We start from the raw sequence: 71784 nt of genomic DNA, 5'->3' as shown, positions 1-71784 counted from the left end.
ACTGTTATGTCTTTTGGATTGACCAATGCACCTGCATACTTTATGTATCTGATGAATAAGGTGTTCATGGAGTTTCTGGATAAATTTGTGGTGGTATTCATAGATGACATACTGATATTCTCCAAGACTGAAGAAGAACATGCTGAACATATAAGGTTGGTCTTGCAAAAGCTTAGAGAACATAAGTTGTACGCTAAGCGGAGCAAGTGTGAGTTTTGGTTGAAGGAGGTCTCTTTTCTGGGTCATGTTGTCTCCAATGGTGGAATAGCAGTGGATCCAGGCAAGGTACAAGATGTGTTGAATTGGAAGCCACCAATCAATGTAAGTGAGATTCGTAGCTTTTTGGGATTGGCTGGATACTACAGGAGGTTCATTGAAGGTTTTTCCAAACTTGCTAAGCCCATGACAGCAATGTTGGAAAAGAATGCTAAATATGTATGGTATGAGAAATGCCAGGCAAACTTTGATGAGCTAAAGAAGAGATTGACTGCAACTCCAATATTGATTTTGCCCGATTTAAGCAAGAACTTCTCTATATATTGTGATGCATCCCGTTTGGGCCTTGGATGTGTGCTTATGCAAGAAGCAAGAGTGGTGGCATATGCATCTAGACAGTTGAGGAAGCATGAGTTGAATTACCCTACTCATGACTTGGAATTGGCAGCTGTGGTTCATGCTTTGAAAATCTAGAGACATTATCTAATTGGGCATAAGAGTGATATCTATACAGATCACAAGAGTTTGAAGTATATCTTTACCTTGTCAGATCTGAATCTGAGACAACGTCGTTGGTTAGAATTGATCAAGGACTATGATTTGGAAGTGCATTATCATCTGGGAAAAGCAAATGTCATAGCTGATGCACTTAGCAGGAAGAGTTATGCTAATGGACTTGGGATGACATTTATGCCAGTAGAGTTATGTGCTGAAATGGAGCATCTCAACTTGAGTTTTGTCACTAATGCAATGGAATTGGTGATAGAGCCTACATTGGAGCAAGAGATACGCAAAGGTCAATTGGAGGATGAAAAACTAAAAGAGATAGCGGAGAATGTAGTGCTTGGAAAGGCACTAGGATTCAGGATGGATGAGAATGGTACTCTTTGGTTCAAGAAAAGAATATGTGTACCTGAAGTGAAGGCTATCCATGATGCAATTCTACAAGAGGCCCATGAGTCTACTTATTCCATACATCCCGGAAGTACCAAGATGTATTTGGATCTCAAGGAGAAATATTGGTGGTATGGTTTGAAGAGAGATGTGGCAGAGTATGTGGCTTTGTGTGACACTTGTCAAAGAGTGAAAGCTGGGCATCAAAGACCTACAGGGTTGTTACAACCAATGAAGATTCCTGAATGGAAATGGGAAGAAGTTGGTATGGATTTTATCATAGGTTTGCCCCGCACTCAAAGAGGTTATGATTCAATATGGGTAATAGTGGATCGACTCACCAAGGTTGCTCACTTTTTACCAGTCAAGACTACCTATACGGGTGCAAGGTTAGCAGAGTTGTACATGGAAAGAATAGTGTGTTTACATGGTGTTCCCAAGAAGATTGTGTCGGATAGAGGCACTCAGTTTACATCGCAATTCTGGCATAAAGTACATAGATCTTTGGGGACAAAGTTAAATTTTAGTTCTGCTTACCACCCGCAAACTGATGGATAGACTGAAAGGATTAACCAGATTTTGGAAGATATGTTGAGAGCTTGTGCACTACAGTATGGTGATAGTTGGGATAAGAGTCTGCCATACGCAGAGTTCTCGTACAACAACAGTTACCAGAAGAGTCTCAAGATGGCACCTTTCGAGGCGCTGTATGGACGTAAATGTAGACCGCCTTTGTTCTGGAATCAGACTGGTGAAACTCAAGTGTTTGGACCCGATGTCCTTAGAGACACGGAAGAACAAGTGAGAATGATTAGAGACAATTTGAGAGTGGCTCAGTCCCGATAGAAGAGTTACGCTGATACTCGCAGAAGAGAGCTGACTTTCGAAGTTGGTGATTATGTGTACTTGAAGGTGTCACCAATGAGAAGTGTGAAAAGATTCAATATGAAGGGAAAGTTAGCACCAAGGTATATAGGACCTTTTAAGATCCTAGAGAGACGTGGAGAAGTAGCCTATCATTTGGAACTACCTGAGAGTTTGTCAGGTGTGCACTGACATGTTCCATGTTTCCCAATTGAAAAAGTGTTTGAGGGTACCAGAAGAGCAGATTCCTTTGGAAGAACTTGCTGTTAAGGAAGATCTTACATATGAAGAGTATCCGATAAAGATCTTGGAAACTGCCGAAAGAGTTACAAGAAGCCAAACTATAAAGATGTACAAGGTGCAGTGGAATCGGTATACAGAGGATGAGGCTACTTGGGAACGAGAAGAGGATCTGAGAAAGACTTATCCCCAACTATTTGAGTAAGCAATCACCCGAATCTCGGGGATGAGATTCATCTTAATGGGGGTAGAATTGTAACACCCAAAATTTTAGTCTTTTTGAAATAAGAAAATTCGATTTAATTATGTTATTATGTGAACATTGAAATATAGGAAAGAAATATTTTTTGTGAAAATAAAATCAAATATAAGGTTAGTAACATGTTGATGCACTCATGCTGAAGCATTGTATTTAATATGATGAGTGGTTTTTGATTTAAACACAAAAGGATTCAAAACTTATTGAAAATACATTTAGAAATTTGATTTGGAAAAAGAAAAAAAATTACTTTTCCCTTCCCTCCCTTCCTCAGTTTCGGCCCGCAGGCCATTTCTCCCTCCCGCTGGCCCAACCGGCCTGCTGGCCCATTTCCTCCCCGCGGCCCAGCTCGCGCGAAGCACCGCACCGGCCTAGCTCGCGCCTCAACTGCCTGCACCGCAGCCACTGCCATCCTTGCCCTGCTTGTCAGCTCCTCCCCCCACCTCCTTCCGCGCGTCCCGCAACCGCCCGCGCGCGCCTGGAGCAACCGCCGCTCCATGCCCGCTCTTCTCGCGTTGTGGGCGCGTCGCCCGCTCCACGACCTGTTTAAAACGAAGCTGAACCCCTCCACGCGCACTCCCTGCTGCCTTCCCTGCCTCTTCTTCGCATTCACCGAGCGCAACAGAGGCTACAACCGCCGCTCTGAAGACGCCGTGGTCCGCCGTCCGCCATCCGCGTCGTCCGTCGTCCCTAAGCCGTCTCCGACCCCATTCTTCCCTGCTGTGAGGTTCACCTTGTTCCCCCCCCTCTCTCTCTCGGCGCTTTCAATTTGACGAACCGCGGCCTCTAGGGCTCTAACCGCGTATGCCCGTGAGCTCTTGCTCACCGGCCATGGCGACCGCCGCCTCGGCCCTCTTCTCCGGACGCCGTATCGGCCTTGGCGAGTTCCCCCCACCCTCTCGTTCTCCTGGTGCTCTCGGATTCACAAACCGAGGCCCGTAGGCCTTGTTTTCCCGCACGCCGGTGAGCTCTCACTGCCGTCCATGGCTCGGCCGCACCGGAGCTACTGTGCCGGCCGCCGGCGCCCCTTCCCTCTCCCTCCCATCTGTTCTAGGCCGTCCGTTGCTTGATCGACGGCCCACGTAGGCCGATACCCCTTCGTGGGTGGATTTGCTAAAGAGCCCCCCTGTTTTTGCTTAATTGTACCCGTAGTCCATAGCGCAAATTCCCGAGTACGCTTTCTTCTTTTGAAAACGTAAACTAAACTGTTTTAGTCCAAAGTACGTTTTCAGTATTTACAGAAATACCATTTGTACTGTTTTGCTTATAAAATCGTCGTTTAGCTCCGAATTGATCCGTTCAAATTGCGTTAGCTTCGTAATTTCATAATCTACGTGTTAGTACCACTGTTAATCAAGTTTGCAAATTTTAAATTTGATGATTAGTTTTAATTACATAAAGTGCTACAGAAAACCCTGTTTAATTCATAACTTTCACGTTTTAGCTCCGATTTTAGTGAACTTTGCGTTGACATGATCGTAGCGAGACATAGGTTCTTTTTATAAACATTTTATCTTGTTTTCTATACTGTTGGTGTACTGTTCTAACTGTAGGATTGTTTGCTTTGTATGAATGCCTTTGGAATGTTGTATGTTGCCGTGTTGGTCATGTTCAGACGGTGAGAAGAATGTTGGAGATCAAGAGTTCTTCGACGACCAGCAGGACCAGCAAGAGTTTGTGAACCAAGGCAAGTATAGCATGGGCCTACCTTGATGTCCTATTCACTTTAATCATTTACTCATGTGCATGTGTCTAATTTTGATAACCATAAGGACATTCTAGTCATTTGATGACTTGTTCCCTTGACTCCTATGGGTTAATTGCATATGGGTAGATTGCTAGTGCTCTAACTGAACATGATCTACATGATGGTGAATGGTTCTATGGAACTAAAAGTATAACATGATTTATAACAACTGATCCATAGGGCGAAGGTGCAAATGACTTTTAATCATGTTGCTCCCGGCCCTCCATAAGGACTTATCTGTCGGCAAAAGTTAGGACTGACATTGCAACCGGGAGAGTCATATGGCTCTGACTTTAGCTCAGTAATAGGATCTTTTCTAGCTTGTTAGAGGTTATCTTTATGGCGCAAAAGGGGCTTGCCACGTTGGGTATTGGGCTGCCTCTATTCCCATGTGTATAGCCGCGATGGATATGTGCCATAGGAAAGGGGGGTTCCTACATCTGCCTGCCGAGGAAACCTAGCGGCCCTAACTTGTTGGAGAAACCTATGAAATGGCTTCATAGTGTACCCTGCCCGCTCACCTTGGCAGTGACATGGGAGTAATTAACCCGGGCATATGGGAATCACGACTCGCGGTGAATGTGCACCACCTCTGCAGAGGGTAACAAACTGTTATAACAGCTGTGCTCACGGTCACGAGCGGCCCAGAAAACTCACAGAATAATTGGATACTCATTGTTGTTCAGTTATAATGGTTTATGATGATATGATCCAAATGATGCTGATATCTGATTAAGTGGGTTCAAATGGGAGCTTAAGCATAACTTGATTAAACTTGATAATAAAATCTGGACTTACTAAAAGTGCTAACTGCAGTAAACCAGTGTCGTCCTTTTTGAGCTACATAACCCCATGTTATCTTGTTAAGTACGGGAAGTACTTACGCTTGTTTATTTCTTTATTTGGATAAAAATCCCGGATGGGTAACAGATGACAACGGGTATGAGAAATTTCCTGAGGATTATTAGGCTTGTGGTCAACCAGTTGACCTTCCTTGTGATGAAGTCCCACGAGAGAGTTATCTTTTTATATTCCACTGTGTGATGTAAGACTAAGTTATATTATGGATCTGATGTAAGAGACACCGTGATGATACTTTATGTAATTTGTCAGTTTATGTGTGTGACTGATCCCTAGGCATACACGAGTTTTGTGCATTTAATTTTATCCTTAAAATTGGGTGTGACATACTACCTCACAAATTTATGTACCCCATGTTCCAAGGAGCAGGGGTATACAATTGCAAATTTTGCGAGAACTGAAGTCAAAGCTAATGAATTTACAAAACATAGCAGGGATGAAGATCGAGACAAGCATAAATGACTACAGATAAATAAAAAAGGATGTACTAGACAAACAACATAAAAAATGGCCATTGACCATTAATGACGAAAATAATGACGCCATCAATATACAGAGCAGGACATAGAAGTGGATGAGACATGATCAGGATCCTACAACAATTTACCCTACAGCTCAATATGTTCTGTAAGCGGCTAGCAAAGCAAAATACAGTTCCTGAATCGCCATGATAGGATAAGTAATCTTACGACAACAAGCGTTGATGAAGGCATGAAGCCATTGATTTTAGATTACCGCCAAACCAAAACTGCACAAAAGAGATACCCTGATCGGTGATGTGGAATTGAGACGCGTCTGTAATATGACATCGTAGATGCAGGTACACTGAACAGGTCCCCCAGGGCCAGTAGATGAAATTTTCATATCCAAAAGGGACCACAGCCAAAGAAGAAAAGGGGGCAAGCCTAGCAAAACTGGCTCAGGGCAGTTTTCCCTGTGCGCTTGTGGTCGAGCAGTAAAATCGGCCAAGGCCGGTTCTCAAACTGGCCTGGCCCGTTTTGTCTTCTTCTAAAAACACATCCAATGATGTTGGGAGTGGTTTAGGTGAATGAAGGGCCCCATTACCGTCTATTTGCGTGATTTAAGTGCTAAAGTTGATAAAACCGTTTGGTAGCTTGCATTGAACTATATTATGGTTACGCATGATTTATATCGACTTACTGCCAAATGCTTACTCTTGAGATATTTGAATTCAGGATGTCAATGTTTATATCGACTTGCTACCTAATGATTTACATCGACAAGTAGATACATGTTAATTTGGTTCCACATAATGACATCCGTAGATGCTTTTTGTTCATTATATATTATTCTCTTATATAGCAAATGAATACATAAGGGAGCAAACAACTCGACATCTCTGCACACACCTTGGAATCCAAGTTTCCAACTTTATTAGAAAGTATGCTACAATTAAACACTTTGCTAGAAAGCTTATTAAATTAAATCAAACAAGCAGCAGACGATATTCACAACAATAACAGCAGATAGATCAGTGTTAAGCATGTCCATGTTGGCCAGCAGGCGGAGTGTGGGCTGCACTAGGAGTGAGCATTCTGTTGGGTGGCGGCAGATTGTGGCTCTTTCTTCCAGAAGAAGAGCAGCAAAACGAAGCCCAGTATAGGGAAGAGAAGCAGGGCGACATCCTTGGACGTGCACCAGTCCCGAGCGCTGCCTGCGGCGTAGGCTCCCAGGAGGGCGAGCATGTCCAGCAGCATGGCCGTGTGCATGGGCCAAAGAGGCTTGTTGCTTCCAAGTATCATCCGCGAAAGCAGGAGGGCGATGACGGTGATGGAAGCCATGAAGGAAGTGGAGTTGCTGTAGAAGAAAGCGTTGTACCGATGCCTGTCGACGTCGTAGAGGACCGGGTTGCCGGCGTCGTGCCCGGCGCCGTCCTCCCTCCACAGGCCACCCGGTGGTTTCAGGCCGGTGAGGTAGGTGACGCTGGCAGCCAGTATCCCTACCAGCATCAGGTACTTGGCCATCATCATGTCCAACTCTTTCTTCAAATCTGGTTTCTGCTCTGGAGTTCTTCGGTCGTCTGAAGACTGACTATGTGTTTGAGTTGTCGTCGTTGAGGACTGGTCGTTCTTGCTATCTTCTGCGGCTTGACTTTTCGGCTGCCTCTTTTGCTGACCATGGCGGATGATGGCCACATAGACTACGATTGCGAAAACCGCAATAACCAATGCCAGGTCAACAATGGAGGTTCCCAGATGCAGGGAGCTTCCGGCAGCGTATGCACCGATGAGGCCGAACATGCCAGCCACCATGCAGACAAAGAGCGCGTAGCACCTGATGCCCGGCGCATAAAGGGTTGGGTTGAGGAGGAGCACGATGAGCGCCACGGACGCCATGAAGCTCGCCGCGTTGCAGTAGAAGAAGGCCTTGTAACGGCGAGGGTACTTGTCCAGGAGCACCGGGAAGCCGGCGCGGTGCCCGGAGCTATCGTTCTCCCACAAGCCGCCCGGCGGCGTCAAGCCAGCCTGATAGGTGAGGGTTGCCGCCAAGATCGCGAGGAGCAGCAGCACCTCGCGCTTCTTCTCCATCACATCCTCCTTCTTCTTAGCTTCCTCGCCGCCCTGCTTCTTGCTGCTGGGATGGTGGTCTAGCGTAAAGAACACGATGTGGATCACCACGTAGACAAGGACGCCGCCGGCGATGGCGAGCGTGTAGATGGACGTGCTCGTGTCCCTGCTGCTGCCAGCGGCGTACGCGCCTATGAGGCCGAACAGGTCCAGGATCATGGCCGCCTCCAGCGCGTGCCCTCTCACGAGGCGCTCGCTCTGCAGCATCACCATGATGACCAGGGACGCCACAAAGGCCGCCGAGTTGAAGTAGAAGAAGACCCTGTACCGCCCCGGATGCGTCGTCAGGAGGATCGGGTCTCCGACGATGTGGCCCTCCCCGGTGTCAGCCCAGACGCCGCCAGGTGGATCCACTCCTGCTTGGTACGCGACCGTCGCCGCGAGAGTGGCGAGCAGCTGAATGACTTCACGAGGCTTCTCCAGATCATTGTGTTCTCCACTGCTCGTTGACCTAAATATATTGCACAAATAGTAGATGACTACAAATTTGCAATCTAGAATAATACATAACTATCATTTGGTGACAAAACGATACTAATGAAAAATCTAAAAAAAATTAGAAATGCTTGGCGACTAATTCGGTAAATAACTTGAACTATCATTGCCATAATAATCACCATTGTATTTGTTTCATTTTTATAAAAAAATTACACACCCCTTTCAAAAAAAAAATTACACACCCTTTCCGTTATGAAAAATAATGAAAAGTTACCCAAATCTTCAACTAAACTATCAAACAATGACATTATAAAAAAATAGCATAAAGTAACCCCTAAATACTTTTACATAAATTGCCCACCTACATGATGTGTGCTACGTGCTACCATGAATACCAAACATATACACATGCATGTATAAGAGATAAATACATAACTTTATAGTTTTTCAATCATGAAAAATGTCCCCTTACCAAATCACATACCAATGGCACTAACAATTTATTTTAAATCATATTAATACCCTATAATAATAAACTATGTACAATGTTACTTCATATAAAAATTATAACTTTAGAATTAAAAAAATCGCCTCGCCTGTCCTACGTTACAAAGCACAGGTCTAAAGACCAGCCCACTCACAGAGCGATGGTGCCACTGTGTAAGGGCGGTGCATGGGGTTCGGGGATTTCCTCGGCGTGCATGAGAGGTCTTTCTACCTTAAAGCACAATGCTCGGGTGCGTCTTCCACCCACAGACCGAGTTTTTTTAAAACGACATATACATTGATAGTTTTTTTAAAGGACATCTACATTGATAGTTTAAAAGGACATCTACATTGATAGTTTGATACACATAATCCTTTCATAGATCAAGTTTAGAATATAGAGAATCATGTTACATGCTGAAAATAACTATTTATGCCATTGTAACAACTACAAAATAACTACTTATAGCTTTAACTTAACTTATGGGTCAAAAGATTTCAGGAATTAAGATCAAAGATTAAAATCCCAAATCTAGTTTTTTGAAGTCACTAGACTTAATTAGCAACTAAGAGCTGACATAGCTTAAGCAAAACCTTCAAATAAACAAATATTGAATACACGCATGAGAAGGTCCAATACAACGAGAAAATTATAACCTTCAAATAAACAAATATTGAATACACGCATGAGAAGGTCCAATACAACGAGAAAATTATGAATATAGATGGAGAAATATATAGAATAATTGCTGAATTTATCGTAATGGGATTGAGATTTCAGTGTCATTGTCTCCTTCAAAAGATCTTTAGTGGGCAATAGGCTAACTGACTGGCACAATATTGTTGCTAGTGTGGCTTTTATTAATTTTTTTGACCAAAGTCAGCGGGGAAACTCCAACCTATTTTTAATAACTTTTTTATACTAGATCTGTTTAAATTTTGTCCCATGGAGAGTCAAACCCAGGCATGTTGGATGCTACTCAAGTGCTCTAACCACTAGGCTAGAGGCCATTTCGTGACTTTTATTAATTTAAATGAGGGTTTGGATTCTTTTGTGTGGGGCAGTGTTCGCCTAAACAACCTGGCCGTTTAAACGGCCGCTAAACGGTAAACGGTGGCAAGCTGTTTTATGTAGGGGTATTCGGAAATTAAACGGTTGACCGTTTAAACGGTCAAAAAACGGGGGTAAACGGTCTAAACGCCCTAAACGGAACGGAGGTAAACAGTTTTAAATGGGCTAAACGACTGTTTAAACGGGAGTTTAGGCGAACACATGGTAAATACAGTTAAGTTGTTCATGCATAAATTTGTATACTTAAGTTTATTAAATTCATGAATATATATGCCTGATTTCTTACATGCATAAATATGTATAATTGATTATTTTTACATGTATAAATATATATACATACTAAATAATTGATTTTTACTTGCATAAATATGTATAAATGCTAGAATAAATTGATTTTACATCAATAAATATGCATATTTTGGTAATATTGTGTAAAACCATTTAGGCCATTTAACTTCGTTTAAACACCATCTAAACGGTCTAAACACAAAACGAAGGGTGACCGAATAATTACCGTTTAGCGTTTAGGATAACATGGGTGTGAGGTCTTCACAAAGATGGCATTTTTACGGTCAAATCTATGTATAGTTATCTTGTCAATAATGGAGTTAAGGTCACACAAGAAATTTGGCATTTGAAATTGCCTCTCAAAATAAAATTTTTATGTGGTACTTTAAATGCGGGATTATTCTTACAAAGAATAATTTAGCTAGAAGAAATTGGAATGGTAGTAAATTGTGTTGCTTTTGCAGTAAGTTAGAAACTATGTAACACCTTTTCTTCAAGTGTCATTATGCCAAAGCCTTGTGGCATCCTGTGTACTTTGTATTAGGCATCAAACCTCCATCGAATATAAATTATCTGTTTAATTCTTGGACTAAGCAAGGGGTCAAAATCTTAGGTCTTTGTTATTGACAGGAGCTGCAGTAGTTTGCTGGGCAATTTGGTTTAGTAGGAATGATTTTGTGTTAAAAAATGGCCTAACAAAAACATTTTGTAGGTACTCCTCACACTACGGGAATCAGGAGGTTTGCCGAGTGCCAGGGGCACTCGGTAAAGCCTAAAAAACCCTCGGCAAAGGGTTTGCCGAGTGTCGACACTCGGCAAACGACACTCGGCGAATTTTAGTCGGCAAACAAACTTTGCTGAGTGTTTTTTGTCGGGCACTCGGCAAAGACTTCGCCGAGTGCCGAAAAACCACTTGGCAAAGATTTACACTCGGCAAAATAAAAATGCGAAAAAACCCAAAAATAATAGCAAAAAAACCCGATTTTTTTTTCGGGGGAGGCCACCATCGGCCAGCGCACGCCCGCCTCCATCGAGGTCGCTGCATTTTTTGCACAAAATCCACGGCTAACACGGCCGGTGGGATTCGAACTCACGACCTCTCCCTAGCGTCTTTGCTGCTCTACCACTGTACTACACTATCACTTGTGTCTAGATTCCATTATCTATCCTCATATATTATATTAAACCGAGAGTAAATTGCTTGTTTAAGGCCCTAAACGAATTCAAATCAAAAAGTGGTCAACTACAAAGTTTCATAACTTTTCGAGATCTACAATTTTCATTTAGGAAGTTTTTCCATCTGAGGTCGTTTGAAAAATTCGAATTTCAAATTTGAGAGATTCAAACGTAGTTTTGCATGATAAGATGATTTCAAATCAAAAAGTTGTCAACTACATAGTTTCATAACTTTTGGAGATCTACAATTTTCATTTAGGAAGTTTTTCCATCCGAGGTCTTTTGAAAAATTCAAATTTTAAAATTTTCAGATTTTAAATCAAAATGTTGTCAACTACAAAATTTCATAACTTCTCAAGATCTACAAAGTTTATTTTGTTCATTTGTTCATCCGACATAGTGGTACTAACATTGTTCACAAATCTTATATATCTCTCTTCTACTTTCATGAAACTAATATGAGAGATATGAGAGATGTAGATTTTATGAACAACGTTATTGTCGCTTTGTCAAATGAAGAAATAACCAAAATAAACTTTGTAGATCTTGAGAAGTTATACAACTTTGTAGTTGAAAAGTTTTTCATTTGAATTCATTTAGGGCCTCAAAAATTGATTTGAAAAACTGATTTGCCGAGGGCCAAAAAATACACACGGCAAAATGCCTCTTTGCCGAGTGCCAAAACAAAGGCACTCGGCAAACCCATCTTTGCCGAGTGTCAGAAAAAGACACTCAGCAAACTGAGAGTAAATTGCTTGTTTGAAGCCCTAAATGAATTCAAATCAAAAAGTGGTCAACTACAAAGTTTCATAACTTTTTGAGATCTACAATTTTCATTTAGTAAGTTTTTCCATCCGAGGTCGTTTGAAAAATTCGAATTTCAAATTTGAGAGATTCAAACGTAGTTTTCCATGATAAGATGATTTCAAATCAAAAAGTTGTCAACTACATAGTTTCATAACTTTTGGAGATCTACAATTTTCATCTAGGAAGTTTTTCCATCTGAGGTCTTTTGAAAAATTCAAATTTTAAAATTTTCAAATTCAAACGTCGTTTTTGCATGACAAGATGATTTTAAATCAAAATGTTGCCAACTACAAAATTTCATAACTTCTCAAGATCTACAAAGTTTATTTTGTTCATTTGTTCATCCGACATAGTGGTACTAACATTGTTCACAAATCTTATATATCTCTCTTCTACTTTCATGAAACTAATATGAGAGATATGAGAGATGTAGATTTTATGAACAACGTTATTGTCGCTTTGTCAAATGAAGAAATAACCAAAATAAACTTTGTAGATCTTGAGAAGTTATACAACTTTGTAGTTGAAAAGTTTTTCATTTGAATTCATTTAGGGCCTCAAAAATTGATTCGAAAAACTGATTTGCCGAGGGCCAAAAAAAATGCACACGGCAAAATGCCTCTTTGCCGAGTGCCAAAACAAAGGCACTCGGCAAACTCCATCTTTGCCGAGTGTCAGAAAAAAGACACTCGGCAAAGACGCATTTTGCCGTGTGCCGAAAAAAATACTCGGCAAAATACATCTTTGCCGAGTGCCAGAAAAAAGGCACTCGGCAAAGACGAATTTTGTCGAGTGTTTTTTTTTGCCGAGTGTATTTTATTTGGCACTTGGCAAAGACCGTATTTGCCGAGTGCCCGATAAAATACACTCGGCAAAGCCTCCGGCACTCGGCAAATTTTGCTTCTCCCGTAGTGTCAGGGGGGACACACAGGCTTCGTTTATGGGCTCTGTTGCAGCGCACTAATGACCAAAAGGATTGGTTAATTTCTGCGTGGAAACTTCTAGAAATCAGATCAATGGAGTTTTTTTTTGCTTCTCATGGATGGCCTTTAAGATTTTGTATTGGTCAATAATGTTGAACACTTTTTTGTTTCCTACTTGTATTCTGTTGGAGCGATGCCTCTTAAGCCGGAACTCCCGTTATCTAAAAAAAGTTTCTAAATTTGTTCACAAACTTTTAATGTACACTTATGTCACCTGAGATTTTAGCCAGTGTAGGAGCACATTATTGGTTGATTATCTAGTTAGGCGCAAGGTTCAAAATTTCGGCGAAATTTCACGAAATTCGGTAATTTCGGTGGTGGCCGAAAGAAAAATACGAAATTTTGTAATACACTAATACATGTGTTATATAACTTTAGACTCAATTTTTTATTGTTTATATTGCATATTTTTGTATTCAATAGATATGTAGTCATAAATCATACTAATATTTGTTTAGATTTAAATGTTTTTTTTAGAAAAAAACATACTTCATGTGCTAGTCTCTAAAAAAAATTCGCCGAAATTTCGGCCAAATTTTGCGAAATTCGGTAGTTTCGGTGGTGGCCGAAATTTTTGTAATGCCGAAATTTTTGCAATACCGAAATTGAAAACCCTGGTTAGGCGTATCTAGTTTTTGTTAAAGATATATCAACAAGTTTGAATTAGTAAAGATCAAGAAGTTTAGTTCGAATCTGGTAAATGCGTGGTTTCCAAAGGAAATTTCAACTTCAAATGTAAACTACCCTTGCCAAAGATAAAGACAAATACTGCATACCCGCTACCAAAGCCGAAGTGATGTCGCAGCTTGATGGCAAGAAACCGTTGGAGAAAGATGCAGCCAAGAACTGGGACAATTAGGGCTAGAACGTAGCCGGTGTGCCTGCTGTCCCTGCAGCTCCCAGCGGCGTAGGCGCCGCCGAGGCCCAAGATCGCCGTGATGATGAGCGCACACAGCGGAACCTTGACAGCCTTGAGGTCCACCTTCTCGTGGGCGGTGATGGTGATAGCCAGCAGGGACGTTACGAAGGCGGCGGTGTTGCTGAAGAAGAAGAACTTGTAGCGGATCGGATGGAAGCCCTGCAGCACGGGGTCGCCGGCGGTGTGGTGACCTTCCTCCGTGCTCCGCCAGAAGCCACCCGGTGGGTTCAGCCCGGCCACGTAGGCGATGGTGGCCACGAAGATGGCGAGCACCAGCAGGATCTCGTGCTTGGACTGCTGCTCGTGGTCGTCGTTATTGTCGTGGCCGTCGTTCTGCGATGCCCGCGCCGCCGCCGCCGCCGCCGTGTCTTGTTTAAATATCATGCAGGGGACGACGAAGATGATGCAGGCAAAGGTGGCGCCGACCAGCCCGGCGGCGCAGACCGTGGTGAACCTGTCGTGGCTTCCTCCGGTGGCGTAGGCGCCCATGAGGCCGAGCAGGTCGACCACCATGATCGCCCGCGTGAGCTTGAGCAGCCAGCCCTGGTCGCCCCTGTGCAGGAGGAGGAGGAGGAGGCTGACGACGAGCGACGCCGCGAAGGAGATGGCGTTGAAGCAGTAGAAGACGATGTAGCGGATGTAGTTGGTCTGCCGGAGGATGGAGTCCCCGGCCAAGTGCCGTCGACCTCCGCCGCCCGAGCCCGACGGCGTGTCGGTGTCGTCCTCCAGCCAGGAACCCCCCGGCGGGTTGAGCCCCGCCGCGTAGGTCACCGTCGCCACCAGGGTGGCCAGTAGCAGCAGGTACTTCTTCAGCTGGTACTCCATTGGCGATATCGATGGCGGGTTCTTCTTCCTAGCTTCACCGGACTCCGCATCGTTCTGATCCACCATTCTGCTGTTGGGTGCTGCTGGGATTGGCCGATTGGGGTGAAGTGAAGCTTTTGAGTGACCTACACACCCATGGGCTGGGCTCTACACCCTCCGTCCCAATTTAACTGTCGTTTTCGGTGTCCGTGCCACGACTTTGACTCAATTTATACAAAATATGTACAACATTTGTGTCTCCAAATAAATTTGTTAAAAAACTAGATTAAAAAATCTTTCCAATAATGCTAATTATGTATCATAAATAATAATATTTTTTAATATATATTTTGTTAAAGTTGTTTCTCGGGAAGCGAGAAAGACAGATATTCTGGGACTGAGGCAGGACGAATTATATATGGAGCTGATCGAGTAGCTGGCAGGCATGGCACACAGCATCTTGCGCCGATGTCTGCATGCATGCGTGTGTCCCAATAATGGCATTACTTGATCAAGTCATCTTATTTTAGACTTTATTCCCTTGTCATTATTCCATATGATCGACTTTATGTTTTATGCCCTTATTAGCTTTCCATGCACTGGTCTCATGCAAGTGACCGTTGTCAGCACGACAGGTTTCGATCCCTCATGTCTGGTACACACTTTGAGTTGAGCAAAAGAGTACTAAACGTACTTATCACTACCGGACTCCTTGAGTTTGTGAGTGCCCGAAACACTCGGCAAAAGATATAAAACACTCGGCAAATGGTTCGTCGAGTGTAACACTCGGCGAACAGTACTCGCTAAAAACAGTGACGGCAAAGCCAACTTTGTCGAGTGTCTTTTATCGGGCACTCGGCAAAGGTTGAAACCGAAAAAACCCGAAAAAATGGGAATTTTTACCCAAAAAATGGAATTTTTTTTTCGATGGAGGCCCCCACCGGCCAGCGCCCACCCATCTACGACATTTTTCGCGTGAATTTTATGGCTACGCGGCCGACGCGATTCGAACCCGAGACCTCCCGCTGTGCACGTACCTTCTCTACCACTACACCACACTCTCACTTGTGTCTGGATTCCGTTTTAGTTCCCAATATATTATACTAAACCGAGTGTAAATTGCATGTTTGAGGCCCTAAACGAATAAAATAGAAAAGTTGTAAACTATAAAGTTTCATGACTTTTCGAGATCTACACTTTTAGTTTAGGAAGTTTTTCCATCCGAGGTCGTTTACAAAATTTGAATTTTAAAATTTTGAAATTCAAACATAGTTTTGCATGACAAGATGTTTTCAAATCAAAAAGTTGTAAACTACAAAGTTTCATAACTTTTTAAGATCTACACTTTTAGTTTAGGAAGTTTTTCCATCGAGGTCGTTTACAAAATTTGAATTTTAAAATTTTGAAATTCAAACACAGTTTTGCATGACAAGATGTTTTCAAATCAAAAAGTTGTCAACTACAATGTTTCATAACTTTTCGAGATCTACAGAGTTTATTTTGGTTGTTTTTTCATCCGAGGTCGTTTGAAAAGTTCGAATTTTAAAATTTTGAAATTCAAACGCAGTTTTGCATGACAAGATGTTTTCAAATCAAAAAGTTGCCAATTACAAAGTTTCATAACTTTTCGAGATCTACAAAGTTTATTTTGGTTGTTTGGTCATCTGTTCATCCGACATGGTCGTTCTAACATTATTCACAAATCTTATATATCTCTCTTGTAGTTTCATAAACTACAAGAGGGATATGTTAGATTTGTGAACAAATTTATTTTCACTTTGTCGTATGAAGAAAAGACCAAAACAAACATTGTACATCTTGATGAGTTATACAACTTTGTAGTTGAAAACTTTTTCATTTGAATTAATTTACTGCTTCAAATGTGCTTTGAAATTTTCTTTGCCGAGTGTAAAAAAAATAACACTCGGCAAAGAAGCTTTTTGCCGAGTGTCAAAAAAAAAACAAACACTCGGCAAAGAGCTTTTTTGCCGAGTGTCAAAAAAAAAACACTCGGCAAAGATACTCTTTGCCGAGTGTTAAAAAAACACTCGGCAAAGAGCCTCTTTGCCGAGTGCCCGAAAAACAATACTCGGCAAACCACCCGGCACTCGGCAAAGAGCCGGTCTCCAGTAGTGTATAATCCATACTTTTCAGCTTCTTTTTTCAGCCGAAACCGTGTTTTTCTCTCACAACAAATTAGTCGGAACAGTGTTTCGGCTTGTTTTTTCAGCGAAACGAACGTGGCCTGTATATATTGTGTACATGCATCTGCTATCCCCAGTTCCCCACTTCAGGCATAACTTGGAAGGCTGAGCGGTCATTTTCTAAAGCCCCGAGTCCCCACAGAAAAAGAATAGAAAAAGGCTTGTTCCCAAAACAACGGGCACTGCAGAGCCAAGGTACGAACCTTTCCAGCCTTGCTTAAGGTATTCGCACGCAACAGCCAAAGACCTCTGCACGGCAGAGTTCCGTTCCTCATGTCATCTATGGCCCAGTTTGGCACATCTCCAATTCACTAACAGCAGGTGTTTTTTTTTCTTCAGTTCCACGAACAGCTCCACCAGTGAAGCTGGAGCCGTTTTGAAGACCCCATTAGCAAAACAGCTCCAACTATTTATCATGCAATGGCTGAGACATATCAATTGTCCAATATACCCCTGCCCACCTGCTGGAGAGCTCTCTGCGACAGCTACAGGCGTCCATGGCCGAGGGGCGGAGGGTGCTCATGCAGTCGTGCCTGCCCAGCGGCCGCCGCCCCGGGGGTGCCTCCGCCCGCCGGCCAAGAGGCCACCTGCAGCCGCGTCGGGCCACGTGCCGCCTGTCGGGGGGCCTCCTGTAGCCGCTCCGGGCCAAGAGCCGACACCACGGGGCTGCCGTCGCCTGCTGGGAAGCCATGGCAGCGGCGCTCCCTTTCACGGGCATCACGAGACGAGCCACAGAGAGAGAGAGATGCGGAACGAGATAAAGAAATTGGGTGCCAGATTGCGTAATTTCGAGAAAATACAAGGGCAGTGGCATACAGGGCTACAGACGTGGCATGCAGGAGTGCGGATGGAGCCGGGTGGAGCTACTTTTTTCAGCTCCACCTGATGCATATCTTTTGTTTTAGCAGGATTTAAGGGACTCCTAAATGGAGCTATTTTGTTTTACCCCATTTGACACAAAACGGCTCCAAATAGCCCCAGGAGCCGGTGATGGAGCTATGCCCAACGGGGGCCTATATGTACTTGTTCTAGAGTTATGAGAATGTTTCGGAATTGAGTAATATTCTGATCATCCGGTTAATACAAACCTTGGAACCCGCCAGCTTGTGTCAGTTGTCTGGCGCTCTGTCATGGTTATCGCCGGCCTATATGTTGGAGCTCCAAATATTTGAGATTCAAATTTTTAAAAATTTTCAAAGGTCTTTGATGGAGACACTCTATACTAAAATCGTAGTCCTTGACAAGATATAAATTTCGTAGCGTATTTTTTTTTCATTTCAAATTGTCTAGGGGCCGGAGTTTTTAATACAAAACTAACTAAAATATAGCATCATATTCTTAGTCACAACTGAATGTATAGTGTAGTGGTAGGGCCTAAAGTAGTGGGCATCTTCACTTGGCCTGCTCCCTCTGTGAACCTCTTAACCTACCTGCTTCTGTGACATTAACAGAGATAGGCTTCTCCACCACTGTCAAATGATGTTTGTTAGTATAATGGATCATTTACGTTGATAGTCGGCCTGCCTGCCTCTAAAAGTCGAAAACTACCCACCTAGCATTCCTTTTGTACTAGTGTTAGTCACTCAGATTTGAAAACTACGTTTTCTAAGCTGCAAATTTTTGATACACTAGATTTATGCCCATGTGCTGATTTGATACACTAGTTTTATGTCTGGTTTACAGCGGGAACAAAAAATATAGTGGTGATAATTCATGTTTGAATGTGTGTTGTAGTCCTATAAAAAAATGATATTTTGAGCATGATGTTCATAACATTCAGTTTATAGCCAATTATCACTATGAAATGAGTGTTCATGAAGAATGAATAATTAGCAATTTATCATATAATTCAACTTTTGAAATGAAATCCAAGAAACCTAGTTCATACAATAGTAATCATGTTCGTTATGACTATCTATTTTGTGATGTCTTCTCTGTCATATGCTTGAGCTAGTCTTGCAATCTTGCAAATATGCTAATAGATGGATCAGAAAGTCCTTCCCCAACCTTCACTACTGAAAAACAAAATACTCCTGTCGTTGGTGAGCATTTCACCAACAGAAAAATTACATTTTTTCCACACGAGACGAAAACCCCATTTCCATTATAGCATAACGGAAATACAAGTATTTTCAGAACATCTCACAGATTAGACAGTAGCAAGAAAGAAACCTGCGGCTATATCACTAACCAACAGGAGCTAAGAGTTTTGGCTCAGAACTAACCTAGCGAACCAACCTCAAGTAACCAACCTGGACTGTTCTTACCAAGACAGTTCCAACACAACCATTCAAACGGCTAAGATACTACAACGCAAAAAACATTCGAAACACTAACACATCCAAATTAATTGACCCTGTTGTTATCACAAAGCAGCTCCACTTCAACACTTCAGGCAGATTTGTCTTCGTCATCCTGCTGTTCACCATTCTTCAGTTGCCTCCATTCAGCTTGTCCCTACGCTCTGCGATGCTAGAATCTCCTTCGCCACACGAAGCATGGTTTGACCCCCTCAACAAGCTGTGTCTTATTCATTTCTGCATACAAACCTGTCCAATACTGCATAAGAGCACATGCATGGTAAATAATCTCTAAAGGATTTTTAATGAGTTTTTTCTCAAAACAGGCTTTGTTTATATTCTTTCAGATTGCCCAGCATGTAGCTGCTACACCCCATGGATGATACTTCTTGCCATAAGGGGGCTAGACTTCACACGACTTCTAGCATTGCTACAAATTCTTGGAATGTTAGTTGCACCAAAACAATTTGCCACAACAGACCAAATCAATTTCGCAACAGGAATTGGAAGAACAAATGGGAAATATTTTCATCATTCTCACAGAAAGAGCAGCTAGGATCACCTTTCCATTTCCTTTTAAGTAAATTGTCTTTGGTCAAAATAGCTTCATTAGTCATTGTCCACACGAAGATTTTAATCTTTACTAGAATTTTACCTTTCCAAATTCTTTTTTGGTAAAGACCAACATCATTTCTAGTTAGGCCAATATATACTGACTTAAAAGAAAATGTGCTATTATTTTCCAATTTCCAAAAGACAACATCAGTTTCATTAATAAGTTGAAAATCTACCACATCCCTCCAAATTTTCTCCAAGTTAGAGAAAAGATTACGCATAAAACACATGAAAGTATAATAGTTCTTTTATCATCAAGAGAAGAAGGAAGGTAAGAAGGAAGAGGGGAGAGAAATATTTCCAAGATGCAAGGAGCAAACATGGCGCAAGGTGGGTTTGTGTTGTTTAGCACATGAAATGTCTATTTGTGCTATGCATATATGTAAAGATGTTTTATTTTGGTTAAATCAATATGTGCTAATACGGTTCTTTAAGCTACCACGAACTGTTTTAGCTTCGGATCCATTTAGGTGCTATGGATTTGGATGTAGCACTTGTTCTTGAAAAGCCTGCAGCCATTACAGAAGAAAGTTCTAAAGACGACCTTGCCTTTTATGGTAATTGGGAACAATCGAATAGACTGTATTTAAGCTTGATGAAATTGATGATGGCTGAAAATGTTAAGCTACCGATGCCTGTAGCTGAGGATGTGTAACACCCTCGGTGTTAAGCACTTAATAAAACCTTAATCGTGATCATCATCATGCATAGTAATCAAGCATTGTGTCATTTATGTATTTCATGTTTAATTATAGTATTCATATTTTGTACATGATGTGTTTTATATGTTCATAAAATGTTAACAACAATATCAATTAAGGTGTTTTGTGATTTTATGGAATAAAAATTTATTATACAAATAAAATTTTGCTAGAATAAACTTTGAAATAAAAAAGTGTGTTCTTTAACATAGAAACAAAGTTGGGGTATGTTTTCAAGTCAAACATATTCAATTTGAAGCTCAAAATTTGAATTCAATATTAATTTCAGCACTTAGCCATTTTTTGTTGTCCCTGAAAACAGTATTAAAGTTCAATGTTTGGTGAATTATTAACTGAATTTTCATACAGACCCAAGGTGGAAGGTTGCATATACAGCATCACTGGCCATGTGCTATGATTGCTTCTAACCTGGTCAAAAGGATTCATCCCATCTATGCTCAAAGCAAACCAAAGGTGCCCTACCTCTTCACCGATGTCATTATAGAACATAGTATTGACAGTCCACCAGTCATGCCCATCAGCAGGGTGCCTCATCACTGTATCTTTTTTACGCCCTTCGCCATGCCAGCGCAATAGCTTGGCTGACTTTGCACATGCAAACAACCTATGCACCCGGGGAGCTATAGGGAAATACCAAATGACCTTTACGGGACCTCCTCTGGTCTTGGTACCCTCATTTGACGGTCCTTCCTTGTACCATGGAGCTTCACACTTGGGGCACTTGTCCAACTCTTTGTATTTTTCTCCACGGTACAATATGCAATCAATGGAACACGCGTGGATTTTTTCAACCTCGAGGCCGATGGGGCAGATCATTTGCTTGGCCAGGTATGTATTTTCTGGCAACTCATTTTTTTCTAGGAGCATTTTTCTTATTATACCTAACAACTGATCGAAGCCTATATCGCTCAACCCGTTTGTCGATTTGAACTCTAACAGCATGATGTCGGCTTCCAGTTTACTCATTGGATAATTCTTATACAATGGTGTTTTGCCATCTTATCTTATTTTCTCTAGCTTTCTCAGTTGTCTTTCACTAAGACATCCGGTCTCTACATTACGTAGCAGCTGAGAAATACCATCGTTATCCTTGGTGTCGTCAGCTAACATATTCCTAAATACATTATTAACCATGGCCATAGGTTCCGTGTTGACACCGGGTTCCTCGTCAGCATCGTGGATGGCTACGTCAGGCATGTCCACATCATCATCGTTTCCCTACGGAACATTCACACCAACCTCGCCATGCATAGTCTATATCGTATAGTTTGGTATGAACCCCCTTGTAATTAAGTGCGATTGTATAGATTTAATTTGACGAAAGTTCCTTTGATTCTTGTAATCTTTGCATGGGCAGAAGACAGGGTTCTCATTCTCAACATGGGCTTTAGCATCGGTGATAAACTGGCTGACGCCATGCACGTACCGCTTGTCCATTCAGGACAGATGCATCCACTCTCGATCCATCTCTGCACAAAAAAACATTGAGACAATAATTACAAAGAATTAATAAGAAATCGAGCTTCATGAACAACAATTGTAGCTCGAAAATACCATTTTTAGAAAACATTATTGTACACTAATTATTAAAAAATTGAAATTGGTAGCCCGGCCCTATAAATTGAAAATTATAGTAAAAAACAATTATTGCACAATAATAAAGAACAACTATTCTACTCTATGCCACATAAAAATGGAGACACTTATTTTATAAAAGACTAAAATTGGAGACATGATCATAAACAACAATGTAGCTCCAAACAATGCCCATATAAATTGGAAAATGTAGCCCCATAAAAAAATTATTGCACAATAATGAAGAACAATTATTCTACTCCATGCCACATAAAAATGGAGACACTAATTTTAAAAAAAAGTCTAAAATTGGAGACATGATCATGAACAACAATGTAGCTCCAAACAATGCGTTGTTATGTGTCACATAGATTAATTTTCTCAACAAATTGTAAAAGAATCTACTCTACCTCTAAGAACTAATTATAGCATCACATACTAACAATGATGATCTTGACCACCATAGAATAATTAGCTAGGAATTTAAATGTGTTCATAGACACCAACCTTTTGGATGATAGATTCACCACAATTTGAGCCTTGCACAGATGTCCAATTGGAAAAGTGCTTTTTAGAATGGAGAAAGAACTAGAATGAGAATCAAGCAACAAAATAAAAGGAGTGGATGTTTGTTACTAACCTTAAAGCAAAAAGATCCAGCCCTTCTTCAAAATTCAAGCGCTAGCTTCATGGTGAAGAGCAGCCGCAATAATGGAGGGAAGGGCCCAAACGCGCGCCTCTGTTCTCGGGATGGAAGAGAGGAGGAAGGAGAGGACGGCTGTAGCCTTTTTGTGCTGTAGGCTTATCACCGTCAGTTCTTTGCTAGAACCGACAGTGATAGAGCCCAATCACTGTCAGCTCTTGGTTTGAACCGGCAGTGATATGTGGCCATCAAGCCATTGCCGGTTAGAGACACAAACCGACACTGATAGTTGTCATCACTGCCAGTTCGGTCACATCCCAAATCAATTTCTAGTATTTAGAGGCAAGAACCGGCAGTGAAGGGTCAACACTACCGATTCTCCTAATTCCGACAGTGATGAGGCCGGCAGTGAAGTGCTATTCTGTAGTAGTGCACGCTAAGCTATAGGTCCGATATGCATATTTGTCTTAGTGTCAATATGGATATTCGTATTCGTATTTGATTTTAATCTGTATACTAAGTCGATATTGTTGGGGGAACGTCCTCCATGTGGCACCCCACCGTCGCCTTAACCAGGGCAGGACCCTTGCATGCTTCTGGCATCACAGCACCACTGGTCGAAGGTAAGCCTCACCGCCGCCAATGAACCCTCGCTCGGGGCTTGAATGCCATCCTCGCCCTAGGAGGCGCAGGCACCCGGACACATTCATCGCCTCACCCCGTGCTGCCTCGCAAAAGCCCCCTATGAGGGATGCCTTTACTCTTTGGCTTTACAGGACTGAGTACCGCCCGCGAGGCCCAGCCGGCTAGAGAGAACCCTCGCACTGTCTGTTCGGTCGTCGTTTGATGGAGGACAGAGAATCGTGGTCCCCTCAAGTGGAGCTCCAGATGGCGTTAGGAGAGTGGTTGGAGGTGAAGGGTCAATAGACCTTAACGCCCCCCTATCCATGTAAGGCCAGTCTCAATGGAGAGTTTCATTTCACTGTTTCCAAGATTGCCACGTCAGCTTTGTGGGCTAGGATTAAGAAATGAAACTGGCTCTCTCAATGGAAGGTTTCATTTCACTGTTTCATAGACAACCTACATCATTTAATGTATGTATGGTGTTGTGATCAAATGTACCAAGCAAATATGTAGTCATTTATGTAAACTGAACGTCGTCATTGTGGACAATAGATTTTGCAGTGCTGTTGTTCAAAACAAAACAAGCTTCCAGATTACAGATCAAAAGCATCCGGTGCACACATGCAGTAGCTATGTAAAGTAAGAAAGAGAGGAGGAAACATGCACAGATGGCTACGGCAATTGTTGCGCCGCCGAACTGAACATAGGTTTACAAATGAGATAATACTCAAGTACGGATCAGATTTTAGGAACCGAGACAAATACAGATCAGGTTTCATGACAAATACAGATCAAGACATCAGGACAAGTACAGATCAGTAAACAGGACAAATACAGTTCAGGTTTCAGGACAAGTTTCAGATAAGGACCATAACTAAGTTGCAGATGACAAGTTTCAGGTAACTAAGTTTCTAATAACAGAGAGGACACAATGCACTTCATAGATTTCAGATAACTAAGTTTGTCATAACTAAGTTTCAGATCAGGACCTTCATAGGGTTCATCTCAGAAACTTCCCCAATGCAATTTTTAGTTCTCAGTTACTACAGTGCTCAAATAAACAGAGAACAACAAGAGAACAGCAAGATAACTTCAGAATTGCACTACAAACTGCAGTATGAACTGCATAAGTTCAGATAACTGGAACAACAAGATAACTAAGACGAATTGTAACAGCAAGATAACTGGAACATCAAGTTTTCCAATGGCAAAAGATGACAGATAACTGGCGGTAAATTGATGATGACCATTCAACCAACAATGCCGAGATGCACCCCATAGATTCATATAGATGCTTTCACCCTGCACAAATAAACATAGTTCAACATGAGATCTCAGATACAAATGCACTTGCACATATATATAAACAAACGTTACAGATATATAAAATTATTATTACATGTATTCTATCTCAAACTCTAGGTATATGTGTACGACCACCAAATTTACTCCAGATATGTTCCACCAAATCATTCTTAAGTCGGTGATGAGCCGATCGATCTCGAATATTAGTATCTTTTTCTAAAGCTCTCTCGAGCGGAACATTGTGTTCTGGAGAGCTTTCAGGTTCTTGAACGGTTCCTGAACTAGGAGCCACATTTAGATCTAGATTTTCTTCAATGTCCTCTTTCTTTTTCTCATCTTCAACTATCATATTGTGAAGTATGATGCAAGCTAGGACAACATCACGGAGTACATCTCGGTCATATAGACGAGCTGGTCGTTTTAGGATGCACCATCGACGCTGCAATACACCAAAGGCTCTCTCAATATCCTTTCTTGCCCCTTCTTGTTCCTGTGCATACAACTTGTCCTTGTCGGTGATAGGGAGTCGTATTGACTTAACAAATACTGCCCACTCAGGGTATATTCCATCAGCAAGATAATACCCAGTGTTGTGTTGATTTCCATTGACCATGTACTGGACTCTAGGAGCTAGTCCTTTTAGCTCATTGATAAATAGAGTAGATTGGTTCAAAACATTAATATCATTGTTAGAACCCGCTACTCCAAAGAACGCATGCCAAATCCAAAGATCATGTGATGCCACGGCCTCAAGAATCAGCGTCGGCACTTTCTGATCACCACGAGTGAACTGACCCTTCCATGCATTTGGGCATCTTTCCCATTGCCAATGCATGCAGTCAATGCTGCCGAACATACCAGGAAAACCTCGTTTCTCACCAATTTTGAGTAGACGCTCAGTATCTTCCATAGTGGGGCGCCTCAAATACTGTCCACCAAATACATCTCTAACACCTTTGACAAATTTCTTCATCGACTCCATTGCAGTAGTCTCTCCAATCTTCAAGTATTCATCTAGTTCATCTGCAGCACTACCACTAGCCAATTGGCGAATAGCTACAGTACACTTCTGTAGTGGACTGAGCCCTTGCCTATTAACGGCATCCACCCTTTGAGTAAAATAATCAGAATTTTGGCCTAAGGCCTCGACGATGCGTAGGAAAAGTGGCCTAGACATACGAAATCTTCGGCGAAAAAAATTGGAAGGATAAAGAGGATTTTCTGAGAAATAATCATTCACTAGTTTTTGATGTGCTTCCTCTCGTGGTCTCTTGATGTGCTTCCTCGGATGCAGTCGATGGTTAGCTGCCTGTTTCTGCAGAGCTTCGACAGTAGACTGAATGACCACCGTGGCTTCACTGATAACATCATCTAGGATCTCATCCTCAGCAATGAACTCATCCAACGAGTACAGAGGATTTTGACTTTCATGTTCCTCAGACATCTTTGCAGATGAGAAAAAGGAAAGGTGAGAGAGTACAGTAATAAGAAAAATAAAATAGAAAGTTTAAAGATATTAAGATCACCTCTAAACTGTAGAACAAGATGGAAGAAGAATGAGGAAGAGAGAAGACCTTCGTGTGTGTTAAGGAAAAGAGAGGATGGTGTATATATAGGTGCACACGGCAGCCATAATAGATAGTACAGTTTTCACACCTAATGTGAAACTAAGCAGTTTTCACACCTAAAGTGAAACTGCCATAGTAGATAATGCAGTTTTCACATCTAATTAATATAGTGCAGTATTCACACTACAAACTGCCATAGTATATAGTGCAGCATTTACACATGATATGAGTAGTTTTCACATCTAATTAATATAGTGCACATGATGCAGCTTTACACATGATGTGAGCAGTTCAGAACTAACCTTAGTCTGCAAACAACTTTTCTTCTATCTTGCGTATTGCCCTGTCTCGGCTAGCCTTTTGATCTTCAGACATGTGACTTATGTCTTGATTAAGCAGGGAATTATAGACCTCAAACATCTTTGCTTCCTTTTGCTCCTTTGCTGCCCTCAAATTTGCATTTGATATCTGAATCTGTGCTTCTGTGACCTTTTCCCGCTCCACCTTCCGATCTTGCTGCACCTTGATAATTTTCTCAATATTGTCCCCAAGGATGATAATTCCTTCCATAACATTGTCCTTCTTGCGCCTTCCACTGCGCTCAGCCTTTGCTGCTTCTCTACCAATGGGACGTGATTGTTCATCTAGAACATCAACTATCTCACTCTTGTTTTTCTCTGTCTCCTCAATCAGTGCACACCATTTGGGCTCATTTTTTAGTATCTTCCACCAATGCACCAACGAAAAAGGCTTTCCAAACCTGTTTGCATACATCTTTTGTGCCTCATCTTCCAGCATGTCGTTGGAGTATCCGCTTGTATGCATTTGAGTTACCTTACTCCAATAGTCATTGAAATCAGTGATCGATGACTTGAGGCGTGACCAGTGAACCTTCAGTTGGTTTATTTCCCTTCTATGCTTCCCATTCCCTTTCTTGTTAAAATCATCAGTGACTTCCTTCCAAAATGTGTCACCTCTCTTGTCATTTCCCTTAATTGGGTCTTTAGAAGCATTCAACCAAGCACTGGCCTACAAAATACAAAATATTGATATAAGATGAACAAATCAAGTATTATCGACAACACTGGCCTACAAAATTAAGTATTGTACCAGTCTCTCTTCCTCTTCATGACTCCAGTATCTCTTCTTTACTTGTCTATTTGCCTCATTGTTGTCATCTTCATCAATGTCAATGTTCACCATCTCCTTTGTTGAAGTACCTTGTTTCACAGCTTGGGGTGCTCCACAGGCACTTGGTGGTGGTGATATCGGGTTGAAGCCCATAGGCTGTCCAACCAAATGAAAATTTTCTCCTTGAATTTGTGGCTGCTGCGGTTGTTGAAGAAAATTCATAAAACCACCTGGTGGATAGACCCTGAAGTTTTCACACTATCATTAACACCATCCAGAATAGAGCTGAACCTTTCTATGCTAAGATCAACTATAAAACCAACTGTACTAAACAATCTTCAATATCATGATGAACAGTCTTGCAGGCATCAACTTCCAATGAGTACAAATCAACTACCGACAGCCATGAATTTGGGAATACACAGATCGAAATGAAGTGCTAAGATCGACTATAAAACCAACTGTACTAAACAATCTTCAATATCATGATGAACAATCTTGCAGGCATCAACTTCTAACGAGTACAAATCAACTACCGACGGCCATGAATTTGGGAATACACAGATCGAAATGAAGTGCTTACCATGAATTTGGGGATTGTTGGTTTCCAGGTTCAGAGGAAAAAATTGGGGGTACGGCCCCCATCCTACTCGCGCTGGCTGTGGCATCACAGACGAAGACAGGAGAGCAGGGGAACAACTCAGCACAGTAGGGGAGGAAACCATAGTGGCCGGCGTGGGAATTGGTGGCGGCACCGGCACCTCGAGTGTGGGGGTATTAACCCCTATACCCTTACGGCTAAGCTTGGGCTGGCCCGGATCGATGGGTTCAGTCCACCCGAAAGATGACGTGCGGCCCAGTTAACCTGATCGGAGTCCCGCACAAGGAATCAAGACGGATTTGGTGACCAAGCAGGATCCTGGTCGGTTAGAATAGGAATCCTTATCCGGCCAGATATGGCAATTGTAACTGACTAGGATTAGTTTCCAGATCTGTAACCCTGCCCCCCGGACTATATAAGGCGGGCAGGGGACCCCTCTAAAAAATATCTCCCATTGACATACAGCAATACAAATCAGACGCAGGACGTAGGTATTACGCCTTCTTGGCGGCCGAACCTGGATAAAACCTCGTGTCTGTCTTGCGTCACCGTCTTGTTTGGGGCTTGTGCATCTGTCTGCCGATAATCTACTACCTTGGGCATACCCCTAGGTAGACTGCCGACCATATTTCGTCGACAGTGGCGCGCCAGGTAGGGGGTGTGCGTACTGCTCGTCAAGCAAACAAGATGGTCATCGTCTCCGGCTCCATGGCTACGCCCAACGGCCTCACGTTCACCGTCGGCCAGATCACCTGGACCACCGGCCCCGACGTCTCCGTCACCATGACCGCGGAGGAGGCGTGGATTCAACCCGCGCCGACGACTACTTCACCTGCATCGGCTACGGCTCCGACCACGGTGAACACGATTCCGACCACGGTGAACACGATTCCGACCACGGTGAACACGGCTCCGACCACGACGAACGTGGCTCCGACCACGATGGATCTGGCTCCGACCACGGTACATCTGGCTCCGACCACGCTTACAGCCACGCCGACAACCCGTCGTCTGCTTCCCCGCTACAGAGGAAAACAGATCGACGACACCGACTTGCTCGACTCCATCGATCGGGTCGGCATCAAACTCGCTGAAACCCTAGCTCTGGTAAGTACGATTCAAAGCCAACCTAATGAGCAGGTAACATCTCCCCATAGCAGATCTATCCGACCAGCTCGGACCAGTCGTCCTGCACGACTCGGAACAGATCTTGTGGTCGTATCTACTCCTGAGGGGCGCTCCGCTCGTCGCCAGCCAGCCTTTGCGACGGGTCTCCGACTCTGCGAGTACGAAGCCCCGACGGAGAACCACCAGGTCCAGCCCTACGGCCTGCAAAACGCTGCCTCCAGCTACGCGTACAACCTGCGACACCGCTCGGATCTGTGTCCTGTACACCGATCTCGGCCGAAGCCATGCAACATCGTCAACATGGTCCGGATCGAAGATTATCGGGAAGGATCCGTCCACACAGTCCGAGAAGGTGACTCCAGCTCCTCATCCGGCATCGCGTCCAACGCATCTGTCCACACCGAGCTTCAGCGTCACGAAGATGAAGGCGCCCAATACGATCTGGATCTACCAGACCACGCCCCGGGTTTCCCCCAATTTCCGTCTTTCCCGCCAAGACGAGGGGATTTGATCCATGTTGTCAGCAACGACGAGCCGCCAGTAGTTGGCGAAACAGAACAAGAAAAGACTGCACGCGAAGCACGCAATATTGACCGGTTTAATCGCCGGCAAATCGAAGCTGAAGCAGACCAGGAGGCACGACGCATAAGGGTCCAACCGCGCGACCTCAACAATGCTTTCGACAGGGTGGGGGATAAACAAGTCTTCAAGACTCCAAGCGCCAACGTAGCCGTCGCCATGGCGACGATGCAGCGGCTGCCCAACACTCCCGAGACTCAAGTAATCCGTGATGACATACAAGCTTATCTGACGGCTGCTATGGCTCAGACCGCGGAGATGAACCAAGCCCGGGCTCCATCCGTTTCTGTCGAATCAAGCCACAGCCGCCAATACTCAAGTCGCTCACAGCCACTCAACCTACGTGGCTCGCGCAATAACGACCCATCGGACAACCGTCAAGGCAGGAGCGGTGGTCGTGATGGTGGTCGGGACGACAACCGCCGCCGGGAGGATAACCGCCACGACGTTCGAGGCGACAACCGCCGAGATAACCGCGACAATCGCCGTGATAACCGCGGTCGCAGCACTAATCCAGGTGGCAATCGAGATCGCCGCGATGGCAATAACGATCTCCGCCATTACCTCGGTGGACGTGATTTGCGTGCTCGCATCAACCAGAGAGCCGACGATCGTGCATCCCATGAAAGCTATCGCCGTATGGAGTACGACACCGTCCACGGTCCGCCGGGTCTGAAGCAGTTCACTCCACACCTGCGCCAAGTCATATGGCCCAAGAATTTCAAGCTCGAAAAGCTTCAGAAGTACGACGGCAAAGAAAACCCCGAATTATGGGTCATGCTCTATGAAACCGCGTGCCGGTCAGCCATGGCTGACGAGCACGTTATGTCTAACTACTTCCCAGTCGCTGTTGGTCATGCAGGTCACCAATGGCTAGTTAGCTTGCCGGCAAACTCTTTTGACTCTTGGCAGGAACTCAAGCAGGCCTTCATCGACAATTTCATCGCTACTTGTGAACAACCCGGCAACAAGTACGATCTGCAACGGATCCGAGATCGGAAAGACGAACCACTGCGCGAGTACGTTCGGCGTTTCTCGGAGATGCGCATCAAGGTCCCATCAATATCCGACAACGAAGCAATCGAGGCTTTCGTCACCGGCCTCCGCTTCCACGACGCCCTGAGAGACAAGCTCCTCCGGAAAAGACCTGAGTCAGTCACAGCGCTCTTGGCCACCGCTAAGAAATACGCGGACGCCGACGACGCTAAAAAGATAATCGTCGAAGAAGAAGCAAGGGTTCCACGCTCCGACCACCCCCCACACCGCGATGATTACCGCGGCAACCGTGGTCGGAACGACAATTTTGACCGCCGCAACCAGCGCAACGACTCCCGCGACCACCGTGATCAACGTAATCAGCGGCGCAACCGCCGTGACGATTACAGAAGCAAGCGTGCTCGGGAAGATGATGGTGAGGTCAATACTGTGAAAAAGGGCGGAGGACGTCGTAATTACGAGGACGATTACGCCAAGGCATTGAAGGGCCCCTGCCAGCTCCATCCCAAGTCGAACCATACCATGGAGAATTGTCGCGTCCTCAAGACTATCTACACGCGCCAACAGGCTCCGGATATGTCCGACAAGCCTACTGACGTGAGGGAACAGCGCAACGAGGACAACGACGACGACGATGCAGATCCTCGTCATAAATACGTCAAGCCGACGGATCGCGTGCACACCATCATCGGCGGCAAGGTGTCCATTGAGACCAAACGAGAACGCAAGCTGCTCGCCCGCGCCTGCTTGAACGTGGCAAAGAACGACAACCTTCTTACCGATCCGCGGCTTCCTCCGTGGTCTCACCGTGAAATCTACTTCAGCAGGAAGGACCAATGGGCCGCCATACCCGAGCCAGGGCGTTTTCCCCTGGTCCTCGATCCTTGCATCAACAAGGTTCAATTCGACAGAGTACTGATCGACGGCGGCAGCTCCATTGATATACTGTTCAAGAACAGCCTGCCTGCTCTGAAAATAGCCCAGGCGGACCTGAAGCCGTACGAGGCACAGTTCTGGGGCGTTCTCCCCGGACAGAGCTCCACACCTCTCGGGCAGATCACGCTACCGGTGCAGTTTGGGACTCCGGACCACTTCCGCACCGACTACGTCAATTTCGTGGTCGCTGATTTCGACGGCACCTACCATGCTATTCTTGGTCGACCATCGCTCACCAAGTTCATGGCCATACCTCATTACAGGTATCTGGTGCTCAAGATGCCTACTGAGAAAGGAGTCTTAACCCTCAGGGGCAACGTATACGCAGCTTACACCTGCGAGGACGACAGCTTCAAAATAGCAGAGGCCCACGACCTCTCTATTCGCATGGTCGAGACCATTCTCGACGCTAAGAAGACCACGGCCGACCACTTGGAGATCCCAGAGCTCGAGGCTCCGCGCAAGAACATCAGGTGCAAGGAGCACAAGACGATCCAGCTGGTCGAGGGTGATCCCAGCAAAACGGCTCTCATCGGGGCCGACCTGGATCCCAAATAGGAAGACGCGCTCGTCAGGTTCTTGAGGGGCAACGTGGATGTGTTTGCATGGAAACCTTCCGACATGCCCGGTGTACCTCGAGACTTGATTGAGCACTCCTTGAATGTCAACAGCAAAGCCAAACCAATCAAGCAGAAGCTACGACGGTTCGCTCGCGACAAAAAGGAGGCGATTAGGGTAGAAGTTACACGGCTTTTGGCAGCCGGATTTATCAAAGAAGTGTATCATCCGGAATGGTTAGCCAACCCGGTTCTTGTACGCAAAAAGAATAATGAATGGAGAATGTGCGTTGATTACACTGATCTCAACAAACACTGCCCTAAGGACCCCTTTGGCTTACCTCGCATAGACGAGGTCGTAGACTCAACCGCCGGTTGCGAGCTGCTTTCCTTTCTCGATTGCTACTCTGGTTATCACCAGATCGCTCTCAAAAAGGACGACCAGATCAAGACATCTTTCATCACGCCTTTCGGCGCCTACTGCTACACGACCATGTCGTTCGGGCTCAAAAACGCCGGTGCTACCTACCAACGCGCTATACAGGCCTGCCTCAACGACGAGATAAAAGACGGCCTCGTCGAGGCTTACGTCGACGATGTAGTTGTCAAAACCAAGGAAGCACATACCCTTGTTGACAATCTGGAACGCGCCTTCGCAGCCCTTAATACGTTCCAATGGAAATTAAACCCAAAGAAGTGCATCTTTGGTGTCCCTTCTGGCATATTGCTCGGCAACGTCGTCAGTTACGACGGCATACGCCCTAACCCGGAGAAAGTCAAAGCTGTCTTAGACATGAAGCCCCCAAAAAAGGTGAAGGATGTCCAGAAGCTCACCGGCTGCATGGCTGCTCTAAGCCGTTTCATATCAAGATTAGGAGAAAAAGGACTACCGTTCTTCAAACTGCTCAAAGCGTCCGAGAAGTTCGAGTGGTCGGAGGAAGCAGACGCTGCCTTCATGCAGCTGAAACAATACCTCACGTCACCTCCGGTACTTACTGCTCCCAGAGAAGACGAAACTCTCCTACTTTACATTGCGGCAACCGATCGGGTGGTTTCCACTACACTGGTGGTCGAGCGTGACGAGCCGGGCCACGCCTACAAGGTACAACGGCCAATTTATTTCATTAGTGAGGTACTCAACGAATCCAAGACCAGGTACCCACAGATTCAGAAACTGCTCTACGCCATACTGATAACATCCCGAAAGTTGAGACATTACTTCGACGGATATCGTGTGGTGGTCATGACCGAGTATCCTTTGGGGGACATTATTCGCAATAAGGACGCGAACGGGCGCATCGTCAAATGGGCAATGGAGCTATGCCCCCTTTCCTTGGAATTTGCAAGCCGTACTACAATCAAGTCTCAGGCACTCGTCGATTTCATTGTCGAGTGGACAGACTTAAGCACTCCCGCCTCTCCGGGATCCGACGAATGTTGGACGATGTACTTCGACGGTTCTCTCAACATCGACGGTGCGGGAGCAGGAGTTCTTTTCGTATCACCATCCAAGGAAAAGCTCCGGTACGTCCTCAGGATTCATTTCCCAGCATCTAATAATGCAGCCGAGTATGAAGCATGCCTGCATGGTCTACGCATTGCGGTTGAGCTTGGAGTTAAACGTCTCTATGTCTACGGAGATTCGGCTCTGGTCATCAACCAACTCAACAAGGACTGGGACACGACCAGTGAAAAGATGGACGCATATTGCAAATCGATAAGAAAGCTGGAAGGCAGGTTCTATGGCATCGAGTACATACACGTGGTCCGGGACAAGAACCAGGCAGCAGATGCGTTGTCAAAGTTAGGATCATCCCGAGCCAAAATCCCACATGGCGTATTCGTCCAAGACCTGCTCACGCCCTCCATTGAAGACGAAGATTCAACGACCGACAAAGTCTCAGACCAGCAATTAGTGGCTACGGTTCCAGCGCCGAGCACAACCGAGCCGCTTCCGACCACTCATGAGCCAGACTGGAGAACACCTTTCATCAAGTACTTAACAGACGGTAGCGGTTATATCGATCGAACAGAAAATGAACGCCTGATGCGTCGTAGTAAGCAGTATCTGCTCGTCGATGGCAAGTTATGGCGCAAAAACGCTAAGGAGGAAATTTTGATGAAGTGTATAACCCAGGAGGAAGGCAAGCATCTCCTAGACCAAATCCACTCTGGCTCCTGCGGCAACCACGCGGCATCAAGAACACTGGTCGGTAAGGCTTTCCGAGCAGGGTTCTATTGGCCCTCAGCAGTGGCCGATGCAGAGAAGCTAGTCCGCCGCTGTGAAGGTTGTCAGTTCTTCTCCAAGAGAATCCATGTACCGGCACACGAGATCCAGACGATTCCAGCCTCTTGGCCCTTCGCATGCTGGGGACTGGACATGATCGGGCCTTTCAAACCAGCCCCTGGGAAATTTACATGCGTCTTCGTGCTAATTGATAAGTTTTCTAAGTGGATAGAATACATGCCTCTGGTACAGGCATCCTCAGAGAAAGCCGTCACATTCCTCGACCAGGTCATCCACCGTTTCGGCGTGCCCAACAGCATCATTACTGATCTGGGTACTCAGTTCACCGGGAACGCCTTTTGGGACTTCTGCGATGAAAGGAGCATAGTTGTAAAATACGTCTCGGTGGCGCATCCTAGAGCTAATGGACAAGTCGAGCGGGCAAATGGCATGATCTTGGACGCATTGAAAAAGAGGATGTACAGAGAAAACGATAAAGCTCCTGGAAGATGGCTCAAGGAGTTACCAGCCGTTGTCTGGGGCCTCCGAACTCAGCCCAGTCGTAACACTGGCGTCTCACCATACTTTATGGTTTACGGCGCTGAAGCAGTCCTCCCACCAGATATAGCTTTCCGATCAGCACGGGTAGAGAACTTCGACGAAGGCAAGGTCGACGAAGTACGGGAGCTAGAAGTCAACAGCGCAGAAGAGAAAAGGCTTGATTCTTGCGTACGCACGGCCAAGTACCTTGCTGTTTTGCGCAGGTACTACAACAAGAACGTTAAAGAGCGTTTCTTCGTGGTCGGGGACTTAGTCTTGAAGTGGAAGACGAACCAGGCTGGTGTCCACAAACTCGCAACCCCATGGGAGGGACCCTTCATGATCAAGGAAGTCACACGTCCAACGTCTTACAGGTTAGCTCATCTAGACGGCACGGACGTACCGAACTCATGGCACATCGACAAGCTTAGACGCTTCTATGCCTAACTACTGAGATATGTACTCTACTTGTATTTTCGATTTACTTTACTAAAGCAACTATGATTTCTCCGACCACTCTAATGTGTCACTCCAAATTTTATGGTTATTCTAACTTAAGCCAGTGCAAGCCGACCACCACTCCTTCTACGGTTTTCGGAGCAGGTCCTGTCTCCGGTTCCTCCCAACACGTGCACGGGATCCGCTCTCTACGTTGCGGGTGATCGGCAGGTCCCCCCTGGTTTGGCTTGTCTGCGTTCACGTGTGCACAGGTCATAGTACCTCATACTCCGACCACATGCCAGACTAGGGCCGCACAAACTTTTCAGGATGAAGTGTCGAGCAAAACGGTACAACTAAACAGAACGTTAACACGTTCCCACTTAGTTACACCAACACAGAATCTCAAGCTTAAAGTACGTTTTGTATAAAACAAACAAGCTTATAATGATATACAGTTACGTTATTACAAGCTTGCCTGAAAAGGCTCAAGTTTACAATAACACAACTATGTCCTCCTTCTACAGCTTTAAGCCTATTACATTGGCTGGTCGGGGCGCATGGCATTTATTGCTTGCCGCCTCTGATACCCTACTCGAGTCTCGGGGACTCTGGGGCTAGTCAAGCTGAAGGGGATGGCCCCGCCGGTGCCTGGCTGGTCGAGACCGCAGGCTCCGTTGGTTGGCTTGTAGCTGATGGCATTTCCAGCTGGCTTGTCGATGGCATACCCTGCACAGGTGCTGTCCCACCTCCGCACAGGTTAATATCGCCAATTATCTTTGACGACAAGTCCAGCTGGGCCGTCCGAAGCTCTTCGGCCTGGTCTGGGTCTATCTCCTTCGGGTACCCAGCCTCCAAGCGTTTGAGATCGATCAAGGGGTAGTGAGCACGAACCATGCTTAGCACATGGGCACCCGTGTACTCACCCGCCTCCTTCACGAAGTCTTGGAACCATCCCCATGCTTGCTTGCATCTCTCGACCAGTCCGGGCTGGGGTGTCCTTAGCTCTTCCTCTGTGAGCGCCGGGTCGATAAGGTCGAGGACGGGCACAATGCCAGTTGCCATTTCTTGGCATCGCTTGCTCCACGTGTCCCGCTCCTCGGAGGCCTTAAGGCATTGTGCTTTCCAGTCGTCGCGCTCCTTGATCACGGCCTCAAGGTGCCTCTTGGCATTGACTTTCAAAACTGAAAACAGTACAAGACATCAAACGTGATGACACGACAAGACGATGCGGGCAATTTAACGAGAACGGTGGTCTGGAGTGCTTACTTTTCAGGTCGTCCTTCATTCTGTTAGTGTGGTCTTGGATTCCGACTGGCGGCGTGCCAATTTCTCGTTGTCCTCCTTCAGGCGACCACATTCTGCAAACGCACGGCTGTTCTCCCCCTGGAGGCGGGTCACTTCAGCTTCTAAACCTGCATTACAGCCATTACTGTCAAGAACAAAACAACACAAGTCCAGCACTTGCTATGATACGGTGAACACTTACCTGTTTTCTCCTGCTCTTTGTTTTTGAGCTGGCCGACCAGGTTTTGGTTCTGTGCTTCTTGGTTTGTCCTCTCCTGGTCGGTGGCTTCAAGTTGGCGCCGTAGGCGTTCCACTTCAGCCGTCAGCTCCTTATTGGTCTTCATGACTACTTCTATCTGGTCGAAGCACCTTTTTCGGTACCTTGCAGTTTTCATCACGTCCTGCATACAGACAAGCTACGTCAGATAGTTCGACTACACAACAGGTTTAAGGACTAAAGCCAAATATACCTGGACTTCAGTCACCAGGCGTTTGGCTGCTCGTTCAACTCTTAAGGTTTCCTCGGCCTCTGGGATCTCCTCGTGCATGACCCATTCGTCGTTCCGATAGCGCGACACATATACATGTTGTCGTCTATCTTGGGGACGGCCCAGGACTTCTTCCACTTCATCCTCTTCAGCCTCCAGTTCGGGAGGCGGCGGTGGTCCGGAGTTTGCAGACTCCACGACCACCAGGGCTTTCCCACGAGCCGTCGCGTCGGCACCCTTGTTCTGGGCAACTTCTGGCTGCGGCTCCTCGGCCAGATCCAGCTCCCGTGGCGCTGTGGTATCCGCCTCATCAGGGTTTGTGCTCGGAGCACTTGTATTCTGCTCGGGGACTGTCGTCTGGTCGTCCGCCTGCTGAGGCCCAGGCAGAGTCCCTGCCATGGGCTCCTCCACGGCCGGTTGCTGAGCAGTTTGTCCTGCCGTTTTTGGAGAGGACGTTCTGCACCCAGTTAGCTGGTCGGGACTTTCGGTGGACGCGGATCTAATACATTCAGAGACAAATTCAGAAGACAATAGCATCCACTGCAAAATTCAAAGCTTACATCAAAAATATATATACTTACAGTTTTGACTTGCGGAAGGATGTGGCGAAGGAACGCCTCCTCGACCGCCCCTGCTCTGCTTGCTCGGCAGTTTCCACCGGGACTTGTTCAAACTCCGGTACGGGCGTCGGAGGATGATGCGGCATGTTCTCTTCGTCTGTGCTCTGTGTTGCTGTGGTCGGCGCTGTGACCACTGCTGGCACAGAGGAGCCACCCTGCTCCGACGGCTCCACCTGCCTTCTCCTCTTTCGGGGGACGAGCCGGAAGATGTCCGCATCCTCTGCTTCGTCGTCCGACTGGGAGATGATGGCTTGGCGACGTTTGCTGGCAGCCGGACGCTTGCCGGCGGCTCTGGTCAAGGCGTCCTCTACGGTCTCGAGTATCGCCCAGCGAACGCCGTCGGTCCTGGCGCTGGTCTGGGCGGTTGGCCCAGTAGCTTGCGGCCACTCTACACCAGGGGGAGGCGACACAAACACTCCTGCCCGGTCACGGCCATTATACTGAGACACAAAATGAAGGAAAAGACAGTTATTTTCTTGATACAACATGACTTTACAGTTAAAAGGAGGCGTCATTTACCTTTGGGGGAGGGCGAGCCAGCTTGAAGGCGTGTTCAATGGCGTTCAGTGCAACATAATTGGGATCGGCCAGGTTGAACAGCTCTCCAATCCTGGCCTTGATCTCCATCTTGTCGAGCGGCTCCTTTCTGGTCCTCGTCGGATCAGCGCCTCCTTGGTACTCGAAGCCAGGGTGAATCCTTTTCTGGCAAGGCTGAATTCTTCGGCTGATGAAGTTGCCGACAACACTCGGGCCATCAAGCCTTCCCCACGGGATCATCCCGAGCAGTTCGGCGATCTGCTCCAAGTTCTCGGGCCTCTCCGACCAGCTGCTTTTCTTCTCTGGAATCAAGCCCACATCGCACAGAGTGATGGTGTTCGGCTCTTCACGGATGTAGAACCACTTCTTGTACCACTCGTCCAACGAGGTGTTCCAGGGGCAGTGCAGGTATTGAGCCTTCATGCCGTCGCGCAGGTTCAGGTAAACGCCTCCGGCGATCTTCGAGCCACCGCTCCCTTTCTTCCGAAGACAGAATAGGTGGCGAAAGAGGTCGAAATGGGGCTGGAAGCCGCCATAAGCCTCGCAGAGATGGATGAAGGTGGAGACAAGAAGAATCGAGTTGGGATGCAGATTGCAAATCCCAATCTCGTAGTACAAACAGAGACCCTGAAGGAAAGGGTGCACTGGAATCCCAAAACCCCTTTTGAAGAAATCTTCAAAGACCACAATCTCACCTGGTTGAGGATCGGGGAAGCTTTCTCCTTCCGGTGCACGCCATCCCGCAAGTGCTTTGTTGTGGAGCACTCCCATGGCGACGAGGTCCTCGATGGTCTGCTCGTTGCTCCGCGACTTCCACCATTCCTTCGCCATGACCCCGCCTTTCTTCTGGGCGTCTCTCTTCGCCATTAGTTCGTCCTTACGAAGTGGGTGGATGCGGGAGACCGAGGGGATTGGTGATGATTTTTGGGAATAGGGTTCGGCAGGAGGAAGAAGAAGGTTGCGGCGGCGGATGACAATGGGGAATGGTATGAGTAACTTACCAGATCCGCATTATATAAAACAAAGATCACCGTCGTTTCGTCCGCCCGAGAATATTGGGAGTCGTGCGCACGCGCCGCAGACGGTTGTTCACACAACCTCGAAATCTGCGCCAATAAACGCGCTCCTTCGTTAACAGTGTACGCGCCTCTTCGTTGATGGTGTAAGGGGGCCCACACTGACACACCTCAATACAGGTGTCAACCGACTGTTTGCAAAAAAGAAAAAAAATAAAGAGAAGACAGAATGACGTACTATACCTATTTACTTTTTTGACCAGACGTGTCAGACTGGACTTGGCAGAGAACAGAGAGAAGTACACAAAATAATAGTACAAGCAGCGCAAGTGATCGTGGATTTGCCTTGACCACTAAAGTGCTCGGGGACTGCCCAGACCACCAATGTGCTCGGGGATTGCACAGACCACTACTGTGCTTGGATGCTGCCCAGGCCACTTTTGTGCTCGGGGATTGCTCCGACCACGGCTGTGTTCGGGGACTGCCCCGACCACTGCTTGCATAATGGTTCTCCTTGGCTACATGTGATCTGTACTCACATACAGTTAAGAGATTTTTTCTTTAGACCTCGCTACATACTTCGCCTTCCAGCAAGCTCGGGGACTATGTGGATACGATGCACCTGCCGGTGTAACTTGTTTTGCCTGTACGGTAATTGGATTCTTAATCTCAGCAGAATTTCTTTGATAGACCCTGGCACCACGTACCTGCGTCACCTACTACCAGGCTCGGGGACTAAGTGGGCACACTTCACCTTGCGGTGAATGTGTTTGTTTAAATTGACCCCTGTGTTTGAATGATTATGAGGATTATTAGTATGCTCGGGGACTGCCCCGACCACTGCTTGAATAGTGGTTCTCGTTGGCTACATGTGATTTGTACTCACATACAGTTAAGAGACTTTTCTTTTAGACCTTGCTACAAGGCTCATACTTTGCCTTCCAGCAAGCTCGGGGACTAAGTGGGCACACTTCACCTTGCGGTGAACGTGTTTGTTTTTCGACCCCTACGCTTCTGATGTTTCAGGATGCTATACTTCAAGACCACTTACATTTCTTTTCAGAAATACAAGTGGGCACACTTCTCAGGACAGAAATCTTTTTCTTTTTTTCTTAAGAGCACCATACATTCTTCGGACAACCTACTTCTCCGGTGATGACGGTGGTCGGAGGCGTCAAGAATTCAAGCCTCGCTTGTCGGAGAAGGTTCAAAAGGCGTGTCGCAGCATAATACATGATGCTCGGGGACTAGCTGTGGGGGTATTAACCCCTATACCCTTACGGCTAAGCTTGGGCTGGCCCGGATCGATGGGTTCAGTCCACCCGAAAGATGACGTGCGGCCCAGTTAACCTGATCGGAGTCCCGCACAAGGAATCAAGACGGATTTGGTGACCAAGCAGGATCCTGGTCGGTTAGAATAGGAATCCTTATCCGGCCAGATATGGCAATTGTAACTGACTAGGATTAGTTTCCAGATCTGTAACCCTGCCCCCCGGACTATATAAGGCGGGCAGGGGACCCCTCTAAAAAATATCTCCCATTGACATACAGCAATACAAATCAGACGCAGGACGTAGGTATTACGCCTTCTTGGCGGCCGAACCTGGATAAAACCTCGTGTCTGTCTTGCGTCACCGTCTTGTTTGGGGCTTGTGCATCTGTCTGCCGATAATCTACTACCTTGGGCATACCCCTAGGTAGACTGCCGACCATATTTCGTCGACATCGAGGGAAGGCAGCGGCGGCGGCACCGGTGACGAAGCTGGAGGCCGCGACGGCGCAGTCGAGGACGACTTCTTCAGTCCCAGACGGCTACCCGCTCGCCCTTTCCCCCCACTCGTGGAGGTGCGCCGCCCGGAGCTCGTCGCTGGTGCCATCGGAGAAGCGTTGCTCGCTGATTTGAAACCCTAGCGCAGGCGATGTGCGGGGGACGAACCTATCCACGGAGGAGGAGGAGAGGGGCGGGAACGACTAGATGGAGGCGGGAGGGGGCGGGAAGATTGGGGAAAGGGCGGGAGGGGGTGAGAAGGGCGCGCCGTCGGGAGCCCGGCCGCACGGGATGAGGATGAAACGCCGGACGCCCCTCAACGCGAGTTTCATTCAGTTACCGAGGACTTGGTAACGGTGCCCAAACGTGTCGTGGCCATGAAACGTATTCCCTCTCTCTCCTCCTAAAATCATGCAAAGATTCCTTTTCTTGCTGATGTGTCATCTAATTAATGTGCATGATACACCCACGAAACCCCCATTGAGACTGGCCTAAGAAGGCCCCCAGTTTGTTTAGGGGCTACTGTAATTTTCGATTGTCCACAGGTATGGCATATAAATACCTTGGAGACATTACGGTAATGGATGATTAATTAATGGCCGTTTACTCTTGATTTGATTGGTTATGACCCATTGTCCGTGTCGTGTACCTTTATTTCCATGTCACGCTCTCCCTTCCTACCTTCTTGTGGGACACGCTCGACCTCCTCCACTCTGATCCTAGCGAGGGTAGAGGTAGAGCGAAGCCCCCACAGTTGACGCCATCGGTGGGGACCCCACCTGACCACCATACCAGTTTCCAAACCAACCATTGCTCGCAGCCTCGCAACCCCATAATCAAGGACCCGCCCCCCGCGGACTCTAATGCTAGTTCAACATCTGCCGCCGTGGTGCAGGCCGACCAAACTGCGCCACCTCCGCTAGGGAAGCACCAACTGCGGACACGGAAATCCCGAGATGGATGGCCGTGGATCAGACACTACTAGGGCGGCTGGCGATGGTTTGTAGAGGCGGCTTGGACAGCCGCCCCTACCATATCGTCTCTACAAATCATGCATTTGTAGGGGCGGTTCCCAGACCGCCCCTACAAATCAATTTGTAGGGGCCGCTGGTAACACCAACCGCCTCTACAAAATCGATTTGTAGGGGCGGCCGTAGTACCAGCTGCCCCTATAATACCTGTTTGTAGGGGCGGTTCAGTCTAGACCTACCCCTACAGTACATTTTTCCGCCAAAAAAATTTCAAATTTACAATTCAAATTCGACCAGAACATATATTTTTCATGCACAACTCCATTATGACTTATCTTCTTCTGCGATTGTACTGAAACTCAATGACAATACACATTTATTTATACCAGATTATAACAAATATTCTATGGCTTTTAGGTGGACAGTTTAGTCCAGATAAACGAAACAACAAATTTCATCTATTAAACTTTCAAGTAATCGTAATAATATTTCATGGTGACTATGATTTTTATGTGAAAGACCACAGAATCACAAAATCAATGGCGCTCAGATCTAGCAATCGAACATCACAAAATCAGAAGCTTCTAATAATCCTTCCACTTGCAGAGTTGTAGTCACACTTCAGGTCAATGTAGCACTAAAGCAGACTAAAAACGGAATTCGTAATATGTACGAACTGAAGCGAACGAGTGGTACTCATTGTCTGCTGACTGCTGCTGGCAGTGGCCATGACGGTGGCCTGCACCTGCTTGCTTGTGGCAGTGAAGATGACGCACCGTCAGCAGATCCTCCGTCTTCTCCGTTTGCGATTTAGGTCAATCGACCGACCGAGAATGCAGCCCCGTCACCACCGTCGGCCAGAAAAATATGAAGGAGGGTGAAAGCACGAGTTGCGGACCTAAACAACAGCAGAAGCATGAAATCCTGGCTGTTAATAGAACTACTATGAAACCTAGCACGCTGATTCGTGCTTTGACACCAAGTAGACTTAACAGAGCTGCAGCAGACTCCAACCTATAAAAAAAGATAAAGCTACAACCAACCACCACAAAAATCTATTTTAAAACGAAAGTAGCTATAGATTTTAGGGCTGCATGAAACGATAAATCACTAGGCTTTAATAATTTTGACAGAAAAGGCGATGTAGGAAACTTTAATGGTGAAGCTCCCTCTAATATTTTAGAAGAATTGTGATGTTCAAAACATAAACGATGCAGGTTTACACATTTTCCAATACTTATTTACCATTAAGGAGGCTGGGAGCAGGGGTTATAACTAGAATTCTTGAGGCAACACAAATGATGCAACTTGAAACCATGACTGCACCTACAAAAAAATTAATATCATGTGGCAGAGAGGCCATGTATGTGGCATGTATCAAATAGGATCCATGGATAAACATTGATAATAGAATATGTTACCGTGTAGCAGTTTATATTTTTTGGATAAGTTAGGATCATTTGTACATATTGTAAAATGGGGCCACCAAGTTCCTTTTACATGTGTATGCATGCGCGCAGGATCTAGCTAAGTAATTTGAAGGCTAACTAATTAACTTTTTCCATGTTGGTACACAGCCTAGACTACAGCAGGCAATTTTCAATATCCTTATCATCATCGTGACTTCTATGACTCAAGAGGCAAAGGCAGAAAAAGTGGTACCAAGTTCCTGGCATGAGTGAGCGAGATAAGGTTAATTGCATCACCCTGCATAATCTATGTCGTAAATCTAAAGCCCTGGATAACATAATAATAGGAAGGGTACCATAGCAGTATGAAAACACACCTTTCCTTTGAAGAAGCTAGAATATGTATAAAATACAGAACCCACTTAGGAGGTACCTGAATATGTTTGAACGACAAATAAACCTTAAATTAGCAAAACTTAGATGATATTAGGTTGTGGCCATCTGTACGTTTGTGAAATAAAATTACTGCACAACCTTGTAGCCTAGTGGGATGGGGGCATATTTGGCATCCGAAGCAATATTAGATTCAGTTTGTTTTTCATTCTCATGAAAAAAAGAGATATATCATACAGCTATATGTCAGTAGTAGGTTTGAGTAGATACGATGGGCTGACATGGCATCAGCTAGTATTTGACAGTTCATGACTACTATGTAAATAAAGAATGTAAATGTATGTCCATGGGGTCCGAAAACCACAAAAAGATTATTCTTGGGTGGAGATGTAAGGAGCAAGGAATACAGATCAAAATCAAGGGAAAAGATACGACCAATGTGATTCAACAAAAGGTTGGAAGCCATTAAGATCTAAGGAAATATGACCAGGCCAGGACAGGGCAATAAAAAAAATCATGACTTTCAATGACCACTAAGAATATAATACCTCCTCACTGCATTCGTTGAGAACATCACCCCATTGGGAATTTGAGGTCACCTTGCAAAACAGAGGGTAGAAAGTAGCAGTGTACATTTGTTCCTACAATTCAGCTCTACTTGGAGTAGGAGCTATGTGACCACAGGCCTAAAATCCACCTGTATTGTAAATCCCTATGCGAGCACCAACTTTGCACAGAAATTTCTACCTGCGTTGTAAAAGGAATATAAAAAAACTATGCTAAAAGAAAGGAAATGATATGACCGTTTTACCTTTATATTTGACAGTAAAAAAGGCATGCTCTTTTCATTGTTTGATTGATGAACCACTCATATAAACCTGTAAAATTTATAAGATGTAGCTGAAATCTACAATAGGAAGTTAAGACCACTCTTATAATCTATAGCTGAAAGAAAAGTTTACTCACTGAACACTTTGACAGTCCCAATATGACATATCTTTTATCCTTTCTCTTGTGTCCATGAGTCAAGGTCAAATATATATTGCTGAACCAAAATTCAGAGAACATGTGAGAACCTGAAACACATTCAGGAAACGGCAAGAGCACCAATTCTATAATTAAACTACGTACCAAAGAGGCAAACATTGGAAAGGTATACACGTAGGAAACCTGAAATATATCGAAGCCATAACAAGAGCATCAGTTTTTGTACTCGTCATTATGCACTTTATCTCTGCAATTTGAATCTCCTCCAAAAGCATGCAAAAAAAAATCTGTACACGGTTTTAGTAAATGCATCCTCGTTAGATTAAGTCGCTAATCAAATAGAAGCAATGACCAGGTAAAAATTATTGCATTATTCTATTAGTATCCAGTCAAATATATATTGCTGAGCAAAAATTTAGAGACATGCCTGGAGTTACAGGATTGAGGAGTAGGAAGAGGAGAGCTAGAGACGTACCTGGAGTTGGAGCTGGTAGCAGTGGGATGAGAAGAGGCGATCGATCTACAGATGAGCTCATCTCCTCGATGTCATCGCGGCACTCCACCTCCTGCTGGCAAGTGGCGCCGGCGGCCCAGGTGCGCCACCGCCGAGGGGCCCTGTGTGCCACCGCCTAAAACCCTAACCCTAGCAAAGGCAAGGCAAAGAATTCGTTAAAGCCAAAACAAAAATTGAACAACAAAAAAATCACGAACTGAGAAGGCTGCCGATTAGATCGAGATCATGGAGAAGGCAGAGAAGTGCCCCGGTGATGGGAAGAGGCGGCTCTAGCGATGGAGAGGGGCGGCACGTGCGCTGGAGCCCGGCAGCGCACATCGCGGGGAGGAGGTCGAGGTGGTGCACGTTTGGCGCGCCGCGGCGAGGAGCGATCGAGGAGGGGAGGCGGCGGAGGGGAGGAGAGGGGAGGCGACGGAGGGGAGGAGAGGAGAGGGAGGGACAGAGAGAGGCTAGGGTTTTGTGGAGCACAGAAGCAGACGCTGACCGGCACAAGGAGGCAACAAGGGGTGGGAGGCACACCGGCGGACACCGGCGAGGCCCAATCACGCGGCGCCATGGATGGAGACGGGCACCGCCAGGTCCCATGGCCGACGCCGCACCGCAGCCCGGGGGGGCCGTCGGTCACCGCCAGCGCCTCGCGGTGTGAGCCAGCGGCGAGGGACCGGCCGGCACAAAATGACGCGATGGGGGGAGGAGGTGGTGGAGAAAGGCGGCCACAGCCGCCGCGCCCGCTCGCGCCAGGCGCCGCCGCCGCCCTGTCCGCATCGAGGGATAGAGGTAGCGAAGAGGAGAGAGACTGAGAGAGGAGGGGGAGAGAATTTTCCTGAAGGTGGCCGCTATATATACAGCAGGCATTTGTAGGGGCGGCTGGTAACTTAGCCGCCCCTACAAATGGACACAGCAGGGCCGGCTGGTACCTCTACAAATCGACGCATTTGTAGGGGCGGCTCGTATTACCAGCCGCCCCTAATGTGCCATTTGTAGGGGCGGCTGCTGTGCTGGAGCCCGAGCACGTCACTGTAAGGGTGGCTCTAATGCCAGCCGCCCCTAAAGAAAAAAAGACCTGTTGCTACAAACTGTTTTTCACGTAGTGAGAGAGGCAGCATGCGACAATGGAAGGAGCGGTGCCTCGGTGCCATCGGCGCTGCCGACAGAGCAGCCTGTGCCATGGCGCGCGGTGGCGTACATAGCTCCTCGGCTTGGTTACGTACGTTTCTCGTCGGCACCAACGACTTTGCCAGTTTGGATACTTAGTACAAGGTCGTTTTAATTTGTGATTGTGATCACTAGCAGCTCGGTCGGTGATATAGAGTAGTACTAAGTAGTAGTTGGCAAATTTATATGCCTTGATGAAAGGGACATGAGAAAATACCAATAATACTCACAGAAGTGGACATGACAAAATAATTGCTGGTGTTGGACCAGTGCAGCTCAGCAGCGTTCAGCGCCACACACATGCTTATGCAGCTGGTATGCTCTTCAGTTCACTGCGCGCGTTCCTGTGCCATTCGATGCTTAGTATGGCGTGGGAATAACGGAATGAAAGGAACGGCTGGGCCAATAGTAATTGTCGACCGTACCTGATCAAAGAACAAAGCGATTTTACTCCTAATAATTTTTTTTCAGTACATCTCTATATTAATATCCTTTTCTCGTTTTTTTGTGCACCGTACTTTTCTCATTTATTCCTTAATTATTAATTTATGTGTCTAGAGCTAAAACGATAAATATTACGAGACGGAGGGAGTATTGTGTTATTTTGCTTTGTTATTAAATAGTAATTGTGTTATTTTATTTTTTTAATATGTAGAAAAATTAGTTCTAGTCCAATGATATGGTCTATAGGGAATTAATTGCTAGTTCAATGATAAAGTGTATATACATACGCAAATGTAGTATTTATAACAGGGCAGTGGTGGAGGAAAGCATAGGACTAATTGGACTATGACTTTAGGTATTGCTTCATGTTTTCTATAGTATAACACAGTAACACACTACGTGAGTGCAGGGGGTGCCCGAGCCCCCCTGCTCCCTGGAGCAAGTGGAGCCTCACCACTACTGGAAACAGAGACTTTGCCGAGTGTAAATTTCTTTGCCGAGTGTCAAAAATCGGACACTCGGTAAAGATCTTCTTTGCCGAGTGCTGCACTCGGCAAAGAATTGCACTCGGCAAAGATTTCTTTGCCGAGTGCCGGGCACTCGGCAAACACAGGCACTCGGCAAAGGACTTCTTTGCCGAGTGCCAGACTCTCGGCAAAATCTCTACACTCGGCATAGGCTGCCCGTGAAACGGCGCCCTGCCACGGCCTTCTTTGCCGAGCGCCTGCGGTTAGGCACTCGGCAAAGATTTGTTTTTTTTTGTTTTTAATTTCTTTGCCGAGTGCCTCAGATCTGGCACTCGGCAAAGATTTTTTTTTAAATTCTTTGCCGAGCGTCTCAGATCTGGCGCTCGGCAAAGAAAATTTTTTATTTTTAAAATACTTTGCCGAGTGCTCCCTGGACGGCACTCGGCAAAGATTTAATTTTTTTTTATTATTTCTTTGCCGAGTGCTCCTGTGTATGCACTCGGCAAAGAGGAAATTTTAAAAAAAAATTAAAACATTCTTTGCCGAGTGCCTGATGGCTGGCACTCGGCAAAGACACCCTTTGCCGAGTGCCATGCCCCGGCACTCGGCAAAGTTTTTTTGTTTTTTTTGTTTTTGGCCTCCAATTTTTTTGTGCAGCCTTTTTAAAGCACCGGGAACTCCTAGTTACAATTTGGGGATTTTTTGTGGCTTTTTGTTATATTTAGTTACTTTATTTCGTTTACTTGAATTTTTCTGGAAATTAGAAATTTGAACTGCACGTGGTACGAATAATGGAGTTTAATGATTCGAAAATTGATAGTCATGTTAGTGAGTGTTATGAGAGGCCGTATCCAGGAACGGACCCGAAATTTCGGACATCTCGTTCACGAAACATGTCCGCGAAATTGCGTGTGAAGTGTTTATAAATTCTATAAAAAGCAAACGAAGTCCGAAAATCATGAAACGTGTTGAGATGTCGTGATATCATATGTGGAGGCTATGATAAAAATTTCAGAAGATTTCGTGCACGTTGTCACGTACGATGCTTACAAACCAGGACATCTCCGCGTCCTGCAGCTGCAGCTACTCCTGTGAGTATCAAAGTTTTTCACTTTCACTTGTGCTTTGCTTGTATGGCCTCTATCGTCCTAGATTAGCTATCAAAATAATTTTATCTCACATGCAATCTTTTCTCCTTTGTGCAGTCTCCATCTGACGGTGGTTCGAATAATCCACCTCATGCACCTACGAATGATGCACCTGGGCCTTCACCACAGTCGCAGTGGCCGAGATGAGTGCATGTTGTATTTTTTACATTTGTTGTTCACTTGGTGATGGACTTGTGATGCACTTGTGGACTTTGATGGACTTGTAAACTTATTTGGATGGACTTGAGCACTTATTATTACATATTGTGATGGATGTGTTATGGGCGGATGGATGAGATATATATGTGATGGATGAGATATATATGCGATGGATGAGATATATATGTGATGGATGAGATATATATGTGATGGATGAGATATATATGTGATATATGTTTGTATGAATGTATTTGTCATGATGGAACGCAAAAAAAAAAATATTTGCCGTTTTGGGTCACTTTGCCGAGTGTTGCACTCGGCAAAGGACCCCTTTGCCGAGCGCAATGGTCACAACACTCGGCAAAGCTGGCAAAATGGGCGACCAGAAAACAGATTTTCCAGCTTTGCCGAGTGCTGTGACTATAACACTCGGCAAAGAAATTTAAAAAAAAAATTTAAACTTTGCCGAGTGCCTACTGTGTTGGCACTCGGCAAAGAGTTTTTAAAAAAAAAATCTTTGCCGAGTGCCTGGAGTGGTGGCACTCGGCAAAGAAAATTTTCAAAAAAAATAAAAGCTCTTTGCCGAGTGCCTTCCGGGTTGACGCTCGGCAAATAATTTTTAAAAAAAAAATAAAAAATCTTTGCCGAGTGCCTGGAGGTTTGGCACTCGGCAAAGAAAATTTTCAAAAAAAAAAATAAAAGCTCTTTGCCGAGTGCCTTCCGGGTTGGCGCTCGGCAAAGAATTTTTTTTTTAAAAAAAAAGTTTTGCCGAGTGCATGGAGGGTTGGCACTCGGCAAAGAAAATTCTCAAAAAAAAAAATAAAAGCTCTTTGCCGAGTGCCTCACGTGTTGGCACTCGGCAAAGAAAGTTTTAAAAAAAAATTAAAAAAATCTTTGCCGAGTGCCGGTAGGGTTGACACTCGGCAAAGTGACCGTCAACGGAACCGGCGCCGTGACGGTCGCTTTTCTTTGCCGAGTGTTTCCGGGGCACTCGGCAAAGCCTTTGCCGAGTGCCCGATAAAATACACTCGGCAAAGAGTGCTTTGCCGATCAATTTTTTGCCGTGTGTGCTTTGCCGGGTGCCGCACTCGGCAAAGGCTTTGCCGAGTGCAATATAGCCTTTGCCGAGTGCCTCAGGCACTCGGCAAAGAACCTGAATCCAGTAGTGCACATAGCCTCTCCTCCATTTTTGCTGCCATGGATTGAAGTTTGGAGTCGAAGAAAGGTGTTGGAGGTCGAAGAAAGAACTGTTTGTCTGGTACCCTTTGTATCTAGCCCCCCACCCGGGTCCCCTACAGGCCTAATGCATCTAGCAAACTCTGCATGTGTAGTGACCCTATGCGTTGGGCTAGTCTAGCTCTGCTACTGCAATCACCAGAAACACAAAAGTATACCTAAACCTGAAAAGAGCCATGCAGAGTAGCACTAGCTCGTTAGACTATTAACAAATTTCTTGAAGATCCAGGAGTTAGCTGTAAAAGGAAAAGTTCTATTAAACATCCCATAACTAATTTCCATAGTTTTATTGCTTCATCAATTGCAAAAACCAGATCTCCTTACTCCCTTAACTATTTAATACCATGCAAATCACAACCCCCATTGGTTTTGATGCTGGTGTAGTGTAGAAAATTAAATCTCTGTATTTGACATCCCTCAACTTTGTTTGTTTCAATGATCTTCAAGGTGTTTTCGACATCATAGTTTCATGGGTAGTGAACTCCGCAATATGACATACTTTCTCTCCCTCTTATGTTAGTTGTGCTAGGATGACCCACTAGAGAGAGTGAGTTACATTGATAGGAAAAGTATCATCTATTTAACACAAATGTTGACGTAGATTATTAAAAAAATATTTCACACATATCTAATCATTTTATTCCTCTGTTACATTGTACAAAAATAAGCAACAAGTCGCTGTCACAAACGACAGTCTTTTCTACCACGAAATACAAAAAAAATGAAACATTAAATCAAAGTCATTAGCTACAGTGGATCTAGAGCACTAGTACTCAATGAAATGACACCAGTAGTATCAGGAACGCAATGATAAGCTAACCTAACATTTTGTACCAATCTAAGATATATGGTGGCCATTGTATATATGTAACACATCCTATGGAACCACCTCCAAATTATAAAGTGATGATTTGCTCGGTATTAAATAGTCAAGTAAGCATTATTCTAAGGTTAAGGGAGAAAAGTTGACCATGGTAATGTTAAGAAAGGTGAAATCCATCTTTCTCACCTAAAACCACCGAGGGCTGTGATTTGCATGGTATTGAACACTAGTGGAGAAACGGGCTGTACTCCCGGTTCTCAACCGCCTTCAGTCCCGGTTTTGGAACCGGGAGTACCAAATCGGGACTAAAGGTCCCCTCCTTTAGTCCCGGTTTCGCGCCCGGGACTAAAGATGCACCTTTAGTCCCGGTTGGTAAGACCAACCGGGACTAAAGGGCCTCCCGGCCTGGCCACGTGGGGCGGCCCTTTAGTCCCGGTTGGTATTACCAACCGGGACTAAAGGTTTCCTTTTTTTTCTTTTTTTTGTTTCTATTTTCAATTGATGATTCGTTTTGGTTTTCGAATAGGTTTTCGAATACGCATTCTATGTTGCTAATAATATACGTATTCTATACGTTTATAATGTTCGAACATTTTGTACAAACTAAAGTATGAAACTAACATATATATTACATGCATATACATATATTGTACGTTATTTTATGTACATATAATATGTATGTATGTGTATATATATATATATTACAAATAAAGGTTGCATTGTATATTCTATCATATCCTTGGGATAACAAAATCACTTCATCTAGTTTGGCTTCCATGTTTCGTTGACGTCATTGTAGAACTCGCCGGCGGTGTTGAGGACCTGGTCATTAAGAAATCCTGCTATGGTCTCTTGAATTGCTTTCAGTTGGTCACGTCGTATGACTTTTTCCTTCAACCATAGAGTCTTCAATAAAAGTTAAAGGAAAAGTATTAATATATATATATGTGTGTTGGTCACTTGATTACTTATATATATGAGCAGCAAAAGAAATTGTGAATATATGAATATATTTATATAACATACTTTGAGGATCTCTTCAGGAGTTCTTTTTGTGTACGCCCCGATAAACTCGCAAACATAGTATCCGCAGTAGTTGTTCCCCTATTCTTGCCTCAGAACCCACTTTTACGAGAAAAAAGATCCGGTGAATTGAAAGCACGCATGGTGTTAATTGAATTATATATATATATATATATATATATATATATATATATAGATAGTACTTACTTTGTGTGTGATTACATCCAGTGGCGCTTTGCAATGTTTCATGTGGTGATTCTCAATGAAACTTTTCCAAACACTGCGCCCAATAAAATAAAACATTAATTTGGTCTTTAATAATTGTTGCAGTTAAGATATCGGGGTATATATAGTTGCTAGAGAGACCATATTACCCTTGTATAATATCTATCATGTCTTGGTACTCTGTTTGCTCTTTTCTTAACGAGTCTAAGATTCTCAACCGACTATTGGCCATATCGATGACCATCAATATCCAGTGATTGCTGCATATGTTTTTATACACAAATATGATTGACATTAACTAGAGTCAACATATATGTATATATACGGGAGATAGCTTAGCTAGTAAGCAAATAATTGAACAAATGTCCATATGATCGACATTAATTATTTAACACTCACTTGAAGTTGTAGGGGAAGAGTATGTCCTTGTTTTGTTGGTTCACTAAGAACCTCATAAGATTTTTCTCGAGTTCAGCTTTCCATTGAGGCGGGGGATTAGGGTGTTTGAATACGACATTTGGATCAACGAAACCAACATCATTATCCTTTCTCTTTCTGAGTTCTGTCATCTCATATCTGCATATATAAAAATATAGTGTGAGGATATATAATGTATATATATACATGTAGCTTTATATATACACACTTTAATAGTAGAAAATAATCACACTTACAGACAATAGCAGCTAATGAGACTTTTGTCGAGAGAGTCCAGGTGGCATAGTTGGTGTAATTCTTCAAACTCGACATATATAACGTCATCGCCACAGAAGTAATGTTGGTTTCTAACTCTGACAGTAACAAAGGCCTCTCCCCGTTCACACGCCGCCATGCACCACTTGTTTAGCAGGTACATTTGCGTACCTAGTTCACCTAAGGCCTCAGGGTTGTATAGACTCTTTCCACGTTCAAATTTCTTCCAATGATCCACTTTCGGAGCAGATGGTCCTTCAGCGAGCACTTGGGCAAGGTCCAAACCAGTTTCCTCGTAAAACCGAGCCAGCTCCTCAAAATCGATGTCTAAGTCTAAGTTCGAACCATATTCATTACGACCGACAAGAGGGGGGACTGATTGTTGCGATTGTTGTCCGAGTTGTGCAACACCTTTCCCTGGTCTAGTCTTTTTCTGCGCCGCCTCAAATGACTTGGTGAGAGAGCGGTCGTAGTCCGATTTTGGCCGGGTCTTTTGAGATTCCCGCTTTTTCTGGTCCACCTTCTTTCTTAGAAGATCTGGAGGTAGGTAGAAGTATGATTTCTCCGGGTTCTCCCTCTCTTCTCGTTGCTTTTTTACTTTTTCAAAGAAACTGTCCACATCTTTTTTTACTGCAGCTTTCAATTCCTTTTCACTTTTCTCGAAAGATAGTTTTTGGGGAATAACTAGATTAGATGAGGCTTTCTTCTTTGCCGGCTGGTGGGACAATGACTTTGTTTGCGGGGCGGACCTCTTAGGAGCTGGCTTCCTCTTAGTCATCAAGGGAGGCGGGGCAGCCGTTGAAGGCGTTGGAGACCTCTTTGGAGGCGTTGGAGACCTGCTTAGAGGTGGCGGCGGTGGCAGCGTTGCCACCTGATTGCCCGGAGCACTATGATGATCTGGAGAATGAATAATTGGACTTAGGTTGGCGGAGGCCCTGCTATGTGATTACAAAAAAGAATAATTAGGTATAATAAATTGTTATTATTAATCATGCATGTCAATAGAAAGTTTGTGAAAAAATTGTTTCGTTCACTTTTGTCCACACCTATTGTCTGGCAGTTGAGGAAGCGGCGGTGGACTAGAGACCCCGGGAATAATGATGTAGCGCTTGTGCCATAGTATGAATGTTTTCTCTGCTTCTCCTAGAGTCTTCTCCCCCTCACCTCCTGGAATGTCAAGAGGCAGGTCACTAAAACCTTTGTTAACTCTATCCACTGAGACGCTAACATATCTAGGTGGTATTATTGCCCCATGGATTCATGGTGTCTTGGTAGGATCTAGAGGAGAAAAAACACCAAGAGCCACCATGATTGTGGCATTCTCTTTTGGAATATGTAGCTCACATGATGTAAACGGTGCAGTGATGTCATCCATGGGGAAACGTAGCATTGCGTCATCTTGATTTGGTAACTCCGTGGTAGCGCAGCTGCTTTTCAACTGATCAGGGGGGCTAATATTAATGTTCATTCCTGGATCTGATGCCTGCCTCTGGGTACTCATTGCTATTTGCACTTGTTTTATGATTTCGTCATGCATTCTAGCTTGCATGTCTTTTTCGCGCTCCTGTGCTTGAAGCAACGCCTCCCGTGACTCACGGACCAATTCCTCCAACCTGCTGATCCGTGCTACATCCTCATCCTTCCTTCTTTGTTGGCTTCTGTAGGTATCTCTGTCATCAGGGAAACCATGCTCCCAAGAAATGTTCCATCCTAAACCTCTCGTTCGGCCACTGTGTTCAGCGGTCCCGAGGGCATATGTCAGTTCATCCTTCTCTCTATTGGGCCTGAACGCACCAATAGCTTTAGCTTGTAGAGCATAAGACAATCTTTGTGTTGCTCTTTCGAGTTTTGTGCCATGAACCAGCTTCCCGGTCTCTAGGTTCAGTCTTCCCCCATCAGCGAAAAACCAATTCTTCGCTCGTTTGGGCCAATTGAGTGATTCTGGTGCGATACCCTTGGCAAGAATATCCGCTTCCATTTTCTCCCACTTGGGAATGGCAGTCGCGTAGCCACCTGATCCCATGCCATGGTGGTATACCTTCTGTCGGGCATTCTCTTGGTTCCTTCTCATCCGTTCCTCACCCTCTTCCGATGTCTTGTACTGTATAAAATCATTCCAGTAGGGCCTCAACTTCGCGAGCGGGCCGCTAGTATTGAAATTGGGCGTTATGTTCTTCTTGACGTATTTCGTGTATAGGGATTTCTTCCAAGTCTGGAATTGTGTGGCCATCTTCTTCATAGCCCACTTTCGAACTAGTTCCTTCAATTCATCATCGTTGATAGCATCATAATCATTCGCTTGCAACATGAAATGTTGAAGGATATCATCCCAAATTAAATTCTTATCAAGATCAGAGACAAAACTAACATGAGGCTCGTTGATCTTTTGCTTCCATTCACGGGCACTGATCAGAAGTCTGTCCCTTACAAGGCACCCACAGTGTTGCACGAATTTCCTTGCATGTGGACCAAGTGGTTTGCCTGTCTCGATATTGAATTCCGATATTATGTAGCGCCCCTCCAATGGCTTTTTCGGGCCTCGAATTTTTTTGCTTTTCGCCGTTGTGGTCGTCGATCCAGAGGGCTACGTATAAAAAAGAATAAATCAATATCATGTGTACACATAATAGATGATATATGTTCAAATATATATATATATATATATAATATTCAAATATATATATAAATATAATATTCAAATATATATATAAATATATATACCTCGCCAGTATTTTCTTGCACAATATTTTCTTGGTTATCTTCAAGAGCCAGGTATTGACTCCCGTCATCTACATCCTGCTGGTCACCATCGGCAAATTCAGTGCCGGTGTTGATAATATTCATCATTTCTTCATCCATGTTGTCTCTCGAGGCAGCCATCTAGCTTTTACACCACCAGGTATATCTATAAAAAATAAAAACTATATCTATAAAATGAACTCCTGCAGGACGTGCCACCTCAATGATAGTAACATTTGTAAAAATCATTTCTGTATCTATACTCTAGTAGACTCTATTGATTACTCTACGGTTTCCGGAAAGTTCGTCAAAGGAGACTTTGGTAAAAGTAAGATATTGATGCAACAAATGTAATAACAACACTCTAGGTATATATAACCCGACGGGGAAGAGGAGAGCAATGAATGAACAAGATCCCATCCAGACAGAGAGGAACAAGTGCTTCTCTCCATATAGTAATTCGTCCCAACAACACAATGGTGCTTGCCGACAAGGTTGCTAGTGTTGTGTCGTTGGCAATTTTCATGGCCGTGGCCATGGTCATTGTGGCAGGTAAGTAATTCACATGATATTTCCGTAGGTTAATAGAAGAATGGAAGTGTATACACATAATAATCGTTTATCGTTTATATTTATATATATACTATGTTTGGGTACGGTGATTGACAGACTACTGCGACGATATCGGGACATGTGAATAAATAACCATCCGTACTAGTTGACCTTGCTTACGTGATCATCTTGACGAGCATTTCTCCACCGGACGGCACCATACTTGGCCACGGAAGAGCTCCAATTCTACGAGGAAGGGAACACGGTCTTCCACGACCGTTGTCGCTCTCCCTCGTAGAATCAAAGCTCCTCCTTGATGTCAGTTACCGCTCGGCAGACAACATGCTCACTGAGCTGAACATGGTCCGTGAGTTCAACTATTACGGATTTTCTACAATTTTCTAACTAGTCCGCGCCAAGGAGGCGAAGGTATGCCCGCCCGAGTATGAGAACTACGTGCCCTGCTACTACGTCATGAACGCCGTCGAACGTCTCGGTTTTGGGGGCCAACGTCCGCAAGTTCAACTAGTACGTGCGTTCCAAGCGACGGACGGACGGGGCCAACGAGCCAATGCCAACTTGCCCATCGAACGCCTCCTGTACGCCATCCATGCCCACTTGGGCGCATCAAACTCCATCGGCACTGCTTTGCGCTCGACGCAGCTACCGACGCCCCCAGGCATCTGCCGCTACCGCCACGGGCTTAAGTTTTTCCTCAACCGAAGCCACCCTCCCCGCAGCCGTGGCCATCGCCGCTTCCCTCCTCGCAGCTGTGACCGTGAACAGGAGTGTGTAGAACTCTAATCTCCCCGCACCGGCGACACCCAAGCCGAAAGGGATGGCGGGCACGACATTCTGGCCACCTGCAAACCTTCGCCGCATCGGCAGCACCCACCACCGACCAGACGCGAGCCGGTCCGAGCACACACTCATACACAAATAAAATCTACAAATAAATATACACACACTGTTGCTCACATATAGCATGGCGAGCAACACAAGCATGATGGCCGGAGGTTTTAATCAAGTCGACGATGAGGATGAGCGCGCTGATGAGGACGACGAGCGTGGAGGACGACGAAGATGGCCGGAGGTGATCTCTCGACGACGAGGATGCGACGGGGACGAGTATCGACGACGGCGATGAGGCCACAGTGGATCCAAATTAGAGGCGCCGGGCCGCTGGCGGAGATGGGCGAGGGCGAGGATGATGGCGGCGGATCCAGGTCTAGGCGCTGCGCACGAATGGGAGAGGCGCGAGCCAGGCCACTGGCGGAGATGGCGAGAGACGGGAGAGGCGCGTGGAGGTGTCTGGAGGCTATGGGGAGCGGCAGTGGCGCGGTGGCTCTCGGGCGAAGAATGAAGACGATGGATGGGGAGAAGAAGATGAGGCGATATATATTTTGCGAATCTTTAGTCCCGGGTGAAGCCACGGACCGGGACTACAGAACTTTTAGTCCCGGGTTGTGGTAAAGTGAAGCCACGGCCTGGGACTAAAGAACCTTTAGTCCGGGCTGATGGTAAGAACCCGGACTAAAGGTCTGACCTTTAGTCCCGGGTGCAGCCATGATCCGGGACTAAAGTTATTTTTTTGGCGGGCCACGAAACAGTAGCCAACCATTAGTCCCGGGTTACGGTAAAGTGAAGCCACGGCCCGGGACTAAAGAACCTTTAGTCCCGGCTGATGGTAAGAACCCGGACTAAAGGTCTGACCTTTAGTCCTGGGTGCAGCCATGACCCGGGACTAAATTTATTTTTTTCGCGGGCCACGAAAACGTAGCCAACCTTTAGTCCCGAGTGGTTGATCGACCCAGGAGTAAAGGTGGCCTGCAGTTGGTTCCAAATGTTTTTCCCTTTTTTATTTATTTCTTTTATATAAATATGCAGAGAGTTATTAATTGCCTAATAAATAAAATATCATCCAAAAAATTATAATAAATATTTCTGGACTTGGTATTGCATTATTATACACAACAAAAATTTGTAACCTAAACTCTTTTATTTTACTGTATAAATATTTAACATAGTGTAAATAATAATTACAATTTGCACCATGCAAAAATACACTACTTGATTAAAATCATTAAAACTATTACTTTTTGACAGGAAATAAGTTTTCACATCTTATTAACATTGATCATTTGGTTTTTCATCACACATTCTCCACGGGAAATCCACCGTCAAGCAGAAAATTCATTTAAATCGTAGAAAATATGAAAACACAACAAAAAAAATCTGAAGTCACAGTTATTACATAATAGGTCTAATACATCACTATATATATCAAGCGGGCATAGTAGTGAACTTCTTCTTAACGTATATCCCTTGGTTATGATCGCGCCGTAACCATGGAGTGTCCTCATCATTTAGCTGGATGCTTGGGTCTTTGTTCACTATGAAGGGTGGAATTCGGTTATCCTTTTCATAATCTTCTGATATGTCTGACTTGTCTTTAATTCCGACGACGTTTCTTTTCCCTGAAAGAACTATATGGCGCTTTGGCTCATTGATTGGGTCATTGTTGTTTTTCCCTCTCTTCGGTTTTGTAGACATGTCCTTGACATAGAACACCTGATTCACATCCTTGGCAAGGACGAACGGTTCATCTTTGTACCCAATATTGTTGAGGTCCACGGTTGTCATTCCATACTGGTTGTCGACTGCTACCCCGCCTCCAGTCGCCTTTACCCATTGACACTTGAACAAAGGTACCTTAAAAGTAGGTGCATAGTTTAGTTCCCATATCTCCTCTATGCGACAATAATATGTTTGCTTATTTCCATTAGGGTCGGTGGCATCTATGCGGACACCACTATTTTGGTTGGTGCTCCTTTTATCTTGGGCTACTGTATAAAATGTATTCCCATTTATCTCGTATCCTTTGTATGTGAGGATATGCCACGATGGCTGCCTAGCCAACAAATACAGTTGCTCATCAATACTCTCATCACCCTGACATTCTTTTCGCAACCAGTCGCTGAAAGTTTTCATGTGCTGACACATAATCCAAGCTTCAGACTTCCCTGAAAACTCGGATCGGAGCAACTCTTTATGTGTCTCGATATACGGATTCACCAAGGAGGAGTTTTGTAGAACTATGTAGTGTGCTTTATTAAAATAATTGTCCTACATACCAATATATGTTTTCTTCCCTAGTGTCCCCTTTCCACTTAGTCTCCCCTCGTGTCGCGATTCAGGAACACCAATCGGATCAAGGTCGGGAATAAAGTCAACATAAAACTCAATGACCTCCTCTGTTCCATAGCCCTTGGCGATGCTTCCTTCTGGCCGAGCACGGTTGTGAACATATTTCTTTAGGACTCCCATGAACCTCTCAAAGGGGAACATGTTGTATAGGAACACAGGACCAAGAATGCTAATCTCCTTGACCAGGTGAACTAGGAGGCGTGTCATGATATTAAAGAAGGAAGGAGGGAACACCAACTCAAAGCTAACAAGACATTGAACCACATCATTCTGTAGTTTAGCTAGATCCATTGGATCGATTGCCTTCTAAGAAATTGCATTGAGGAATGCACATAGCTTCACGGTGGCTAGATGTACATTTGGAGGTAGAATTCCTCTTAATGCAACTGGAAGCAATTGCGTCATGAGCACGTGGCAGTCATGGGACTTTAAGTTTAGGAATTTCTTCTCTGGCACATTTATTATACCCTTTATATTTGAGGAGAATCCAGATGGTACCTTGATGCTTGCTAGGCATTCAAACATGCTTTCCTTCTCTTCTTTGCTAAGAGTGTAGCTGGCAGGACTTAAGTAATGGCGTCCATCATCTGTCTTCTCTGGATGTAGGTTGTCTCATTCTTTCAAACACCGCAGGTCCTGTCGTGCTTCAAGTGTGTCCTTAGGCTTTCCATACACACCCATGAAGCCTAGCAGGTTCACACAAAGATTCTTCGTCAGGTGCATCACGTCGATCGTGCTATGGACCTCTAGGACTTGCCAATAGGGTAGCTCCCAAAATATGGACTTCTTCTTCCACATGGGTGCGTGACCGTCGGCGTCGTTCGGAATAGGTTCGCTGCCTTGTGCCTTTCCAAATACTACTTTCACATCCTTGACCATATTGAGTACATCCTCACCAGTTCGGTTGCCCGGCTTGGTCTGGTGGTCTGCCTTACCTTTAAAATGCTTGCCTTTCTTTCTTAGGGGGTGATTCATAGGAAGAAATCGATGATGGCCAAGGTACACGACCTTTCGACATTTTTTCAAGAATATACCTTTAATGTCATCGAAACAGTGCGTGCATGCATTATATCCCTTGTTTGATTGTCCTGAAAGATTACTTAGAGCAGACCAATCATTGATTGTTACGAACAACAATGCTCGCAGGTCAAAGTGCTCCTGTTTGTGCTCATCCCACACACGTACACCTGGTCTGTTCTACAAAAGTAGAAGTTCTTCAACTAGTGGCCTCAGGTACACATCGATGTCGTTGCCAGGTTGCCTTGGGCCTTGGATGAGCACTGGCATCATAATAAACTTACGCTTCATACATAACCAGGGAGGAAGGTTGTAGATACATAGAGTAACAGACCAAGTGCTATGACTACTACTCTGCTCCCCGAAAGGATTCATACCATCCGTACTTAAAGCAAACCTTAAGTTTCTTGCGTCATTTGCAAACTCCGGGAATTCTCTATCGATTGCTCTCCACTGGGACCCATCAGCAGGGTGTCTCAACATATTGTCTACCTTACGGTCTTCTTTGTGCCATCGCAACAACTTTGCATGGTCTTTGTTTCTAAACAGACGTTTCAAGCATGGTATTATAGGAGCATACCACATAATCTTGGCAGGGATTTTCTTCGTGGGATGTTCGCCCTCAACATCACCAGGGTCATCTTGCCTGATCTTATACCGCGATGCATGACATACCGGGCATGCATCTAACTTCTCGTACTCCTCGCCACGGTAGAGGATGCAGTCATTAGGACATGCATGTATCTTCTGGATTTCTAATCCCAAAGGGCAGACTACTTGTTTTGCTTCATACGTAGTGAAGGGCAACTCGTTATCCTTCGGAAGCATCTTCTTTTGGATTTTCAGTAACTCCCCAAATCCCTTGTCAGATACACCATTCTTTGCCTTCTATTGCAGCAATTCCAGTGTGGTACCCAACTTTTTTTGTCCCACATCACAAGTTGGGTATAGCAATTTCTTGTGATCCTCTAGCATGCGCTCAAACTTGATTTTCTCCTTTTCACTTTCGCATTCTCTTTGTGCATCACGAATGGCCTACCAAGATCATCAGCGGGCTCATCTTCTGCCACTACCTCTTCTTCAGCTTCCCCCATTGCAGTATCATTGAAGGCACCATATTCAGCAATAATGTCATCATCGTCCCATTGTTCTTCTTCACCTTCTTCCATTACAACCCCGGTTTCTCCGTGCTTCGTCCAACAAATATAGTTTGGCATGAAACCCGACTTCAACAAGTGTGAATGAAGACTCCTTGAGCTAACATATTCCTTCAAATTCTTACATATGGCACATGGGCAGCACATAAAACCATCGCGTTTGTTTGCCTCGGCCACACGTAAGAAAGAATGCACGCCCTCAATGAACTCTTGGGAGCGGCGATCAGCATTGTACATCCAATGCCGGCTCATCTGCATTACATGACATACATACCATATTAAAATCTAGAACATAATTAGTTAATTATACGACATGTATGCTACCACATAAGGTATTAATTTATGAAAGTCTCGCTACAATGTAGACAATCCCAACTACCACTAAAAAACTAAAGCTAAAATGCACTTCAGCAGCATAAGGATTTCGCGACCAATCCCAACTAAAACAGACAGATCATGCGTTTGTTCAATATCTATGGGCTTCTTCCGCAGGATCACTGCCTCATCAGCCGCCGTAGCCGCCTATGGAAGAGAGTTTTACACGTGTTCAACATACTCTTCCTCCCAGTACCAGCCTGAACATCCAGTGCCATCCCACTGAAATTAAAACAAAAAATTAGAACTTTAATCACAATCATCATGAAAATAAGTATAAATTAACCATAATCATCAAATGCGATAAAATAACTCACATTGCGATCCGGACACTTGTAGAAGATACGGCCCTTGTTGGGACACTCCTTCCTCACCCGGTACTCCATCACAATCTTCTCCTCACACTTGCCGCATGCAATGAGAGGAAGGTCCGGCCTCAGTCGCTTTGGAACCCGATGAGAGGCCGAGGACCCGGAAGCAGTTGTCATCTACTCTCTATACTCATTTTTAATATAATATAAATTTATCATTTTATAAACAAATAAAATTAAAAAAACTCTAAAATTCTCTATATCTCTAAACCATGAAGTGTGCTATGCATGCTAGATTTGAAAACTCAATACTAGTTTTGAATAACTACTTTAACCTTTCTTCATCCAAATACGCAAACTTTAAAGTGATTTTGAGCTTAATTGGCTTACAAATAAAAAAAAATCTAACATAAAAAAAACCACATATATCTAGTCCATAAAATGAAATAAGCTACTAATGAAACATGAGAGTATAAAGTTGGTAACCTTCAGAACCGAAGAATCGATGGAGGAATGGAAGAAATCTTGTGATACACCGGTGATGAGGAAGAAGAGAGGCCGGCGATGAAGCAAGAACACTGAGCTCGAAGTGGCTCGGGCTCGGGAAGGAACTAGGGCTATATAGGAGGGGACCTTTAGTCCTGGTTGGAGATAGAAACCGGGACTAAAGGTCCCTTCCTAGTCCCAGACAGAGCCTCCAGCTGGGAGTAAAAGTTAACCTTTAGTCCCGGTTGGTAACTCTAACCGGGACTAAAGGTCCCCTGCAGCAAAAGCCTGCCGCAGTAGCCATTGGGTAGGGACCTTTAGTCCCAGTTAGAGCTACAAACCGGGACTAAAGGTATCTCTAGTTTCGGGCGCGAAAAATACCGGGACTAAAGCCAAATTTCGAGGTGGGATCAAAGATCGTTTCTCTACGAGTGGAACATATAAGGGAGTAAAGATATTTGGTTTTGTGATTGACAAAACAAAATTAGACTTAGTCAATATTTAATGAAGGTTAAACAAACTTTTTCAATTGCAGAACTGTCTTATGGGGGAATTCGGGTAATAGGCTAAAGCGAGGGCCTCTATCTAACGTGCAAGCGTTGTTTGAAGTACTAGCGATTTCTCCTTCTTCATCATGTCGTTTTTTTTCCTCCACTCATCTTCCCCAACTGCCCTCACCTCGCCGGCCTCCACCGCCACCCAGGTTGCCAGCGAACTTGCTGACAGCCCCCACCACTGCCACTGCAGCCCCGCCCCATCTGTCCCGTTGCCGTCCACCTCGTCCACCACCACCGGGCCAACGACGAGCACACCACCATATGCCGGTCCGCCCATCTCTCACTCCACCCACGTACTCGCCATCCTACCCTAATCTTGTTTCTAGCCAAATCAACTCTTGATACGTGTCCGCGCGTAGCTTTGGTGTGCCGGCACATGCGGGCCAAAACAAGGATTTGGCGCTAAAGCCCCTATCAGCATTTGAGCCCGTTTTGCAATTTTTGCATAGGGAGCATCCTTCAGTTTTCCAGCACAAAGAGGCTGGAAGAACCACGCACAACACAATGGGAGAAAGAACAAAATTCTCCTGGTCCCTCGGCCACCACCCACCATAATACACCGTTATGCTTGTTTCCCACTCTTTACAGCTAAGGGAGTAAAGTTATTTGGTTTTCCGATTGGGGGAACAAAATCAGACTCCATCCATATCTGAAGAAGGTTAAATGGGCTTTTTTTTCCAATGCGAAACTGTGTTTTTTTTTTTTTTTGTCTTAGGATCAGGATGTTGGAATTCGGGCCGAGCCAAGCTGGGCTAAGGGCTCTATCAGCCTTTCAGCCCGTTTTGCAATTTGGTAAAGGGAACCGCAACGTTTGTTTTTTCAGCAAATCAGCACAATTGCACAATCAAGCTGCCACTTGGCCACGCACCCGCCGCCCTATGTGATGGAAGCACCACGCACCCCACCATGGAAGATTGGACGGAGAACCAAATTCTCCTGGTCCCTCCGCCGCCCCTGACAACAACAGAGCGTTCTGCTTGCTTCTCCCACTCTCTTACCGGCGGCGACACTGAGGAAGCAACTTAACAGATCAGCCACGCACGGCCACCCACCAGCCATGGCTCACGACGGCAGCGAAGACGACCACACCGCGCCGCTGCTCACGCCACGCCCGGAGTCGGCCGTGCCCCGGTGGTGGAAGTGGAACATGTACCCTTTCGCCTGCGCCACGCTGGCCTCCATGACCACCGTCCTCATGGGCTACAGTTCGTTCGTCGTCCTACTACTGTCCCATCTTCATCTTCAACCTCTAGCTAGTTAGCAGATGCAAGGATCTACACCATATAGGTGACGTGGGGACTGTTTATTTTCTACCCTTGCAGATCTCGCGGTGATGAGTGGCGCGGAGCTGTTCATCAGGGAGGACCTGGGCCTCACCGACGCGCAGACCGAGGTGCTCACGGGCTCCATGAACCTGTACATGCTCGTGCCCATCCTCGCCGCCGGATGGGCGGCCGACCTGCTGGGCCGCCGCGGCACGCTCCTGCTCGCCAGCGCCTTCCTCGTGGCCGGAGCGCTCTCCATGTCACTCGGCCGCAGCTACACCGCGCTCATGGCCGCCCGCTTCGTCACCAGCGTCGGCGTCGGGCTCTCCCTCGTCGTCGCGCCGGTGTACAACGCTGAGATCTCGCCGGCGTCGACGTGCGGCGTCCTGTCCTCTTTGCTTGATGTCAGTATTCTCTATTCTGTGCATGGACGCACACCTTCTAGTTCTGCCCATGATTTCGAAGCTTTATTATTAGTTTGCATTGATGGATGTGCTCTGCTCGTGGCGTGCAGATCTTTATCAACGTCGGCATCCTTCTCAGCTACGTGTCGAACTACGCGTTCGCTGACCTGCCGGTGCACCTTGGCTGGCGCGTCATGTACGCCGCGGGAGTGCTGCCACCGGTGCTCCTCGCCGTGGGGGTGCTGGCCATGCCAGAGTCACCACGGTGGCTCGCGATGCGCGGGCGCTACGCGCACGCACGCGCCGTGCTGTCGCACACCTCGGACACCCCGGCCGAGGCTGACCTCCGCCTGGAGGAGATCAAGCGTGCCGTCAGCGTCACCGTCGTGCCACGATCCAGAGACGACAGTGGCACATGGACGGAGCTGCTCGTCCGGCCGGCATTCGTGCGACGAATCCTCATCTGCGTCGTCGGGCTGCAGTTCTTCCAGGGAGCGTCGGGCATCGAGGCTGTCGTGCTGTACAGCCCGCTGGTGTTCAAGCGCGCCGGCATGTCTTCGTCGGACCGGGCCGTCCTGGGCGCCACGGTCGCCGTCGGAGCGGTCAAGACGCTCTCCATCCTCGTGGCCACGTCCCTCTCCGACCGCCTCGGCCGGCGCCCGCTACTGCTTGCCAGCACCCCCGGCGTGGCCGTGGCGATGGCGTCCCTGGCCGTGTCGCTCCGTCTCGGCGCGACGTCGGCGTGCCTCGCGTCCATGCTGGCCTTCGTCGTGGCGTTCTCTGTCGGGTTCGGGCCGTTGGTTCCGGCGTACGGGGCGGAGGTCCTGCCGCTGCGGCTGCGCGCGCAGGGCACGAGCGTGGGCACGGCGGTCGGGCGGCTGGTGTGCGCGGCGGTGAGCATGACGTTCATTTCGCTCGCCGGTGCCATCACCATGCCTGGGTGCTTCTTGCTGTATGCCGGCGTGGCGGCGGTTGCGTTTGTGTTTGTGTACACGCGGCTGCCGAAGACGAGGGGCCGGAGCCTGGAGGACATGGAGGTGCTCTTCGCCAAGTGACGCATGGGTGTGGGGTGTGCTCTGTCCGTGCCAGCGCGGCGAAACGCGAAGAATGGATTGGTTATTCTGGTTGCATTGGTTTGTCCGGTAGCTTTTGAAAATGCATGCCATGTATAGTGACTATACTACAGTGCTAACATGGGTGCTGTCGAGGTAAAGGTGCTACATGCACAGGATTTAGGCTCCAGATCTAAGAGTATAAACTTGATCGGCATTACAACCCCAACTTTGTGTTAACACCGGCCAAGAGTCTAAAGTTCAAAGAATGTTAGAGTGCATCCGTGTATTAAATATGGTTCTAAGTATCTATTTGGATCACTTAAAACTAAAGTTTAGATAGACTAAAGCTTAGTTAAACAAAAGTTTAGGAGACCAAAGTTTAACAAGTGTTGTTTGGTTACACGGACTAAAAGACTCTATCTCTATGTATCTATCTATATCTATATCTGTCTCTGCAACTAAAAAACTTCAAAAGTCCTCGTCAATCCGACAGCACGAAGGGGTCCTCGGTCGAGCGGTTCCCGGCTTATACGAAAGTTTTTCCCTCATCGCGCGCTACCCCAGTTATACAAAAGTTTTTCACACCAGCAGATGGCCCTCCGGGCTCTCACACACACTCACGTCAATCCCCATCCATCCCTGAAATCAGGCCGACAATCTGCCATATAACATGTCGGCCAACAGATCCATTCCTTACTTACATGGAGGCCCTAAACTATCTCGCCACATCTTCAACCGAAGCACCCGCCGGGAGGACGTAGCAGAAGCGGTGGCAACTCCTCTCGTGCGGTGATCTGATGGTGAACGTTCACCAACGTGTAGAACATCTGTCAGCGCTCCGACACGATGGGGTTCGGGCCCATGCCGACTCAGATCTGCTAGGCGAGGACCTCCATGTTGGCTCCCAAGAGGCCCAGCGGAGGGTATGACGCTGGGGACTCATTGTCCTTCGACGGAGACTCCTCGAGGGGGTGAAGTTCATCGTTGTAGTTAGTGACGTAGCCCAAGCTCCCAAAGCTGAGAACGCGCTCTAATATCTAGCGCACCAGCTGTCTTGGGTTCGTAACCGTGGCAAGCATTGTGATTGTTCATCGGAAGTCGGTGTGTGGGTCTGTAGTGGCTCGGACTCTCAAGACATGGAAGGGACACAGCTCGATTTATCCTGGTTCGGGCTTCTGAGCTCTAAGTCCAGCATTATAGTGATCTTCCATGTTTTGAGAGATTGGTAGAGGATCGCTTGGTGCTATCTTAGAGTTCGTTGCTATTCTTTCTCGGGCCCTTCTCAAGTGAATTGGGTCCGATCCCCTCTATAAGGAGTCGTGCCTCCTCTTATATTCTAAGGAGGACATGATGTATAAGTCGGTTTGGTTCTAGTATATGGTCTATGCAATGGGTGCATGAGTCCTCTGTTGTGGCGTTGCTGGACGGCACTTTGTCGCGTAGGGAGGAGCCGACAGCACTGCAACCGCCTCCTAATACCGCTACCTCCGTTCTAGCGCTTGACCGTCAGGGGCTAGCTGCTGCGGCTGAGCTTCCCCCAGGCCAGCCTTCTCGAGGCTTTCTTGGCCTGCAAGGAGCTTCCGCCTAAAGGGGCTGATGAGCGGGCCGGGGCCCTTTGCCCCTAGAGTTGGTAGAGTCACTTGTCTTGTTATGTCACGCCCGTTGCGTGACCCTCCCAAGAGAGCTGTGGATAGGTCCTCATCCCCGTCTAATAGGTAGATGGTGTCGTACTCTGTACCTGCCAGATTCCGGGTGCCTGACCGGTCTAAGTAGGACGCCGTCCTGTGGCTCGGGGCGCTGGTTGTCGCCTGGGCTCTGGCTTGAGTATGCGCTCGGTGGAAGTTAGGTTGGGGCTACCATTGCTCGGCAACCCAGGGCCGTCGGCCGAACACCCGAGCCATGAGTGGTGGCCATGGGGGCACTCAGGGTCGCCCTGACCCCCCCCACAGGGTGCGTGTAAGCGTACCCGATGGGTATAGCCCCCGAGCGATCTGTGGGATCGGTCGAGGGGTCCGTCAGTTGGCTTCTTCTTACGGGTACTTAACATACCCCTATGTTAGACTTGTCAGTGCATGCTTGTTTCGATAAACGACAAAAATATAGACACATTGTCTTTTTACTATGTCATAAAATAAACTCTACTAGAGGCTCTACTCAGGACCTCAAAACAAAATTTGAAGGCAGATCTAGAAGGGTCGCTACTAAAACAGCTAAAAGCAAGACTGTCTCCAACAACCGCGACGTAAAATACAAAACCCATTCGTCCTTTGGGTAGCGCTACAGGCAAATGGTTCAATACCTATTTTTGGTCTTCTCCAACAACAAGACCCAAAAGACAACCCTTTCTGCAAATAGGTCTCCGGGAGAGAGGATACTCAGATTTGGGTTATGCCTCTCCTGGCACCTAAAATGGGTCTTTCATATAGGTACTCTGTTGGAGGAATTATGTATTGTGTTGGAGACCTATTTTGGGTTTGGGTTCCACAATGGGTCTCCTGTTGGAGACAGCCTAAGGAGGCCACTCAAATCCTCCCTCTCGACCCCATTCCAAAGGACTCTCTTACAGCCCATACTTTTCAATTGTGTTGGTTCCCCACCGATTCCACATGTGCACCCGCATGAAACATGCCAATGCCTCCCTTCTGTTCACTGCATCCTCCTCTGCCTCCACTGATTTTGATCACTAACATTGGATCCATACTTCCCCGCCAACTGAAAAGGAACACAGCTTTGAGGAAGTCTATATAGACGACGTTACTTGTACTATAAATTGTGGAGGTCCCATACTAACTTGAAAATGATAACCGTTGTATTACCTCTATTAGAGCCTCTTTGATCTCGTTCTCATAGTGAGAATCTGAATTCTATGTAGTGAATGTAGATTCTTGATTTTTTTTTGTGAGGAGTGTTTGGATTTCATACTCCCTCCGTTTTTTACATATCATGTTAGTTTTGTATTAAGTCAAACATTTATATCTTTGACCATCGATTTAAAAAAAAACTATATAGATTCATAACATAAGATTTATATTTTAGATTCACCGAGAAATACTTTCATAATTTATAAATTACATATAGTGAATCTATAATAAATTTTAAAAATGGATAGTCAACGATAGTAATTTTTGACTTAGGACAAAGGTAAGGTAACATGTAAAAACAAAGTGAGCAAGTAGTGTTTACTATCATCGCATAGTAAAAATCTCTAAATAGTATGCGTGCGTAGTAGACTGTTTGGATCTCATTCTGTTTTTCCCACCTCTTTCTTATTTCTCTTATGAGATCCAACAAAAGCCTTACATACTTCAATGTAAACAAACCAATGAATGTGGCCCTCTTTTCAACTGCTGCACTGTTATTAAAGAAAACGAAGCTATGCTCAATCCCTGTGTTTACACCAGATTTTGGAAAGGAAAGCGCGGGAACTCGGAGCTCCGCAAGAAGGCCGCATTATCTAAGGAACCGACTGATTCAGATCAGTTTTGGGATTGGATGGTTTGGATCTACAGTCAGAATCGGCTAACAGGCGATGACGTCATCAGTACCGACTTAGGGCAGTATCAACTGAAGCAAAGAACTTGTCGGACTCTATAGAAAGGAAAGAGTAGAGTCCAAGTTGTCTTTAATTTTGGGGTGTTTTCTTTTATTCTAAGTTTTGTAATAGGTCTTATTCGACTAGGACTCGTGTTTAGGCCTTGGGTATAAATATGGTACCCTGGTTATTGTAAAAATCATTACACAGATCAATACAATCTTTCCAGCTTTCGCCATTGCATTAGAAGTAGGAGTGCTGTAGATCTCGACGAGTTCTTCAACAGGTCCGACCTCTGGTTTGTTTGTAAGTACCATCACAACTTATATCCATTCTCGTATGGCTGTATCGTTTGATCCCCACTGCAAGTCTTAGTATAAGTTAGTTATCGATTTATCTTGATTAAGCAAAGATGTATCCTTGTGACTTCACTGCTCAATCTAGATTAAATCACCCGTTATCGAATTATAAAAGATTGGTAAGGCTTCCTTACTGTTTTTAATAGATTTACCGGTTATCGGTATTGTTATCATTGGTATTTTACTAATTATGGCAATATCACCAATTTACCTGATCAAGATCAAGATAGATCAGCATCATATCGCTTTAATTGGTCGGCTTGTTGCTGTATCGCACTTAGACTCTGTTTTGACGATCAATTCTGCTAGATCGGCTGTTCTATCTTGATCTTGATCGAACATAGCACATGTTCAAGACTTGTTCAATTTTAAATAGGCTCATTGACTAATGAAATCCGGTATATCATTCTTTACTACAGCTGTATCGCTTCGATCCTCACTGGTAGGACTTTAGATTGGAAATTTTTGGTCAATGGATCTATTTAACGATTGAATATGATCTTGTTCATTTGCTATACACGCATCGGCTATTTAGCCGATTATAGCACACTCTCATGATTCAGTTGAAGTATGGATAGATCTATCGACTTTTAAGCTTTAATATGCTATCTTTATCACAACTATATCACCTCGAACCTCAACGATAATGATAATAGGTAAAATTTGATTTGTTTATAAATCTAATTGTATTAAATAGTCGATTGTTTATGTGCTATACCTTCAATTCTTCTGTATCGGCTATACAACTGATAGCATTCAATTTGATTATACCATGAACATGTTGGATATTGACTCATTAGTCGATAGTCCTTATTCAATGGCTCATTAGCCATACATTGTTACTGTCTGGAGCAACACCGATATGTTCCACCTTAAATTACTGATCATCTTTCTTTTACTTGTCAATTGTAGGGTCAAATTGACTGGCACGCCGACGGTCTCGATACCGACTCATCCTAAATTTGAAGCCAAGCAGATCTGCAGATCTCTCGGCTTCTTTGAGTGTGTTTTTTGTGTCAACACACTTTTTGGCATGCTCGGTGGGACAACAATCGTCATGGCTCAACATAATCAGAATATTCTCAATGTGCGTTATGAAGATTTGCCAGAGAAGGATAAGGACATCATTAACAAGGCAACAGAGGTATTCCAAGACAAGTGTTTGCTATCCTACGCTAGGATGCGTGACAACGTTTTTGCATAAGTATCTGTTACTAAGGGTGTTACTTCATGGGCAGACGAATACGGATGAAGCAACTGAGAGACAACTTTTTGTTGAAACCATCCACAAAACTACCCATGAGGCGCTTAAGAATCATAATGAGATTTTCCTGAATACATTCCAAAACATTATGAAAGAAGTATTTTATGGAGCACCAGTTGATCAAATGGGACCAGTATATTTCAACACACAACCCTCATCAGCTCAAGGGACTAATATGGCTAGTACAAGTCAACCGCCGAATGGAGGACATGCGCAGTATTCACCTAATGGTTCTGATGGTCAACCAACTCAACATCATTGTAGGCAATCTCAGTAGCACTTAGTGCAACAGCTGATGGTGCCACCTGCACCTCAAGGTGGCCAGGCAACAACATTCAATACTTCAAATCATATTCCGCCATCGGCTCAAAAATAGCTCCTTCTATTCAGAGGATCGCCAGGAATATTGATCCAAATCATTTCAATCAGCGCCTCCAGGGAGCAACGCAGCATAGGACTCAGTAGGCTGATTACCCACATGGATTTCATGATATTTCTGATGCTAGTACTTATGACATGTTACCACATCTAGGGTATCAGGGTTCTCAGAATTATAATGGTAATAATCAAGCAAATCAGAATCAGCAAGGACAATCAGCTCCAGGTGTGAATCCTGATGATTTGTTGAATAGGATAACCGATATGATGCAGAATCAGTTTGGTTTAAAGCTTAAAAATCAAACTGGCACATATCGGCGTCCATATCCAGAATGGTTCGATAGGGTAGCTCTTCCTTCATGCTATAGGATCCTCGATTTTTCTAAATCCTCGGGACAAGATGGAACATCAACCATGGAGCATGTCAGCTGC

General features: G+C 45.4%; 4 protein-coding genes and 1 pseudogene across 4 annotated transcripts; 1 reads left to right on the top strand and 4 right to left on the bottom strand.

The window, feature by feature from the left end:
- Nucleotides 1-6622: 6622 nt before the first annotated feature.
- Nucleotides 6623-14729, bottom strand: LOC136481029 (uncharacterized). The gene is made up of 3 exons (XM_066478416.1): nt 13696-14729; nt 7135-8120; nt 6623-7080 (listed from the first exon to the last, which is right to left on the bottom strand). The coding sequence occupies exons 1-3, from the start codon at nt 14727-14729 to the stop codon at nt 6623-6625; spliced, it is 2478 nt and encodes an 825-aa protein (XP_066334513.1).
- Nucleotides 14730-24736: 10007 nt separating this feature from the next.
- On the bottom strand, nt 24737-26074 carry LOC136481028 (uncharacterized). Its single transcript, XM_066478414.1, has one exon. The coding sequence runs from the start codon at nt 26072-26074 to the stop codon at nt 24737-24739; it is 1338 nt and encodes a 445-aa protein (XP_066334511.1).
- Nucleotides 26075-26501: 427 nt separating this feature from the next.
- Nucleotides 26502-36396, bottom strand: LOC136481027 (glutathione S-transferase T3-like). The gene is made up of 4 exons (XM_066478413.1): nt 36258-36396; nt 27913-27988; nt 27309-27573; nt 26502-27227 (listed from the first exon to the last, which is right to left on the bottom strand). Exons 1-4 carry the CDS (start codon nt 36394-36396, stop codon nt 26502-26504), a joined length of 1206 nt encoding a protein of 401 aa, XP_066334510.1.
- A 219-nt stretch (nt 36397-36615) lies between these two features.
- On the bottom strand, nt 36616-61618 carry LOC136481026 (uncharacterized; annotated as a pseudogene).
- Nucleotides 61619-64031: 2413 nt separating this feature from the next.
- Nucleotides 64032-65819, top strand: LOC136483018 (polyol transporter 5-like). The gene is made up of 3 exons (XM_066480147.1): nt 64032-64300; nt 64418-64764; nt 64875-65819. The coding sequence occupies exons 1-3, from the start codon at nt 64153-64155 to the stop codon at nt 65817-65819; spliced, it is 1440 nt and encodes a 479-aa protein (XP_066336244.1). The 5' UTR covers nt 64032-64152.
- The last annotated feature ends 5965 nt before the right edge of the window (nt 65820-71784 follow it).

The sequence above is a fragment of the Miscanthus floridulus genome, chromosome 9, assembly GCF_019320115.1.
Source record: "Miscanthus floridulus cultivar M001 chromosome 9, ASM1932011v1, whole genome shotgun sequence".
Classification (NCBI taxonomy): domain Eukaryota; kingdom Viridiplantae; phylum Streptophyta; class Magnoliopsida; order Poales; family Poaceae; genus Miscanthus; species Miscanthus floridulus.
Note: the sequence above shows the minus strand (reverse complement) of the source record. Positions and strands in the feature narration are given on the sequence as shown.

What these genes read in the sequence shown, in the direction of transcription:
- LOC136481029 (XM_066478416.1), bottom strand. Translation starts at nt 14,729, where the DNA reads ATGGTGGATCAGAACGATGCGGAGTCCGGTGAAGCTAGGAAGAAGAAC. An exon ending in CACTTCGGCTTTGGTAGCGG is followed by an intron (nt 8,121 to 13,695) that starts GTATGCAGTATT and finishes CAATATATTTAG; the next exon opens with GTCAACGAGCAGTGGAGAAC. An exon ending in GACGACAACTCAAACACATA is followed by an intron (nt 7,081 to 7,134) that starts GTCAGTCTTCAG and finishes ATTTGAAGAAAG; the next exon opens with AGTTGGACATGATGATGGCC.
- LOC136481028 (XM_066478414.1), bottom strand. Translation starts at nt 26,074, where the DNA reads ATGTCTGAGGAACATGAAAGTCAAAATCCTCTGTACTCGTTGGATGAG.
- LOC136481027 (XM_066478413.1), bottom strand. Translation starts at nt 36,396, where the DNA reads ATGGCAACTGGCATTGTGCCCGTCCTCGACCTTATCGACCCGGCGCTC. An exon ending in AGACTTCGTGAAGGAGGCGG is followed by an intron (nt 27,989 to 36,257) that starts GTGAGTACACGG and finishes GTGATGCCACAG; the next exon opens with CCAGCGCGAGTAGGATGGGG. An exon ending in CAACAATCCCCAAATTCATG is followed by an intron (nt 27,574 to 27,912) that starts GTAAGCACTTCA and finishes TGAAAACTTCAG; the next exon opens with GGTCTATCCACCAGGTGGTT.
- LOC136483018 (XM_066480147.1), top strand. Translation starts at nt 64,153, where the DNA reads ATGGCTCACGACGGCAGCGAAGACGACCACACCGCGCCGCTGCTCACG. An exon ending in CACCGTCCTCATGGGCTACA is followed by an intron (nt 64,301 to 64,417) that starts GTTCGTTCGTCG and finishes CTACCCTTGCAG; the next exon opens with ATCTCGCGGTGATGAGTGGC. An exon ending in TCCTGTCCTCTTTGCTTGAT is followed by an intron (nt 64,765 to 64,874) that starts GTCAGTATTCTC and finishes CGTGGCGTGCAG; the next exon opens with ATCTTTATCAACGTCGGCAT.